General features: G+C 27.8%; 1 protein-coding gene across 3 annotated transcripts; it reads left to right on the top strand.

Annotated features, from left to right (window-relative positions):
- Positions 1-34,234: 34,234 nt before the first annotated feature.
- On the top strand, positions 34,235-62,252 carry LOC143246912 (sodium/potassium/calcium exchanger Nckx30C-like). 3 transcript variants are annotated; one of them, XM_076494181.1, is made up of 8 exons: positions 34,235-34,365; positions 38,435-38,757; positions 39,685-39,867; positions 43,967-44,122; positions 45,876-45,995; positions 46,368-46,504; positions 52,124-52,281; positions 61,819-62,252. In XM_076494181.1, the coding sequence occupies exons 1-8, from the start codon at positions 34,278-34,280 to the stop codon at positions 61,821-61,823; spliced, it is 1,170 nt and encodes a 389-aa protein (XP_076350296.1). In that variant the 5' UTR covers positions 34,235-34,277; the 3' UTR covers positions 61,824-62,252. The 3 variants fall into 3 exon arrangements, with proteins under 3 accessions (XP_076350296.1, XP_076350295.1, XP_076350297.1); XM_076494180.1 differs by lacking the exon at positions 61,819-62,252 and having other exon boundaries at positions 52,124-60,572; XM_076494182.1 differs by lacking the exons at positions 43,967-44,122; positions 61,819-62,252 and having other exon boundaries at positions 52,124-60,572.
- Positions 62,253-62,547: the final 295 nt, after the last annotated feature.

The following is a 62,547-nucleotide window of genomic DNA, read 5'->3' as shown; positions in this document are numbered from 1 at the left end:
TTTAGTACCTTTAGTATATTTAATACAACAGATTTAGTATCTTTAGTATATTTAATACAACAGATTTAGTATCGTTAGTATATTTAATACAACAGATTTAGTATCTTTAGTATATTTAATACAACAGATTTAGTACCTTTATATATACAACAGATTTAATACATATTTAATACAACAGATTTAGTACCTTTAGTATATTTAATACAACAGATTTAGTATCTTTAGTATATTTAATACAACAGATTTAGTACCTTTAGTATATTTAATACAACAGATTTAGTACCTTTAGTATATTTAATACAACAGATTTAGTACCTTTAGTATATTTAATACAACAGATTTAGTATATTTTTAATACAACAGATTTAGTATCCAACAGATTTAGTAGTATATATTTAATACAACAGATTTAGTATCGTTAGTATATTTAATACAACAGATTTAGTATCGTTAGTATATTTAATACAACAGATTTAGTATCTTTAGTATATTTAATACAACAGATTTAGTATCGTTTAGTATATTTAATACAACAGATTTAGTATTTTAGTATATATTTAATACAACAGATTTAGTATTTAGTATATTTAATACAACAGATTTAGTATCGTTTAGTATATTTAATACAACAGATTTAGTATCGTTAGTATATTTAATACAACAGATTTAGTACCTTTAGTATATTTAATACAACAGATTTAGTATCGTTAGTATATTTAATACAACAGATATATTTAATACAACAGATTTAGTATCCTTTAGTATATTTAATACAACAGATTTAGTATTTAGTATATTTAATACAACAGATTTAGTATATTTAATATTTAATACAACAGATTTAGTACCTTTAGTATATTTAATACAACAGATTTAGTATCGTTAGTATATTTAATACAACAGATTTAGTATCTTTAGTATATTTAATACAACAGATTTAGTACCTTTAGTATATTTAATACAACAGATTTAGTACCTTTAGTATATTTAATACAACAGATTTAGTATATTTAATAATACAACAGATTTAGTATCGTTAGTATATTTAATACAACAGATTTAGTACCTTTAGTATATTTAATACAACAGATTTAGTACCTTTAGTATATTTAATACAACAGATTTAGTAGTATCCTTTAGTATTTAATACAACAGATTTAGTATTAGTATATTTAATACAACAGATTTAGTATAGTATATTTAATACAACAGATTTAGTACCTTTAGTATATTTAATACAACAGATTTAGTATCGTTAGTATATTTAATACAACAGATTTAGTATCTTTAGTATATTTAATACAACAGATTTAGTATCTTTAGTATATTTAATACAACAGATTTAGTATCGTTAGTATATTTAATACAACAGATTTAGTATCTTTAGTATATTTAATACAACAGATTTAGTATCGTTAGTATATTTAATACAACAGATTTAGTACCTTTAGTATATTTAATACAACAGATTTAGTACCTTTAGTATATTTAATACAACAGATTTAGTACCTTTAGTATATTTAATACAACAGATTTAGTACCTTTAGTATATTTAATACAACAGATTTAGTACCTTTAGTATATTTAATACAACAGATTTAGTACCTTTAGTATATTTAATACAACAGATTTAGTACCTTTAGTATATTTAATACAACAGATTTAGTATTTAGTATACAACAGATTAGTATACGTTAGTATATTTAATACAACAGATTTAGTACCTTTAGTATATTTAATACAACAGATTTAGTACCTTTAGTATATTTAATACAACAGATTTAGTATCGTTAGTATATTTAATACAACAGATTTAGTATCTTTAGTATATTTAATACAACAGATTTAGTATGGTTAGTATATTTAATACAGCAGATTTAGTATATTTAATACAACAGATTATATTTAATACAACAGATTTAGTATATCTTTAGTATATTTAATACAACAGATTTAGTATCTTTAGTATATTTAATACAACAGATTTAGTATCGTTAGTATATTTAGATATATTTAAATACAACAGATTTAGTATCTTTAGTATATTTAATACAACAGATTTAGTACCTTTAGTATATTTAATACAACAGATTTAGTACCTTTAGTATATTTAATACAACAGATTTAGTATCGTTAGTATATTTAATACAACAGATTTAGTATTTTAGTATATATATTTAATACAACAGATTTAGTATCTTTAGTATATTTAATACAACAGATTTAGTATCCTTTAGTATATTTAATACAACAGATTTAGTATCGTTAGTATATTTAATACAACAGATTTAGTACCTTAGTATATTTAATACAACAGATTTAGTACCTTTTAGTATATTTAATACAACAGATTTAGTACCTTTTAGTATATTTTTAATACAACAGATTTAGTACCTTTAGTATATTTAATACAACAGATTTAGTATCTTTAGTATATTTAATACAACAGATTTAGTAGTACCTTTAGTATATTTAATACAACAGATTTAGTACCTTTAGTATATTTAATACAACAGATTTAGTATTTTAGTATATTTAATACAACAGATTTAGTACCTTTAGTATATTTATATTTAATACAGTAGATTTAGTATCGTTAGTATATTTAATACAACAGATTTAGTATCGTTAGTATATTTAATACAATAGATTTAGTATCTTTAGTATATTTAATACAACAGATTTAGTACCTTTAGTATATATAATACAATAGATTTAGTACCTTTAGTATATTTAATACAACAGATTTAGTATATTTAATACAACAGATTTAGTATCGTTAGTATATTTAATACAACAGATTTAGTATCTTTAGTATATTTAATACAACAGATTTAGTATTTTAGTATATTTAATACAACAGATTTAGTATCCTTTAGTATATTTAATACAACAGATTTAGTATCTTTAGTATATTTAATACAACAGATTTAGTATTTAGTATATTTAATACAACAGATTTAGTATCCTTTAGTATATTTAATACAACAGATTTAGTATTTATATTTAATACAACAGATTTAGTACCTTTAGTATATTTAATACAACAGATTTAGTACAGTATTTTAATACAACAGTATCCTTTAGTATATTTAATACAACAGATTTAGTACCTTTAGTATATTTAATACAACAGATTTAGTATCGTTAGTATATTTAATACAACAGATTTAGTATCGTTAGTATATTTAATACAACAGATTTAGTACCTTTAGTATATTTAATACAACAGATTTAGTACCTTTAGTATATTTAATACAACAGATTTAGTATCGTTAGTATATTTAATACAACAGATTTAGTACCTTTAGTTTATACCTTTATATATTTAATACAACAGATTTAGTACCTTTAGTATATTTAATACAACAGATTTAGTACCTTTAGTATATTTAATACAACAGATTTAGTACCTTTTAGTATAGTATATTTAATACAACAGATTTAGTATTTAGTATATTTAATACAACAGATTTAGTACCTTTAGTATATTTAATACAACAGATTTAGTATCTTTAGTATATTTAATACAACAGATTTAGTATCTTTAGTATATTTAATACAACAGATTTAGTATCGTTAGTATATTTAATACAACAGATTTAGTATCTTTAGTATATTTAATACAACAGATTTAGTACGTTTAGTATATTTAATACAACAGATTTAGTATATATATTTAATACAGTAGATTTAGTATCGTTTAGTATATTTAATACAACAGATTTAGTATCGTTAGTATATTTAATTTACAATATTTAATACAACAGATTTAGTATCGTTAGTATATTTAATACAACAGATTTAGTACCTTTAGTATATTTAATACAACAGATTTAGTATCGTTAGTATATTTAATACAACAGATTTAGTATCGTTAGTATATTTAATACAACAGATTTAGTACCTTTAGTATATTTAATACAACAGATTTAGTACCTTTAGTATATTTAATACAACAGATTTAGTATCTTTAGTATATTTAATACAACAGATTTAGTACCTTTAGTATATTTAATACAACAGATTTAGTACCTTTAGTATATTTAATACAACAGATTTAGTACCTTTAGTATATTTAATACAACAGATTTAGTACCTTTAGTATATTTAATACAACAGATTTAGTATCGTTAGTATATTTAATACAACAGATTTAGTATATTTAGTATATTTAATACAACAGATTTAGTATATTTAATACAACAGATTTAGTATCGTTAGTATATTTAATACAAGATAGATTTAGTATCGTTTAGTATAGTATATTTAATACAACAGATTTAGTATCGTTTAGTATATTTAATACAACAGATTTAGTACCTTTAGTATATTTAATACAACAGATTTAGTATCTTTAGTATATTTAATACAACAGATTTAGTATCTTTAGTATATTTAATACAACAGATTTAGTACCTTTAGTATATTTAATACAACAGATTTAGTATTTAGTATATTTAATACAACAGATTTAGTATAGTATATTTAATACAACAGATTTAGTATTTAGTATATTTTTAATACAACAGATTTAGTATAGTATATTTAATACAACAGATTTAGTACCTTTAGTATATTTAATACAACAGATTTAGTATCGTTAGTATATTTAATACAACAGATTTAGTATCTTTAGTATATTTAATACAACAGATTTAGTATATTTAATACAACAGATTTAGTATATATATTTAATACAACAGATTTAGTATATTTTAATACAACAGATTTAGTATCTTTAGTATATTTAATACAACAGATTTAGTATCGTTAGTATATTTAATACAACAGATTTAGTATCGTTAGTATATTTAATACAACAGATTTAGTATCTTTAGTATATTTAATACAACAGATTTAGTACCTTTAGTATATTTAATACAACAGATTTAGTATCGTTAGTATATTTAATACAACAGATTTAGTACCTTTAGTATATTTAATACAACAGATTTAGTACCTTTAGTATATTTAATACAACAGATTTAGTATTTATATTTTAATACAACAGATTTAGTACCTTTAGTATATTTAATACAACAGATTTAGTACCTTTAGTATATTTAATACAATAGATTTAGTATGTTTAGTATATTTAATACAACAGATTTAGTATCGTTAGTATATTTAATACAACAGATTTAGTATCTTTAGTATATTTAATACAACAGATTTAGTACCTTTAGTATATTTAATACAACAGATTTAGTATCTTTAGTATATTTAATACAACAGATTTAGTATCGTTAGTATATTTAATACAACAGATTTAGTACCTTTAGTAGTATTTAATATTTAATACAACAGATTTAGTATCTTTAGTATATTTAATACAACAGATTTAGTATCGTTAAATACAACAGATTTAGTATCGTTAGTATATTTAATACAACAGATTTAGTATCGTTAGTATATTTAATACAACAGATTTAGTATCTTTAGTATATTTAATACAATTTAGATTTAGTATCTTTAGTATATTTAATACAACAGATTTAGTATCTTTAGTATATTTAATACAACAGATTTAGTACCTTTAGTATATTTAATACAACAGATTTAGTACCTTTAGTATATTTAATACAACAGATTTAGTACAACTTTAGTATATTTAATACAACAGATTTAGTAGTATCCTTTAGTATATTTAATACAACAGATTTAGTACCTTTAGTATATTTAATACAACAGATTTAGTATCGTTTAGTATATATTTAATACAACAGATTTAGTATCTTTAGTATATTTAATACAACAGATTTAGTATCTTTAGTATATTTAATACAACAGATTTAGTATCTTTAGTATATTTAATACAACAGATTTAGTACCTTTAGTATATTTAATACAACAGATTTAGTACCTTTAGTATATTTAATACAACAGATTTAGTACCTTTAGTATATTTAATACAATTTAGATTTAGTAGTACTTTAGTATATTTAATACAACAGATTTAGTATCTTTAGTATATTTAATACAACAGATTTAGTATATTTAATACAACAGATTTAGTATATTTAATACAACAGATTTAGTATCCTTAGTATATTTAATACAACAGATTTAGTATCGTTAGTATATTTAATACAACAGATTTAGTATTTAATACAACAGATTTAGTATATAGTATATAATACAACAGATTTAGTATATTTAATACAACAGATTAGTATATTTAATACAACAGATTTAGTATCGTTAGTATATTTAATACAACAGATTTAGTATCTTTAGTATATTTAATACAACAGATTTAGTACCTTTAGTATATTTAATACAACAGATTTAGTACAACAGATTTAGTATATTTAATACAACAGATTTAGTATATTTAATTTTAGTATATTTAATAATAAACAGATTTAGTACCTTTAGTATATTTAATACAACAGATTTAGTACCTTTAGTATATTTAATACAACAGATTTAGTACCTTTAGTATATTTAATACAACAGATTTAGTACCTTTAGTATATTTAATACAACAGATTTAGTATCGTTAGTATATTTAATACAACAGATTTAGTACCTTTAGTATATTTAATACAACAGATTTAGTACCTTTAGTATATTTAATACAACAGATTTAGTATCGTTAGTATATTTAATACAACAGATTTAGTAGTATATTTAATACAACAGATTTAGTATTTAGTATATTTAATACAACAGATTTAGTATCTTTAGTATATTTAATACAACAGATTTAGTAGTACGTTAGTATATTTAATACAACAGATTTAGTACCTTTAGTATATTTAATACAACAGATTTAGTATCGTTAGTATATTTAATACAATTTAGATTTAGTATATTTAATACAACATATTTAATACAACAGATTTAGTATATATTTAATACAACAGATTTAGTATCGTTAGTATATTTAATACAACAGATTTAGTATCGTTAGTATATTTAATACAACAGATTTAGTATCGTTAGTATATTTAATACAACAGATTTAGTACCTTTAGTATATTTAATACAACAGATTTAGTATCCTTTAGTATATTTAATACAACAGATTTAGTACCTTTAGTATATTTAATACAACAGATTTAGTACCTTTAGTATATTTAATACAACAGATTTAGTATAGTATATTTAATACAACAGATTTAGTACCTTTAGTATATTTAATACAACAGATTTAGTATCTTTAGTATATTTAATACAACAGATTTAGTATCTTTAGATAGTATTTAATATTTAATACAACAGATTTAGTATAGTTAGTATATTTAATACAACAGATTTAGTACCTTTAGTATATTTAATACAACAGATTTAGTACCTTTAGTATATTTAATACAACAGATTTAGTATCGTTAGTATATTTAATACAACAGATTTAGTATAGTATATTTAATACAACAGATTTAGTACCAACAGATTTAGTATATTTAATACAACAGATTTAGTATCGTTAGTATATTTAATACAACAGATTTAGTATCGTTAGTATATTTAATACAACAGATTTAGTATCTTTAGTATATTTAATACATTTAGTATCGTTAGTATATTTAATACAACAGATTTAGTATCTTTAGTATATTTAATACAACAGATTTAGTTTATACCGTTAGTATATTTAATACAGTAGATTTAGTATCGTTAGTATATTTAATACAACAGATTTAGTATTGTTAGTATATTTAATACAACAGATTTAGTACCTTTAGTATATTTAATACAACAGATTTAGTACCTTTAGTATATTTAATACAACAGATTTAGTACCTTTAGTATATTTAATACAACAGATTTAGTACCTTTAGTATATTTAATACAACAGATTTAGTATATTTAATACAACAGATTTAGTATATTTAATACAACAGATTTAGTATCGTTTAGTATATTTAATACAACAGATTTAGTATCTTTAGTATATTTAATACAACAGATTTAGTATCTTTAGTATATTTAATACAACAGATTTAGTATATATATTTAATACAACAGATTTAGTATCTTTAGTATATTTTTAATACAACAGATTTAGTACCTTTAGTATATTTAATACAACAGATTTAGTACCTTTAGTATATTTAATACAACAGATTTAGTACCTTTAGTATATTTAATACAACAGATTTAGTATCTTTAGTATATTTAATACAACAGATTTAGTACCTTTAGTATATTTAATACAACAGATTTAGTATCGTTAGTATATTTAATACAACAGATTTAGTATCGTTAGTATATTTAATACAACAGATTTAGTATCTTTAGTATATTTAATACAACAGATTTAGTACCTTTAGTATATTTAATACAACAGATTTAGTACCTTTAGTATATTTAATACAACAGATTTAGTACCTTTAGTATATTTAATACAACAGATTTAGTACCTTTAGTATATTTAATACAACAGATTTAGTACCTTTAGTATATTTAATACAACAGATTTAGTATCGTTAGTATATTTAATACAACAGATTTAGTATTATATTTAATACAACAGATTTAGTACCTTTAGTATATTTAATACAACAGATTTAGTATCGTTAGTATATTTAATACAACAGATTTAGTATTTAGTATATTTAATACAACAGATAGTAGATTTAGTACCTTTAGTATATTTAATACAACAGATTTAGTATATTTAATACAACTTTAGTATATTTAATACAACAGATTTAGTACCTTTAGTATATTTAATACAACAGATTTAGTACCTTTAGTATATTTAATACAACAGATTTAGTACCTTTAGTATATTTAATACAACAGATTTAGTATTTAGTATATTTAATACAACAGATAGTATCTTTAGTATATTTAATACAACAGATTTAGTATCGTTAGTATATTTAATACAACAGATTTAGTATAGTATATTTAATACAACAGATTTAGTATCGTTTAGTATATTTAATACAACAGATTTAGTATCTTTAGTATATTTAATACAACAGATTTAGTATCTTTAGTATATTTAATACAACAGATTTAGTATCTTTAGTATATTTAATACAACAGATTTAGTACCTTTAGTATATTTAATACAACAGATTTAGTATCCTTTAGTATATTTAATACAACAGATTTAGTACCTTTATATATTTAATACAACAGATTTAGTATATATTTAATACAACAGATTTAGTACCTTTAGTATATTTAATACAACAGATTTAGTACCTTTAGTATATTTAATACAACAGATTTAGTACCTTTAGTATATTTAATACAACAGATTTAGTACCTTTAGTATATTTAATACAACAGATTTAGTATAGTATATTTAATACAACAGATTTAGTATCGTTAGTATATTTAATACAACAGATTTAGTATCTTTAGTATATTTAATACAACAGATTTAGTATCTTTAGTATATTTAATACAAATAGATTTAGTATTTAATTAGTATATTTAATACAATAGATTTAGTATCGTTAGTATATTTAATACAACAGATTTAGTATCGTTTTTAGTATATTTAATACAACAGATTTAGTATCGTTAGTATATTTAATACAATAGATTTAGTATCGTTAGTATATTTAATACAACAGATTTAGTATCGTTAGTATATTTAATACAACAGATTTAGTATCGTTAGTATATTTAATACAACAGATTTAGTACCTTTAGTATATTTAATACAACAGATTTAGTACCTTTAGTATATTTAATACAACAGATTTAGTATCGTTAGTATATTTAATACAACAGATTTAGTATATTTAATACTTAGTATATTTAATACAATAGATTTAGTATCGTTAGTATATTTAATACAACAGATTTAGTACCTTTAGTATATTTAATACAACAGATTTAGTATATTTAATACAACAGATTTAGTATTTAGTATATAATACAACAGATTTAATACAAACAGATTTAGTACCTTTAGTATATTTAATACAACAGATTTAGTATCTTTAGTATATTTAATACAACAGATTTAGTACCTTTAGTATATTTAATACAACAGATTTAGTACCTTTAGTATATTTAATACAACAGATTTAGTACCTTTAGTATATTTAATACAACAGATTTAGTATCTTTAGTATATTTAATACAACAGATTTAGTACAGTATATTTAATACAACAGATTTAGTATATTTAATACTTTTAGTAGTATATTTAATACAACAGATTTAGTATATTTAATACTTTAGTATATTTAATACAACAGATTTAGTATCGTTAGTATATTTAATACAACAGATTTAGTATTTAGTATATTTTTAATACAACAGATTTAGTATATATTTAATACTTTTAGTATATTTAATACAACAGATTTAGTATCGTTAGTATATTTAATACAACAGATTTAGTATCGTTAGTATATTTAATACAACAGATTTAGTACCTTTAGTATATTTAATACAACAGATTTAGTATCGTTAGTATATTTAATACAACAGATTTAGTATCGTTAGTATATTTAATACAACAGATTTAGTATCTTTATATTTAATACAACAGATATATTTAGTATATTTAATACAACAGATTTAGTACCTTTAGTATATTTAATACAACAGATTTAGTATTTAGATTTAGTACCTTTAGTATATTTAATACAACAGATTTAGTACCTTTAGTATATTTAATACAACAGATTTAGTACCTTTAGTATATTTAATACAACAGATTTAGTATCGTTAGTATATTTAATACAACAGATTTAGTACCTTTAGTATATTTAATACAACAGATTTAGTATCTTTAGTATATTTAATACAACAGATTTAGTATCGTTAGTATATTTAATACAACAGATTTAGTACCTTTAGTATATTTAATACAATAGATTTAGTATTTAATACTTTAGTATATATTAATAATACAACAGATTTAGTTACCTTTAGTATATATTTTAATACAACAGATTTAGTATTTAGTATTATATTTAATACAACAGATTTAGTATCTTTAGTATATTTAATACAACAGATTTAGTATCGTTAGTATATTTAATACAACAGATATATTTAATATTTAATACAACAGATTTAGTATCTTTAGTATATTTAATACAATAGATTTAGTACCTTTAGTATATTTAATACAACAGATTTAGTATTTAGTATATTTAATACAACAGATTTAGTACCTTTAGTATATTTAATACAACAGATTTAGTATCTTTAGTATATTTAATACAACAGATTTAGTACCTTTAGTATATTTAATACAACAGATTTAGTACCTTTAGTATATTTAATACAACAGTATATTTAATACAACAGATTTAGTATCGTTAGTATATTTAATACAACAGATTTAGTATCTTTAGTATATTTAATACAACAGATTTAGTATCGTTAGTATATTTAATACAACAGATTTAGTACCTTTAGTATATTTAATACAACAGATTTAGTATATATATTTAATACAACAGATTTAGTACCAACAGATTTAGTATATATATTTAATACAACAGATTTAGTATTAGTATATTTAATACAACAGATTTAGTATCGTTTAGTATATTTAATACAACAGATTTAGTATATTTAATACAACAGATTTAGTATCTTTAGTATATTTAATACAACAGATTTAGTATCTTTAGTATATTTAATACAACAGATTTAGTACCTTTAGTATATTTAATACAACAGATTTAGTATTTAGTATTATATTTAATACAACAGATTTAGTATCTTTAGTATATTTAATACAACAGATTTAGTACAATATATATTTAATACAACAGATTTAGTATCGTTATATTTAATACAACAGTATATTTAATACAACAGATTTAGTACCTTTAGTATATTTAATACAACAGATTTAGTATTTAATTAGTAGTATATTTAATACAACAGATTTAGTATATATTTTATACAACAGATTTAGTACCTTTAGTATATTTAATACAACAGATTTAGTATCCTTTAGTATATTTAATACAACAGATTTAGTATCTTTAGTATATTTAATACAACAGATTTAGTATCTTTAGTATATTTAATACAACAGATTTAGTACCTTTAGTATATTTAATACAACAGATTTAGTATAGTATATTTAATACAACAGATTTAGTATCGTTTAGTATATTTAATACAACAGATTTAGTATCTTTAGTATATTTAATACAACAGATTTAGTACCTTTAGTATATTTAATACAACAGATTTAGTATTTATATATAATACAACAGATTTAGTATCTTTAGTATATTTAATACAACAGTATATTTTATATATTTAATACAACAGATTTAGTATTTAGTATCGTTAGTATATTTAATACAACAGATTTAGTATCTTTAGTATATTTAATACAACAGTATTTAATACAACAGATAGTATATTTAATACAACAGATTTAGTACCTTTAGTATATTTAATACAACAGATTTAGTATATTTAATACTTTAGTATATTTAATACAACAGATTTAGTACCTTTAGTATATTTAATACAACAGATTTAGTACCTTTATATATTTAATACAACAGATTTAGTACCTTTAGTATATTTAATACAACAGATTTAGTATCCAACAGATTTAGTATATATTTAATACAACAGATTTAGTATATATTATTTAATACAACAGATTTAGTACCTTTAGTATATTTAATACAACAGATTTAGTATTTAGTATATATTTAATACAACAGATTTAGTATCGTTTAGTATATTTAATACAACAGATTTAGTATCGTTAGTATATTTAATACAACAGATTTAGTATTTTAGTATAGTATATTTAATACAACAGATTTAGTATCGTTAGTATATTTAATACAACAGATTTAGTACCTTTAGTATATTTAATACAACAGATTTAGTACCTTTAGTATATTTAATACAACAGATTTAGTATTTAGTATATATTAATACAACAGATTTAGTATATTATTTAATACAACAGATTTAGTATTTAGTATATTTAATACAACAGATTTAGTACCTTTAGTATATTTAATACAACAGATTTAGTACAACAGATTTAGTATATATTTAATACAACAGATTTAGTACCTTTAGTATATTTAATACAACAGATTTAGTATCTTTAGTATATTTAATACAACAGATTTAGTATCTTTAGTATATTTAATACAACAGATTTAGTACCTTTAGTATATTTAATACAACAGATTTAGTACCTTTAGTATATTTAATACAACAGATTTAGTACCTTTTAGTATATTTAATACAACAGATTTAGTATCCTTTAGTATATTTAATACAACAGATTTAGTATCGTTAGTATATTTAATACAACAGATTTAGTATCGTTAGTATATTTAATACAACAGATTTAGTATCGTTTAGTATATTTAATACAACAGATTTAGTATCTTTAGTATATTTAATACAACAGATTTAGTATATATTTAATACAACAGATTTAGTATTTAGTATATTTAATACAACAGTTTAGTATATTTAATACAACAGATTTAGTACCTTTATATTATATTTAATACAACAGATTTAGTACAACAGATTTAGTATATTATAATACAACAGATTTAGTACCTTTAGTATATTTAATACAACAGATTTAGTACCTTTAGTATATTTAATACAACAGATTTAGTACCTTTAGTATATTTAATACAACAGATTTAGTACGTTAGTATATTTAATACAACAGATTTAGTATATTAGTATATTTAATACAACAGATTTAGTATTTATATTTAATACAACAGATATATTTAGTATATTTAATACTTTACCTTTGGTATATTTAATACAACAGATTTAGTATCAACAGATTTAGTATCGTTAGTATATTTAATACAACAGATTTAGTATCGTTAGTATATTTAATACAACAGATTTAGTACAACAGATTTAGTATATTTAATACAACAGATTTAGTATAGTATATTTAATACAACAGATTTAGTACCTATATATTTAATACAACAGATTTAGTATTTAGTATATTTAATACAACAGATTTAGTATATTTATATTTAATACAACAGATTTAGTACCTTTAGTATATTTAATACAACAGATTTAGTATAGTATATTTAATACAACAGATTTAGTATCTTTAGTATATTTAATACAACAGATTTAGTATCTTTAGTATATTTAATACAACAGATTTAGTACCTTTAGTATATTTAATACAACAGATTTAGTATCGTTAGTATATTTAATACAACAGATTTAGTATCTTTAGTATATTTAATACAACAGATTTAGTATCTTTAGTATATTTAATACAACAGATTTATATTTTAATACAACAGATTTAGTATCTTTAGTATATTTAATACAACAGATTTAGTACCTTTAGTATATTTAATACAACAGATTTAGTACCTTTAGTATATTTAATACAACAGATTTAGTACCTTTAGTATATTTAATACAACAGATTTAGTACCTTTAGTATATTTAATACAACAGATTTAGTACCTTTAGTATATTTAATACAACAGATTTAGTATCGTTAGTATATTTAATACAACAGATTTAGTATCTTTAGTATATTTAATACAACAGATTTAGTATTTAGTATATTTAATACAACAGATTTAGTATCTTTAGTATATTTAATACAACAGATTTAGTATCTTTAGTATATTTAATACAACAGATTTAGTATCGTTAGTATATTTAATACAACAGATTTAGTATCGTTAGTATATTTAATACAACAGATTTAGTACCTTTAGTATATTTAATACAACAGATTTAGTACCTTTAGTATATTTAATACAACAGATTTAGTACCTTTAGTATATTTAATACAACAGATTTAGTATATTTAATACCTTTAGTAGTTTAGTATATTTTAATACAACAGATTTAGTATCGTTAGTATATTTAATACAACAGATTTAGTATATATTTAATACAACAGATTTAGTACCTTTAGTATATTTAATACAACAGATTTAGTATCGTTAGTATATTTAATACAACAGATTTAGTATCGTTAGTATATTTAATACAACAGATTTAGTATTTAGTATATTTAATACAACAGATTTAGTATCGTTAGTATATTTAATACAACAGATTTAGTATCGTTAGTATATTTAATACAACAGATTTAGTATCTAGTATATTTAATACAACAGATTTAGTATTTAGTATATTTAATACAACAGATTTAGTATCGTTTAGTATATTTAATACAACAGATTTAGTATAGTATTAATACAACAGATTTAGTACCTTTATATTTAATACAACAGATATATTTAATACAATACAACAGATTTAGTACCTTTAGTATATTTAATACAACAGATTTAGTACCTTTTAGTATATTTAATACAACAGATTTAGTACCTTTAGTATATTTAATACAACAGATTTAGTACCTTTAGTATATTTAATACAACAGATTTAGTACCTTTAGTATATTTAATACAACAGATTTAGTATCGTTAGTATATTTAATACAACAGATTTAGTATATATTAATACAACAGATTTAGTACCTTTAGTATATTTAATACAACAGATTTAGTACCTTTAGTATATTTAATACAACAGATTTAGTATTTAGTATATTTAATACAACAGATTTAGTATATTTTAATACAACAGATTTAGTATCGTTAGTATATTTAATACAACAGATTTAGTATCGTTAGTATATTTAATACAACAGATTTAGTATCGTTTAGTATATTTAATACAACAGATTTAGTATCTTTAGTATATTTTAATACAACAGATTTAGTATTTAATACAACAGTTTTAGTAGTATATTTAATACAACAGATTTAGTATCTTTAGTATATTTAATACAACAGATTTAGTATTTAGTTATTTAATACAACAGTTTATATTTAATAATACAACAGATTTAGTACCTTTAGTATATTTAATACAACAGATTTAGTATATTTAATACAACAGATTTAGTATATATATTTAATACAACAGATTTAGTACCTTTAGTATATTTAATACAACAGATTTAGTACCTTTAGTATATTTAATACAACAGATTTAGTACCTTTAGTATATTTAATACAACAGATTTAGTACCTTTAGTATATTTAATACAACAGATTTAGTACCTTTAGTATATTTAATACAACAGATTTAGTATCGTTAGTATATTTAATACAACAGATTTAGTATCTTTAGTATATTTAATACAACAGATTTAGTACCTTTAGTATATTTAATACAACAGATTTAGTATCTTTAGTATATTTAATACAACAGATTTAGTATCGTTAGTATATTTAATACAACAGTATATTTTAATACAACAGTACCTTTAGTATATTTAATACAACAGATTTAGTATCGTTAGTATATTTAATACAACAGATTTAGTATCCTTTAGTATATTTAATACAACAGATTTAGTATTTTAGTATATTTAATACAACAGATTTAGTATCGTTATATATTTAATACAACATTTAGTATCGTTAGTATATTTAATTTTAGTGATTTAGTATCGTTTAGTATATTTAATACAACAGATTTAGTATCGTTAGTATATTTAATACAACAGATAGTATTTAATATAACAGATTTAGTACCTTTAGTATATTTAATACAACAGATTTAGTATTTAGTATTTAATACAACAGTTAGTATATTTAATACAACAGATTTAGTATCCTTTAGTATATTTAATACAACAGATTTAGTATCGTTAGTATATTTAATACAACAGATTTAGTATATATATTTAATACAACAGATTTAGTATCTTTAGTATATTTAATACAACAGATTTAGTAGTATCTTTAGTATATTTAATACAACAGATTTAGTAGTATATTTAATACAACAGATTTAGTATAGTATATTTAATACAACAGATTTAGTACCTTTAGTATATTTAATACAACAGATTTAGTATAGTATATATATTTAATACAATAGATTTAGTATGGTTAGTATATTTAATACAACAGATTTAGTATCGTTAGTATATTTAATACAACAGATTTAGTATCGTTAGTATATTTAATACAACAGATTTAGTACCTTTAGTATATTTAATACAACAGATTTAGTACCTTAGTAGTATTTTAATACAACAGATTTAGTATCGTTAGTATATTTAATACAACAGATTTAGTACCTTTAGTATATTTAATACAACAGATTTAGTATCTTTAGTATATTTAATACAACAGATTTAGTATCTTTAGTATATTTAATACAACAGATTTAGTACCTTTAGTATATTTAATACAACAGATTTAGTACCTTTAGTATATTTAATACAACAGATTTAGTACCTTTAGTATATTTAATACAACAGATTTAGTACCTTTAGTATATTTAATACAATAGATTTAGTACAACAGATTTAGTATATATTTAATACAACAGATTTAGTACCTTTAGTATATTTAATACAACAGATTTAGTACCTTTAGTATATTTAATACAACAGATTTAGTACCTTTAGTATATTTAATACAACAGATTTAGTATCGTTAGTATATTTAATACAACAGATTTAGTATCGTTAGTATATTTAATACAACAGATTTAGTACCTTTAGTATATTTAATACAACAGATTTAGTATATATATTTAATACAACAGATTTAGTACCTTTAGTATATTTAATACAACAGATTTAGTATCTTTAGTATATTTAATACAACAGTATATTTAATACAACAGATTTAGTATATTTAATACTTTAGTATATTTAATACAACAGATTTAGTACCTTTAGTATATTTAATACAACAGATTTAGTACCTTTAGTATATTTAATACAACAGATTTAGTACCTTTAGTATATTTAATACAACAGATTTAGTATCTTTAGTATATTTAATACAACAGATTTAGTACAACAGATTTAGTATATTTAATACAACAGATTTAGTACCTTTAGTATATTTAATACAACAGATTTAGTACCTTTATTATATTTAATACAACAGATTTAGTATCTTTAGTATATTTAATACAGTAGATTTAGTATCGTTAGTATATTTAATACAACAGATTTAGTATCGTTAGTATATTTAATACAACAGATTTAGTATATATTTTAATACAACAGATTTAGTATCGTTAGTATATTTAATACAACAGATTTAGTATCGTTAGTATATTTAATACAACAGATTTAGTACCTTTAGTATATTTAATACAACAGATTTAGTATCGTTAGTATATTTAATACAACAGATTTAGTATATTTAATACAACAGATTTAGTATATTTAATACAACAGATTTAGTATCTTTAGTATATTTAATACAACAGATTTAGTATCGTTAGTATATTTAATACAACAGATTTAGTACCTTTAGTATATTTAATACAACAGATTTAGTACCTTTAGTATATTTAATACAACAGATTTAGTATCTTTAGTATATTTAATACAACAGATTTAGTAGTATCTTTAGTATATTTAATACAACAGATTTAGTACCTTTTAGTATTATTTAGTATCTTTAGTATATTTAATACAACAGATTTAGTACCTTTAGTAGTATATTTAATACAACAGATTTAGTATCCTTTAGTATATTTAATACAACAGATTTAGTATCGTTAGTATATTTAATACAACAGATTTAGTATAGTATATATATTAATACAACAGATTTAGTATCCAACAGATTTAGTATATATTTTAATACAACAGATTTAGTATCTTTAGTATATTTAATACAACAGATTTAGTACCTTTAGTATATTTAATACAGATTTAGATTTAGTATATTTAATACAACAGATTTAGTATATATTTTAATACAACAGATTTAGTATCGTTAGTATATTTAATACAACAGATTTAGTATATATATTTAATACAACAGATTTAGTAGTACCTTTAGTATATTTAATACAACAGATTTAGTATCTTTAGTATATTTAATACAACAGATTTAGTATTTAATATTTAATACAACAGATTTAGTATCGTTAGTATATTTAATACAACAGATTTAGTATCGTTTAGTATATTTAATACAACAGATTTAGTATCTTTAGTATATTTAATACAACAGATTTAGTACCTTTAGTATATTTAATACAACAGATTTAGTACCTTTAGTATATATTTAATACAACAGATTTAGTATCGTTAGTATATTTAATACAACAGATTTAGTATATATTTAATACAACGTTAGTATATATTTTAATACAACAGATTTAGTAGTATAGTTATTTAATACAACAGATTTATATTTAGTATATTTAATACAACAGATTTAGTATCTTTAGTATATTTAATACAATAGATTTAGTATCGTTAGTATATTTAATACAGTAGATTTAGTATCGTTAGTATATTTAATACAACAGATTTAGTATTTAGTTAGTATATTTAATACAACAGATTTAGTATCGTTTAGTATATTTAATACAACAGATTTAGTATCCTTTAGTATATATTAATACAACAGATTTAGTATCTTTAGTATATTTAATACAACAGATTTAGTATCGTTAGTATATTTAATACAACAGATTTAGTACCTTTAGTATATTTAATACAACAGATTTAGTATCTTTAGTATATTTAATACAGATTTAGATTTAGTAGTACGTTAGTATATTTAATACAACAGATTTAGTACCTTTAGTATATTTAATACAACAGATTTAGTATATTTAATACAACAGATTTAGTACCTTTAGTATATTTAATACAACAGATTTAGTACCTTTAGTATATTTAATACAACAGATTTAGTATCGTTAGTATATTTAATACAACAGATTTAGTATCTTTAGTATATTTAATACAACAGATTTAGTATGGTTAGTATATTTAATACAACAGATTTAGTATCTTTAGTATATTTAATACAACAGATTTAGTATCGTTATTTAATACAACAGATTTAGTATTTAATATTTAATAACAGATTTAGTATTATATTTAATACAACAGATTTAGTATCTTTAGTATATTTAATACAACAGATTTAGTATTAGTATATTTAATACAACAGATTTAGTATTTAGTATATTTAATACAACAGATTTAGTATTATATTTAATACAACAGATTTAGTATATTTAGTATATTTAATACAACAGATTTAGTACCTTTAGTATATTTAATACAACAGATTTAGTACCTTTAGTATATTTAATACAACAGATTTAGTATCGTTAGTATATTTAATACAACAGATTTAGTATCTTTAGTATATTTAATACAACAGATTTAGTACCTTTAGTATATTTAATACAACAGATTTAGTATCGTTTAGTATATTTAATACAATAGATTTAGTATAGTATATTTAATACAACAGATTTAGTATCTTTAGTATATTTAATACAACAGATTTAGTATCGTTAGTATATTTAATACAATAGATTTAGTATATATTTAATACAACAGATTTAGTATCGTTAGTATATTTAATACAACAGATTTAGTACCTTTAGTATATTTAATACAACAGATTTAGTACCTTTAGTATATTTAATACAACAGATTTAGTATCTTTAGTATATTTAATACAACAGATTTAGTACAACAGATTTAGTATCGTTAGTATATTTAATACAACAGATTTAGTACCTTTAGTATATTTAATACAACAGATTTAGTACCTTTAGTATATTTAATACAACAGATTTAGTATCTTTAGTATATTTAATACAACAGATTTAGTATCGTTAGTATATTTAATACAACAGATTTAGTACCTTTAGTATATTTAATACAACAGATTTAGTACCTTTAGTATATTTAATACAACAGATTTAGTATCGTTAGTATATTTAATACAACAGATTTAGTATCGTTAGTATATTTAATACAACAGATTTAGTATCGTTAGTATATTTAATACAACAGATTTAGTATAGTATATTTAATACAACAGATTTAGTATCGTTAGTATATTTAATACAACAGATTTAGTACCTTTAGTATATTTAATACAACAGATTTAGTATCGTTAGTATATTTAATACAATAGATTTAGTACCTTTAGTATATTTAATACAACAGATTTAGTATTTAGTACAACAACAGATTTAGTATTTAGTATATTTAATACAACAGATTTAGTATATTTAATACAACAGATTTAGTATATTTAATACAACAGATTTAGTATCGTTAGTATATTTAATACAACAGATTTAGTACCTTTAGTATATTTAATACAACAGATTTAGTATCGTTAGTATATTTAATACAACAGATTTAGTACCTTTAGTATATTTAATACAACAGATTTAGTACCAACAGATTTAGTACAACAGATTTAGTACCTATATTTAATACAACAGATTTAGTACCTTTAGTATATTTAATACAACAGATTTAGTACCTTTAGTATATTTAATACAACAGATTTAGTATTGTTAGTATATTTAATACAACAGATTTAGTACCTTTAGTATATTTAATACAACAGATTTAGTAGATATTTAATACAACAGTTTAGTATTTAGTATATATATTTAATACAACAGATTTAGTATCGTTAGTATATTTAATACAACAGATTTAGTATACCTTTAGTATATTTAATACAACAGATTTAGTATTTAATATTTAATACAACAGATTTAGTATCGTTAGTATATTTAATATATTTTAGTATCGTTTATATTTAATACAACAGATTTAGTATCTATATATTTAATACAACAGATTTAGTACCTTTAGTATATTTAATACAACAGATTTAGTATTTAGTATATTTACAACAGATTTAGTACCGTTAGTATATTTAATACAACAGATTTAGTATATTTAATACAACAGATTTAGTACCTTTAGTATATTTAATACAACAGATTTAGTATATATATTTAATACAACAGATTTAGATTTAGTATCTTTAGTATATTTAATACAACAGATTTAGTACCTTTAGTATATTTAATACAACAGATTTAGTATCTTTAGTATATTTAATACAACAGATTTAGTATCTTTAGTATATTTAATACAACAGATTTAGTATCGTTAGTATATTTAATACAACAGATTTAGTATCGTTAGTATATTTAATACAACAGATTTAGTATCTTTAGTATATTTAATACAACAGATTTAGTATCTTTAGTATATTTAATACAACAGATTTAGTATCGTTTAGTATATTTAATACAACAGATTTAGTATATTTAATACAACAGATTTAGTACCTTTAGTATATTTAATACAACAGATTTAGTATCGTTAGTATATTTAATACAACAGATTTAGTATCTTTATATATTTAATACAACAGATTTAGTATCTTTAGTATATTTAATACAACAGATTTATATTTAATACAACAGATTTAGTATCGTTAGTATATTTAATACAACAGATTTAGTATCTTTAGTATATTTAATACAACAGATTTAGTATCGTTAGTATATTTAATACAACAGATTTAGTATCGTTTAGTATATTTAATACAACAGATTTAGTACCTTTAGTATATTTAATACAACAGATTTAGTACCTTTAGTATATTTAATACAACAGATTTAGTACCTTTAGTATATTTAATACAACAGATTTAGTACCTTTAGTATATTTAATACAACAGATTTAGTACCTTTAGTATATTTAATACAACAGATTTAGTACCTTTAGTATATTTAATACAACAGATTTAGTATTTTTAATACAACAGTAGATTTAGTATTTAATACAACAGATTTAGTATATTTAATACAACAGATTTAGTATATTTAATACAACAGATTTAGTATCGTTAGTATATTTAATACAACAGATTTAGTATTTTAGTATATTTAATACAACAGATTTAGTATCGTTAGTATATTTAATACAACAGATTTAGTATCGTTAGTATATTTAATACAACAGATTTAGTATCGTTAGTATATTTAATACAATTTAGTATCGTTAGTATAGATTTAGTATATTTAATACAACAGTTTAGTATATTTAATACAACAGATTTAGTATCGTTAGTATATTTAATACAACAGATTTAGTATCCTTTAGTATATTTAATACAACAGATTTAGTATCCTTTAGTATATTTAATACAACAGATTTAGTATCGTTTAGTATATTTAATACAACAGATTTAGTACCTTTAGTATATTTAATACAACAGATTTAGTACCTTTAGTATATTTAATACAACAGATTTAGTATCTTTAGTATATTTAATACAACAGATTTAGTACCTTTAGTATATTTAATACAACAGATTTAGTATCTTTAGTATATTTAATACAACAGATTTAGTATCTTTAGTATATTTAATACAACAGATTTAGTACCTTTAGTATATTTAATACAACAGATTTAGTATCGTTATATTATATTTAATACAACAGATTTAGTAGTACCTTTAGTATATTTAATACAACAGATTTAGTATCTTTAGTATATTTAATACAACAGATTTAGTATCGTTAGTATATTTAATACAACAGATTTAGTACCTTTAGTATATTTAATACAACAGATTTAGTATTTATATATTTAATACAACAGATTTAGTACCTTTAGTATATTTAATACAACAGATTTAGTACCTTTAGTATATTTAATACAACAGTATATTTAATATTTAATACAACAGATTTAGTATCTTTAGTATATTTAATACAACAGATTTAGTATTTAGTTAGTATATTTAATACAACAGATTTAGTATTAGTATATTTAATACAACAGATTTAGTATTATATTTAATACAACAGATTTAGTACCTTAGTATATTTAATAATACAAACAGATTTAGTATCCTTTAGTATATTTAATACAACAGATTTAGTACCTTTAGTATATTTAATACAACAGATTTAGTATCGTTAGTATATTTAATACAACAGATTTAGTATCTTTAGTATATTTAATAACAGATTTAGTATTTAGTATTTAGTATATTTAATACAACAGATTTAGTATCGTTAGTATATTTAATACAACAGATTTAGTACCTTTAGTATATTTAATACAACAGATTTAGTATCGTTAGTATATTTAATACAACAGATTTAGTATCGTTAGTATATTTAATACAACAGATTTAGTACCTTTAGTATATTTAATACAACAGATTTAGTACCTTTAGTATATTTAATACAACAGATTTAGTACCTTTAGTATATTTAATACAACAGATTTAGTATATTTAATACAACAGATTTAGTACCAGATTTAGTACCTTTAGTATATTTAATACAACAGATTTAGTATCGTTAGTATATTTAATACAATAGATTTAGTACCTTTAGTATATTTAATACAACAGATTTAGTACCTTTAGTATATATAATACAATAGATTTAGTACCTTTAGTATATTTAATACAACAGATTTAGTATCTTTAGTATATTTAATACAACAGATTTAGTATATATATTTAATACAACAGATTTAGTATATATTTAATACAACAGATTTAGTACCTTTAGTATATTTAATACAACAGATTTAGTACCTTTAGTATATTTAATACAACAGATTTAGTATCAGATTTAGTATATTTAATACAACAGATTTAGTATCTTTAGTATATTTAATACAACAGATTTAGTACCTTTAGTATATTTAATACAACAGATTTAGTATCTTTAGTATATTTAATACAACAGATTTAGTATCGTTAGTATATTTAATACAACAGATTTAGTATCGTTAGTATATTTAATACAACAGATTTAGTATCTTTAGTATATTTAATACAACAGATTTAGTATCGTTAGTATATTTAATACAACAGATTTAGTATCAGATTTAGTATATTTAATACAACAGATTTAGTATATTTATTTAATACAACAGATTTAGTATCGTTAGTATATTTAATACAACAGATTTAGTATATATTAATACAACAGATTTAGTACCTTTAGTATATTTAATACAACAGATTTAGTATATATTTAATACAACAGATTTAGTATTTAGTATATTTAATACAACAGATTTAGTACCTTTAGTATATTTAATACAACAGATTTAGTACCTTTAGTATATTTAATACAACAGATTTAGTACCTTTAGTATATTTAATACAACAGATTTAGTATCGTTAGTATATTTAATACAACAGATTTAGTATCGTTAGTATATTTAATACAACAGATTTAGTTATATATTTAATACAACAGTTTAGTATATTTAATACAACAGATTTAGTATAGTATATTTAATACAACAGATTTAGTACCTTTAGTATATTTAATACAACAGATTTAGTATCTTTAGTATATTTAATACAACAGATTTAGTAGTATATTTAATACAACAGATTTAGTATACAACAGATTTAGTATCGTTTTAGTATATTTAATACAACAGATTTAGTACCTTTAGTATATTTAATACAACAGATTTAGTACCTTTAGTATATTTAATACAACAGATTTAGTATCTTTAGTATATTTAATACAACAGATTTAGTATTTAGTATATTTAATACAACAGATTTAGTACCTTTAGTATATTTAATACAACAGATTTAGTATATATATTTAATACAACAGATTTAGTATCTTTTAGTATATTTAATACAACAGATTTAGTACCTTTAGTATATTTAATACAACAGATTTAGTATCTTTAGTATATTTAATACAACAGATTTAGTATCTTTAGTATATTTAATACAACAGATTTAGTATCTTTAGTATATTTAATACAACAGATTTAGTACCTTTAGTATATTTAATACAACAGATTTAGTATCGTTAGTATATTTAATACAACAGATTTAGTATATTTAGTATATTTAATACAACAGATTTAGTACCTTTAGTATATTTAATACAACAGATTTAGTATTTTAGTATATTTAATACAACAGATTTAGTATCGTTAGTATATTTAATACAACAGATTTAGTAATATTTAATACAACAGATTTAGTACCTTTAGTATATTTAATACAACAGATTTAGTACGTTAGTATATTTAATACAACAGATTTAGTAGTATCGTTAGTATATTTATACAACAGATTTAGTATCGTTAGTATATTTAATACAACAGATTTAGTACCTTTAGTATATTTAATACAACAGATTTAGTATCTTTAGTATATTTAATACAACAGATTTAGTACCTTTAGTATATTTAATACAACAGATTTAGTACCTTTAGTATATTTAATACAACAGATTTAGTACCTTTAGTATATTTAATACAACAGATTTAGTATCTTTAGTATATTTAGTATATTTAATACAACAGATTTAGTACCTTTAGTATATTTAATACAACAGATTTAGTACCTTTAGTATATTTAATACAACAGATTTAGTACCTTTAGTATATTTAATACAACAGATTTAGTACCTTTAGTATATTTAATACAACAGATTTAGTATCGTTAGTATATTTAATACAACAGATTTAGTAGTATATTTAATACAACAGATTTAGTATCTTTAGTATATTTAATACAACAGATTTAGTATTTAGTATATTTAATACAACAGATTTAGTATATATTTAATACAACAGATTTAGTATCGTTTAGTTAGTATATTTAATACAACAGATTTAGTATCGTTAGTATATTTAATACAACAGATTTAGTACCTTTAGTATATTTAATACAACAGATTTAGTACCTTTAGTATATTTAATACAACAGATTTAGTATCGTTAGTATATTTAATACAACAGATTTAGTACCTTTAGTATATTTAATACAACAGATTTAGTATCCTTTAGTATATTTAATACAACAGATTTAGTACAACTTTAGTATATTTAATACAACAGATTTAGTACCTTTAGTATATTTAATACAACAGATTTAGTACCTTTAATACAACAGATAGTATATATTAATACAACAGATTTAGTATCTTTAGTATATTTAATACAACAGATTTAGTACGTTAGTATATTTAATACAACAGATTTAGTATCCAACAGATTTAGTATATTATTTAATACAACAGATTTAGTATCTTTAGTATATTTAATACAATTTAGATTTAGTATCGTTTAGTATATTTAATACAACAGATTTAGTATCGTTAGTATATTTAATACAACAGATTTAGTACCTTTAGTATATTTAATACAACAGATTTAGTACCTTTAGTATATTTAATACAACAGATTTAGTACCTTTAGTATATTTAATACAACAGATTTAGTATCGTTAGTATATTTAATACAACAGATTTAGTACCTTTAGTATATTTAATACAACAGATTTAGTATCGTTAGTATATTTAATACAACAGATTTATTCATTTCTAAGACGTGATGTATTCATAACTTGCGATATAAGTTATTCAAATGACACTATAAATTCATTTTCATATGAAACCATCTATCAGATCATATGGTAACATAAAATGGAAAACACGTTTCACTTTTATGACAAAATTAGACAGTCGACGTTTTATGTTGTTGTTGAAGAATTATTCGTAGTTATTGGTTAGACGAATGAATTAACTTTTTGCTTTAAAAATAACACAGTTCAATCACAGTGACATAAAAACTTTTATTCGAATGGTTGATAATTTTAGTAAACTTGATATAAGACTTAATAACGTCTATAGCTTCAACACAAACTTTGAAACGTCCATATATATCAGTACCAAGGTATCAATGTTTGTCGTTGCTAAAAGTTGTCGAAATTTGTTAGTGTCCTTGTTGTATACTCACAACTTAGAAGAAACCAAAATAACACAAAGCCAGCTCCAACCGACTGACTTGTAACAATCACAAATCCATATGCAACCGCTACTTTTGTAACACACGTACAAAGTGAGACCTGGCTGTGAGGATTACGGCAAATATACAGTCACATTAGCCAGTCTGGAAACACTGAATAAGGAACATGTACAACTACTGTAATGACACAATAACCGATCACTGAATCTTATCTTCAACTATGTTACAATAATGACACAATAACTGGTTATTGAATCTTATCTTCTACTATGTTACAATAGTGACACAATAACTGGTTACTGAATCTTATCTTCTACTATATTACAATAATGACACAATAACTGATCACTGAATCTTATCTTCTACTATGTTACAATAATGACACAATAACTGGTTACTGAATCTTATCTTCTACTATGTTACAATAGTGACACAATAACTGATTACTGAATATTATCTTCTACTATGTTACAATAATGACACAATAACTGATCAATGAATCTTATCTTCTACTATGTTACAATAGTGACACAATAACTGATCACCGAATCTTATCTTCTACTATGTTACAATAATGACACAATAACTGATTACTGAATCTTATCTTCTACTATGTTACAATAGTGACACAATAACTGGTTATTGAATCTTATCTTCTACTATGTTACAATAATGACACAATAACTGGTTACTGAAGCTTATCTTCTACTATGTTACAATAATGACACAATAACTGATTACTGAATCTTATCTTCTACTATGTTACAATAGTGACACAATAACTGGTTATTGAATCTTATCTTCTACTATGTTACAATAGTGACACAATAACTGGTTATTGAATCTTATCTTCTACTATGTTACAATAGTGACACAATAACTGGTTATTGAATCTTATCTTCTACTATGTTACAATAGTGACACAATAACTGGTTACTGAATCTTATCTTCTACTATGTTACAATAATGACACAATAACTGATTACTGAATCTTATCTTCTACTATGTTACAACAGTGACACAATAACTGATCACTGAATCTTATCTTCTACTATGTTACAATAATGACACAATAACTGATTACTGAATCTTATCTTCCACTATGTTACAATAATTAAACAATAACTGATTACTGAGTCTTATCTTCTACTATGTTACAATAGTGACACAATAACTGGTTACTGAATCTTATCTTCTACTATGTTACAATAGTGACACAATAACTGGTTATTGAATCTTACCTTCTACTATGTTACAATAGTGACACAATAACTGGTTATTGAATCTTATCTTCTACTATGTTACAATAGTGACACAATAACTGGTTACTGAATCTTATCTTCTACTATGTTACAATAATGACACAATAACTGATTACTGAATCTTATCTTCTACTATGTTACAATAATTAAACTATAACTGGTTATTGAATCTTATCTTCTACTATGTTACAATAGTGACACATTAACTGGTTATTGAATCTTATCTTCTATTATGTTACAATAATGACACAATAACTGATTACTGAGTCTTATCTTCTACTATGTTACAATAGTGACACAATAACTGATTACTGAGTCTTATCTTCTATTATGTTACAATAGTGACACAATAACTGATTACTGAATCTTATCTTCTACTATGCTACAATAGTGACACAATAACTGATTACTGAATCTTATCTTCTACTATGTTACAATAATGGCACAATAACTGGTTATTGAATCTTATCTTCTACTATGTTACAACAGTGACACAATAACTGATTACTGAATCTTATCTTCTACTATGTTACACTAGTGACACAATAACTGTTTACTGAATCTTATCTTCTACTGTGTTACAATAGTGACACAATAACTGGTTATTGAATATTATCTTCTACTATGTTACAATAGTGACACAATAACTGGTTATTGAATTTTATCTTCTATTATGTTACAATAGTGACACAATAACTGGTTATTGAATATTATCTTGTACTATGTTACAATAATGACACAATAACTGATTACTGAATCTTATCTTCTACTATGTTACAATAATGACACAATAACTGATTACTGAATCTTATCTTCTACTATGTTACAATAATGACACAATAACTGATCACTGAATCTTATCTTCTACTATGTTACAACAGTGACACAATAACTGTTTACTGAATCTTATCTACTATTATGTTACAATAGTGACACAATAACTGATTACTGAATCTTATCTTCTATTATGTTACAATAGTGACACAATAACTGATTACTGAATCTTATCTTCTATTATGTTACAATAGTGACACAATAACTGATTACTGAATCTTATCTTCTACTATGTTACAATAATGACACAATAACTGATCACTGAATCTTATCTTCTACTATGTTACAACAGTGACACAATAACTGTTTACTGAATCTTATCTACTACTATGTTACAATAGTGACACAATAACTGATTACTGAATCTTATCTACTACTATGTTACAATAGTGACACAATAACTGATTACTGAATCTTATCTTCTATTATGTTACAATAGTGACACAATAACTGATTACTGAATCTTATCTTCTATTATGTTACAATAGTGACACAATAACTGATTACTGAATCTTATCTTCTATTATGTTACAATAGTGACACAATAACTGATTACTGAATCTTATCTTCTATTATGTTACAATAGTGACACAATAACTGATTACTGAATCTTATCTTCTACTATGTTACAATAATGACACAATAACTGATTGCTGAATCTTATCTTCTACTATGTTACAATAGTGACACAATAACTGATTACTGAATCTTATCTTCTACTATGTTACAATAATGACACAATAACTGATTGCTGAATCTTATCTTCTACTATGTTACAATAATTAAACAATAACTGATTACTGAATCTTATCTTCTACTATGTTACAATAATTAAACAATAACTGATTACTGAATCTTATCTTCTACTATGTTACAACAGTGACACAATAACTGATTACTGAATCTTATCTTCTACTATGTTACAATAATTAAACAATAACTGATTACTGAATCTTATCTTCTACTATGTTACAATAGTGACACAATAACTGGTTATTGAATCTTATCTTCTACTATGTTACAATAGTGACACAATAACTGGTTACTGAATCTTATCTTCTACTATGTTACAATAGTGACACAATAACTGGTTACTGAATCTTATCTTCTACTATGTTACAATAATGACACAATAACTGATTACTGAATCTTATCTTCTACTATGTTACAATAATGACACAATAACTGATCACTGAATCTTATCTTCTACTATGTTACAATAATGACACAATAACTGATTACTGAATCTTATCTTCTACTATGTTACAATAATTAAACAATAACTGATTACTGAGTCTTATCTTCTACTATGTTACAATAATTAAACAATAACTGATTACTGAATCTTATCTTCTACTATGTTACAATAGTGACACAATAACTGGTTACTGAATCTTATCTTCTACTATGTTACAATAGTGACACAATAACTGGTTATTGAATCTTACCTTCTACTATGTTACAATAGTGACACAATAACTGGTTATTGAATCTTATCTTCTACTATGTTACAATAGTGACACAATAACTGGTTACTGAATCTTATCTTCTACTATGTTACAATAATGACACTAACTGATTACTGAATCTTATCTTCTACTATGTTACAATAATTAAACTATAACTGGTTATTGAATCTTATCTTCTACTATGTTACAATAGTGACACATTAACTGGTTATTGAATCTTATCTTCTATTATGTTACAATAATGACACAATAACTGATTACTGAATCTTATCTTCTACTATGTTACAATAGTGACACAATAACTGATTACTGAGTCTTATCTTCTACTACGTTACAATAGTGACACAATAACTGATTACTGAGTCTTATCTTCTATTATGTTACAATAGTGACACAATAACTGATTACTGAATCTTATCTTCTACTATGCTACAATAGTGACACAATAACTGATTACTGAATCTTATCTTCTACTATGTTACAATAATGGCACAATAACTGGTTATTGAATCTTATCTTCTACTATGTTACAACAGAGACACAATAACTGATTACTGAATCTTATCTTCTACTATGTTACACTAGTGACACAATAACTGTTTACTGAATCTTATCTTCTACTGTGTTACAATAGTGACACAATAACTGGTTATTGAATATTATCTTCTACTATGTTACAATAGTGACACAATAACTGGTTATTGAATTTTATCTTCTATTATGTTACAATAGTGACACAATAACTGGTTATTGAATATTATCTTGTACTATGTTACAATAATGACACAATAACTGATTACTGAATCTTATCTTCTACTATGTTACAATAATGACACAATAACTGATTACTGAATCTTATCTTCTACTATGTTACAATAATGACACAATAACTGATCACTGAATCTTATCTTCTACTATGTTACAACAGTGACACAATAACTGTTTACTGAATCTTATCTACTATTATGTTACAATAGTGACACAATAACTGATTACTGAATCTTATCTTCTATTATGTTACAATAGTGACACAATAACTGATTACTGAATCTTATCTTCTATTATGTTACAATAGTGACACAATAACTGATTACTGAATCTTATCTTCTACTATGTTACAATAATGACACAATAACTGATCACTGAATCTTATCTTCTACTATGTTACAACAGTGACACAATAACTGTTTACTGAATCTTATCTACTACTATGTTACAATAGTGACACAATAACTGATTACTGAATCTTATCTACTACTATGTTACAATAGTGACACAATAACTGATTACTGAATCTTATCTTCTATTATGTTACAATAGTGACACAATAACTGATTACTGAATCTTATCTTCTATTATGTTACAATAGTGACACAATAACTGATTACTGAATCTTATCTTCTATTATGTTACAATAGTGACACAATAACTGATTACTGAATCTTATCTTCTATTATGTTACAATAGTGACACAATAACTGATTACTGAATCTTATCTTCTACTATGTTACAATAATGACACAATAACTGATTGCTGAATCTTATCTTCTACTATGTTACAATAGTGACACAATAACTGATTACTGAATCTTATCTTCTACTATGTTACAATAATGACACAATAACTGATTGCTGAATCTTATCTTCTACTATGTTACAATAGTGACACAATAACTGATTGCTGAGTCTTATCTTCTACTATGTTACAATAATGACACAATAACTGATTACTGAGTCTTATCTTCTACTATGCTAAAATAATGACACAATTATTGATTACTGAATCTCATCTCCTGATGTCATGTATGTATTGTTCATTTTACTATTTTACTGTACATACTTAAATACCTTTCTGTAACTCATGTGTGATACATGTATACTGTCAGTGTTAACAATTAAATATGTTGACCAAGCACCAAACCAATTCGCTATTTCTTCAAGAAAGGCCGAATTTGTTTTGTTTTGAATTTCACATAAAGTTATTCTAATTTAGCTGTGATAGACTAGAGGGAAGGATATTGGTCATCACCACCCACCGCCAACTCTTGGGCTACTCTTTTACCAAATGACAATGTGATTCACCATCACATTATAACGCCCCTACGGCTGAAAGGGCGAGCATGTTTGATGCGACCGGGATTCGAACCAGCGACCCTCGGATTACGAGTCGAACGCCTTAACCCACCTGGCCATGCCGGGCCACATCACGGCAGAAAGAGCAGATGTGTTTAGTGATGGTCATTCCAACTCGTCATGTGCACATTGCAAGTCGAGCACCGTAACTACCAAACCACACATATTTAGGCCAATAAGATGGCTGAAGATTTTGTACATATTGTCCAAAATAGTTAAACTGGAAAACTTCATTCCAGTTAATTTAATGATATTTTCAATTTCTTTAGTCCGGCAATCACGAACCATCTCTTCTAAAAGCTGTCAATATGCCCTGATTCATCAGATAACAATGGATTTAACTTCCTTGTTAATATAGTAATTTTAAAGCCCAAAATCTATCTGACCTAAATTTTCATATCATCTGAGACATACTAGAATTTTGTTTGTTTAACAATTCCTCACGCAAAGCTATTCAAAGGCAGAGTACACACAGCCACTGACAGATGAGAAAAGCAGCGCCCTCTACCAATGCTCGAGCAACGTATGCCTGACCGAACAGTGCATGTGATATCACTTTCAGAACATACCCAAGTGGTGAAGGCGCTCCACTCGTAATTTGAGAATCGCGGGTTCGAATCCCCCTTACATCAAACATGCTCGCGCATTCAGCCATGGGGTCGTTATCATGGAACGATCAATCCCACTATTCGTTAGTACAGAGTTATCCAAGAGTTGGGAGTGGGTGATGATTGACTAGCTGCCTCCCCTCTAGTCTTACACTGCTAAATTAGGGACAGCTAGCGCAGATAGCCCTCGTGTAGCTTTGCGAGAAATTCAAAACAAGACAAACAAACCAAACTAATTACACAAACAAGTAACCTTAAGACACTACACCAGACAACTGTAGTTCTACAGTTATGACGCATCAAACAGTATTCTTACGTAACATAATAATAACATTTAACAATTCTATTTGATTATTTACTGTATTGAGACGTAGGAAATAATGTCTCTCACTGTTTTTTTCCATAGCGTATAAAGCGAAGAATGAGTGCTCCAATACTGCACGCAGGGTCAAAGTTCCGACAAGGGGTTTTGCAGTTAATGATCCATTCCATTGACCCCTTGCACGAAGGTAAGAGATAAGAGCACGTGCACTCTTCTGAAATATGCTGTATATAATCAGTTACTTATTTTAATAGTTTATAAATACGAAAGGTAAAGGCTCTATAACTTAGTAGCAGGATGACACCTTTTCAAAATAAAATAGATGGCGCAAATAGCATATTAACTCACTCACTTCTTAGTTTTTACGTTTTTCAACAGAGAGCGCTTTATATTTTAATGTTAAGTTTATGAGAAAGTAAATTTTCAAAAATAAGTCTTTAACCGTTCTCTGAAAGATTACATACTAGAAATACAAGAGTGCTCACAGCCATATTTATTTAAAGTAGGTTCGTCTAAGTTTCTATTTAGTTATTTCATTTATGTAATTTATAATTATTATTATAATTCCTATTATTTTCTCCATATCTTGGAAAGGATTAGAATACTAGTTAAATTAAAATACCTTAATTTAAAACAGAAAACAAATTTAAAAAATATATATTTATTAACCAGTCAACATTAATACTCAATATTTTGAAGCAACTAGAAAATTCCTAGGCCAGGGTATTTCATTTTTTCTGAAAAAAAAAAAATTCACGTAAAACTAAACTTGTGTGTGTGTATTTTCTTATAGCAAAGCTACATCGAACTATCTGCTAAGCCCATCGAGGGGCATCGAACCCCTGATTGTAGCGTTGTAAATCCATAGGCTTACTGCTGTACTAGCGGGTGACAAAACTGAACTTCCCCGACATGAATTATGAAACACGTTTGTTAGCTTTGAGCTTTGGTAAGTTTCAAAGCGGAATGAAAGTTACCACCAACCTCCAAGGTTTGGGTTACTCTAATGGAACAGGCCCGCCATGGCCAGATTGTTAAAGCACTCGACTCGTAATCCGAGGGTAGCGGGTTCGAGTCCTTGTCACACAAAACATGCTAGCTCCTTCAGTCGTGGGGCGTTATAAATTAACAATCAATCCCACTATTCGTTGGTAAAAGAGTAGCCTAAGGGTTGACGGTGGGTGATGATGGTTAGCTGCCTTCCCTCTAGTCTTACACTGCTAAATTAGGGATGGCCAGCGCAGATAGCCCTTGTGTAGCTTTGCGCGAAATTAAAAAACAAAACTTAATATTAATCACAAAAATTCGATCACTACATAAAAGCAATACTTTTAATTGAACATTTGGTGTTGTTCAGACAAGTAATTTAATAACGCATTAATATTAAGTTGCTGTACATATTCAGTTTCAAGTCACTGCTATATTTCTAATTCCATAGTTTGGATTCTTTGCTTAAATTTTACATTTATTCTAACGAAATTTACAGATAATAACAAACTGCATTTATAATGAACTTGAAACTTCTAGGTTTCTACATCAATAATAAGTAATAATTATGTTAGGCCTATTTCACCGTTATTTTCATCTATGAAACTTACAGGGAGCGTAACTCAGATCACCGGTGACGTCAAACTCATACAGCTGAACTAAGCCTAACAATAAAAAAGACATTTATATTTAGAACTGGAAGTAACTTACGTCTTTTTCTGTTTTTTTTTGTGTTTTTTGTTTCCAAATCTAGACATATAGTACATCAAAGTTTTGTATAGGAACTTATTTACTAACCATTCATAAAGATAACCTGCACTAAATAAACCAGAAGCAGAAAAAAATTAATCACAAGTTAAACTGAAGCCAACAGTGACTTACCGTCAATCTCGCGAGCTTTTACCGCTAAATATCGACTTTAACACCACCGGTGGACAGTTACATAGCTAATTGTATAACTGAGATTAGCAAACAAAACAAACTTAAGTTGAAGTTCTGATTTTTGTTAATAAATCGATTATTCTTTTTCATTCACTAACTAAATGAACACAATACACTAATATTTAATTTTAAAATTAACTTTGGATTTAATATGCTTTAATACATTTAGACGTGTCTGATAAAATTAGAAATTATGTTCAAGTATTTCATTTCTGAACAACGAGACTTAATAGCCTCCGGATTTCGAGCTACCATACCGTAAGTACAACTTTTTGACAGTTTTTTTTTTTTTTTTACTGTTTGCCATTAACTGAATTTTAGAAATGTTAACGAACACTGACGACAGATAAATACATCGTGGAGTATTGCACGTAATTATTTTTGTATTGTTTTAAATTTTAAAATATAATCTGTATACAATTACTGTACTAAAAATAAATAATTTTTTTTATTTAAAATAAAACTAGGTGGTGTTCTCTCTGCCTTCTTGTTTTGAATGGAAATTGCGACACCAACAACTGTCAAAGGGCATTCAAGATGGTGACGTCATATAGATGACAGATTTCCTTAAGTCTTACGAAAGTTTGACGAATTGGTTAGATGTAAATAATATAATTTGACCTTAAACGTGTTGTCTACAGAACACTCTCCGTTTACTCTGCGTTCGTTATAAATATTTAAAAAAAAATTAAAATATGTTGATGTGGTATAAACATTATATTCTACCATATTTTCCATCTAATAAAATGAAAACCATGGCATAATCACCACAGTGACAACGTAACTGTAATTTTCTGTTTTACGTGTAATTCTTAGTATCATAGCGACTTATGTTGATTAAAAGTAGCTCGTGTTATCGTGGTTCCGTCAAGATTTAAAATAAAAGTTAGAAACAAAAAGCTATTTGAGAAATTCCCTCAAGGTTCAACACCTATGTACTACTTCAGAAACGTTTACCGAAAGTTTCCGAAATCGGTTGTTTCGTTTGCTCGTTTGTTGTCGTTATCGGGTGCGCTGTCCCACCTCGGGTAGTGAAAACCGGTTTTTAGAGTTACCGCTACACTTTAATATTGATTCATAAATAATAAAGCTTCACACAAAAGTTTTAAATTAATTTATTCTGATATTAAGGTATACGTAAAGCACACAATATCTCGATTATCCGACAAAATTGGCCAGTAAGTGTGCGCTTTTCCAGAATTCAAACGATTAATTTAATAATTGCACATTTCTGCATTATACATATATCTCTAGTAATACTGGTGCTACCATCTGCTGTATAATGAAAAAAGTTTTATATGCCAAAAAGAACAGGACTGAAGTGGAGTTCATACAAGACTCGAGCTTTCGAAATTCACTGACACTAGAACTTACAATAAATTAATATTGCACGTGAAACAAAATGTGATTTATCATTTTAAAAATGAGTCAGAAACTTATATTAAAAGGTTCTTGGGATACAATTGTTTAATATTATACTTTACCTTTCCCAATAATGTTGACCTATTCTATCAAGAAGATAACTCAAATTTTGAAAGAATCCATGTTAGCTTCCAAACCTTGAAATTTCACAGACTCGACGTCTTAATATTACTTTGAAAGTTTTGTAATGTTTTGCTATGTTTCGTTAAATGCTAAATACTGAACGTTTTCAGTTTCTTTCGAACACCAATTATTGATGCAGCGGTAAGTTTACGGATTTACAACGTAATAATCAGGGGTTCGATCCCCCTCGCTGGGCTCCGCAGATAGTCTGATGCGGCTTTGCTATAAAAAAAAAACACACACACTAAGACATCTGTTACTGGTACCTTTTTAAGATATATTTTTTCTCTTTTTGGCACTAGTGTTGTCCATAAACAAATATTTCGTTGTATGACTCCTAGATGAACTTACTCACTTGAAGCTGTTTTTATAATTATAGACATTTTATAGCATCTGCTGGCTCAACTGACCAATCCTAAAAAGTACCTATTCGCAGAGGTAACGGAAAATGGGATGCTTTTAGATTGAAACTATCCCACACTTCACCTTAATTCTCTACAGTACCCCTCGCATCGATCAAACAGTGCTTACTGTTAAAATCGGTTCGCTTTCTAAGTACCACAATACGTGTGCCCAAAAGATATAGGTTGTAACCCTCAATTCGTTTTGTCTAGCCCACTATAGCCCCTTCATCGGGAAAAGGCCAGCGCTGTCTCTGGCTATTCGAGAATTTTTATCACATAAAAAAGCAATTTTTCGCTTAAAAATCACGTATCTTTCATTTAGGATTAAAAAATGAATGTTTTTTTCTGAATAATTATATATTTTGTTCTTTCTTGAAGGCAAATTAGACGAAAACGCTTCTCAGCTTCACGCAATCGCTTCTCTACGAGTTCTTCTCGATGCCACGAAATCAAACTCTAGCGAACTCCAGAATGGAGCTATAGTCGCTCATATAACACCACCAACTGAAAAATATTGCTCGGTTTGCTCGACCTCACCAAACTGCGAGAATTCTGCTAAATGTATGTGTAAAGAAATCAAATCCATCTCCAATGCAGTTGCTTCAGCAGATGTTCAAAATAACGTGACCGCTCCAGATTTAAAAACAGCGCCTTCTGACGAAAATACAGAATCTCAGAGAAACGCCGTCCAGATTAAGAAGGTAAGATTTTATAACTTCCACGCAACGATGTATTCGTGTAGCAAAATAGCTAATGTAAAAATAATAATTAATTGGAAATATATCATTTGAAAAAAATGTTAGACAGAAAAACTATTCGTGAATAATTAAACAGAAATTAAAACTAATAATTAAATCCATTCACACTCAGAATTTTTTACGTCTTTTGCAAACTATTTTATTTTTGACGTAAGCTATATTCTCATAATCCGTGAAAACAAACTAAAGTGACACTGGTTACAGATATTATTTTCTATAAATCAACTAGTGGCTAATATATTAAATTAATTACTATTTATTACTGTTTATGCTTAAACTCGATGTGAATTTCACCGGTGTTTCCACTTTAAGAGAAGCGTTTTTTTTCTTCATCATGTTAAAAACGTAATAAATGGTTCAACTTTAAACGACACCACAAAAAAAAACGAACTTTAATTGACCACCAGCTAAAATTGTCAGAAACACAATTTTCAAGAGGTACCTTAAATTAACATAAAATATTTAGCTGGATTATCTGCTACTTACATTTAATTTTCAACGGATAAAATACTTGTCTGAATACATATGACAGTTTTAGGCCTAATATTCACAGCACAGTAATTACTAATAGTAATAATATACTACCTCGAGGCCTAATATTAGAGACGTTGTTGTACAGTGATTTGTTTTTCTACCATAAACTTGAAGAGTACAACAACAAAAAATGTGATAATAAATATCTGTGTGTTATTACAAGATAATAATTCAATCACAACATGATTTACTCGGTTAATGCCTTGTTATATGCTCCAATAGCAAACTACTAACATTATTTAATTCCTATAAAGCTTTGTAAGGCGAATATATCTAAACAAAATTTAAACCTCTACCAAGAATTCTGATACCTTATAAGCTTGTCCTATGTTCTAGAATGACATCAAACTGAACTCCCTCACGTCAATAACAGATAATTCTGTCAGTGACCTGGGGCAAAGAAATCATACAAGTATAAACGCAGACGACAAAATCCACCATCAAGAAAAAGTGGCCGAAAACATCGATACAGCCGATCCTGGACATGCACCGTCCATCGAACCTTCTGCTGCTCCAATGGTTAATTTAGTCTAAGTGTTTTAATAAACCTATTTACAAAATTAAAATAAAGAACTAATTGAACAGTCTTAGGATAATACTAGCTTATAAGTTATTGTGATATTCTACCTCACAGCCATTTGGTAGATGTATGGTTATGTTGGAATTTGACTTTTTTAAGTAAGCGGTACTACAAACAATTAATACAGATTTTGAAGCCTTTATTAACCTGTATTTTCCGCCCCCTATACAAATCTGCTAGACCTAAAATTAAAAAAATCAAGAACAAAAAAATACTTCACAATGTGTAAAGTTTCTTTAAAGGCCGTAACACACATAAAAAGATTAAGCTTGTGATATATCAACAATGACTACATGTTTTCTGGGTGTTTTGTTTTTCCTGAATTATAACAATCTTGCATGACAGACAATAGTTCCCAGTCACGTGTCGATAGAGGATAATATTAAGAGAATTATACTGATACAGTGGTAATTACATATTGCCAACCTTTGGCGCAGTAGTAAACTCTTTGAAGACAGGTGACATATAAATAATATCCACTGTTTATCTAAAGTGATAGACTCACAGAAAGAAGGCCTGGTAGCTGTCAAAAATCAACAAAACACAAGGCCACCATTACTAATAATATTAGAGTAGTTAGGCCTAGATTTTATCGATAGTAAGTATAAAAATGTATCGAATACGACACAATGTCTACTGTTCTTACACCTGGTAATAACTATATACTGGTTTTATGAGTATTGTAAGAGCCAATTTTATCAATTAACAACAATTGTGTCAAATATCTTGCCTTTGATTCACTATCTAATCAGTTAAAAAACAATTGTTTATTGACGTCCTTACACGTTTCTTTTATTGTGCCCACTGCATTAAACGATTGCTTGTAATTCAAGGAGGCGCTGTATCACAGTTATTGAACCGCCTATGACGTCAGTAAAAAGCCTGTTTCATATGTAATGGCGCTTTGTTAAAAGGTTATAGAATATAGACTAAATGAGTATTTTAAACTCATTTTTTCATCTTTCTTTTCCTCGCAGCTACTAATGGACGGAAAAGCAAACTTTAAGCTGGTGCATATAAAAGTCCACTAAAAAAAAGAAGACGTCACATGTGACAACTGAGCAAGCGTCAATTCTCTATCACTGATCAAACGTTGCTACTCACTTTAGTTTGGCTAGTGCAGTATTAAACTGCAAAAAATAAAAAAGTTCTCCTAGTAGCACAATTGTATGTCGCGGAATTATAACGCTTGAAACCGGGTTTCGATATCTGTGGTGGGCAGGGCACAGATATCCTATTACGTAACTTTGTGCTTAACTACAAACAAATTATAAAATAGTAATAGTCACTAGAAGCAAATTTGTAAAATAAAAAATCTAAAGGCCAAAGATAAAAAAAAATCAATGTAAATGTAAAAATTCATTATTCAATTGCCAGACCTCTGACTAAAAGAGCGAGGCCTAGTGCAAGTATATGGTTCGCATGTGCCTAATAAGGCCACCACTATTGTACCTGATCTGTGAACTTCATGAATGAATAAGTAAAAAATCAACATATCTTGGTTTTGGTTATTTTTTTGGAATTTCGCGCAAAGCTACACGAGGGTTACCTGCGCTAACCGTCCCTAATCTAACAGTGTAAGACAGGGAAGGCAGCTAGTCATCACCATCCACCGCCAAATCTTGGGCTACTCTTTTACCAACGAATAGTCACATTATAACGCCCCCACGGCTGAAAGGGCGAGCATGTTTGGTGCGACCGGGATTCGAACCCGCGTCCCTCAGATTACGAGTCGAACGCCTTAACCTACCTGGCAATGTCGAGCCACATATCTTCGACCGCTGAATAGTTGTAATAACCTTGAAAAGGTATTTAGAATGAGGAAAGTAACCGTGAGAAATAACGTATGACCTAATTATTTAGATTTGTTTTTTTTTTGTTTTTTTTTAATTTCGTGCAAAGCTATTCGAGGGCTATCTGTGCTAGCCGTCCATAATTTAGCAGTGTAAGACTAGAGGGAAGGCAGCTAGTCATCACCACCCACCGCCAACTAGTGGGATTGACCGTCACATTATAACGCCCCCTCGGCTGAAAGGGCGAGCATGTTTGGTGTGACCGGAATTCGAACCTGCGACCCTCGGATTACGAGTGGAACGCCTTAACACACTTGGCCATGCCGGGCCGATATTTAGATTTAAGATATAACAAAGTGAAAATTCAGAGGCACAGCATCAAAACAAAGTATTTGAAAAATATATTTGCGTATGATGCAGATTTCTTTTTCATCACTATAAAGAATAAAAAAAAAAAAGTTCAAAAATCCTTTATAAAGTTTCTGATACTTCATTTAAGAAAACACGTTTTATTTCAGCCCGACATGGCCAGGTAGTTAAGGTGCTCAATTCGTAATCTCAGGCTCGTAGGTTTGAATCCTCGTCACACCAAAAATGCTGGTACTTTCACCAGTGGGAGCGTTACAAGTCACGATCGATCCTATTATTCGTTGGTAAAAGAGTGGCCCAAGAGTTGGCGGTGGGTAGTGATGACTAGCTGCCTTTCCTCTAGTTTTACACTGCTAAATTAGGGACGGGTACCACAGATAGCCCTCGTGTAGCTTTGCGCTAAATTAAAAAAAAAAACGTTTTATTTTACAAAAGGTAATAAAATGTTTAAAAAATTGTATTCAATGCAACATAATCAAGTGACCCAATGAATTGGAAAAGCCTAACTACTACATGAAAACATAGTTAACGTAATGTAATCATTTTATCGAATACCATATCTACTTCCAGTAATAAATTCAATTTCTGTCTTGACGTAACAATAGGAACATCACAATGATTTTATTATCTTTATGTCACCAAGTTAATTGATGTTATTATGGCAAATTACTTTGTACCTGTTTTAAGTACCAGTTATAAGCAGTTTTAATTAATTCAAGTATTTATATAATTTATGGCTAAAGATTAATTTTCTTTACCCCGTCGCTCCAAACATGCTCGCCCTTTCACCCGTGGGGGCGTTATAATGTGACCGTCAATCCCACTATTCGTTGGTAAAAATAGTAGCCCAAGAGTTGGCGGTGAACGGTGATGACTAGCTGCCTTCCCTCTAGTCTTACACTGCTAAATTAGGGACGGCTAGCACAGATGGCCCTCGTGTAGCTTTGCGCTAAATTAAAACAAACAAACAAAAGACAAACAAACAATTTTCTTTACACTACGTAGAAAAGCCGATTAGGCTTAATAGAAGTGCACTATGACACGTGATATGCCTTTCACGTGCTTATAAAACTTTTTTTTTTTTTAATTTTGCGCAAAGCTACACGAGGGATATCTGCGTTAACCATCCCTAATTAACCATTATGATCCTAGAGGAAAGGCAGATAGTCATCACTACCCACCGCCAACTCTTGGGCTACTGTTTTTACCAACGAATAGTGGGATTGACCGTGACTTATAACGCTCCAACTGCTGAAAGGACGAGTATATTTTGGTGGAGAGGATTCGAACCCGCGACCTTCAGATTACGAATAGAGCGCCCTAACCACCTGGGCATTCCGGACCAAACTCTTTCACATAAATGATTACATTTATTACAGAAATAAAGGGTATAACATTTAAAAACTCTTAGAAGGGAAAACTACAGAATTACGGGAACTTTATGTGGACTTTAAAATAACATTTTTATTAATGAAAACAGTACCTTACCAAAAGCAGCATAAAGCATAAGTCTGAATAATTTATATGTATTAGTAATTTGACATGCTTCATTGGAGAAGAGTTGTTTTATTTAATTATTATAGATCTGTGCTTAATCCTCAACTGCTATGAAGACTGTTATAAAATAACAAGGGCGTCAAGTGGTTTGTTTCGTATTTCAAATCTAAATTTATTCAAGAAAGCATAAAACGTGTTTGAGACTAAGACACCGATACTTAAAACCTTAAAAAAGAAGAACATTTAGGAACCATATTTTCCAAATAGGTATCTCTAAAATTAGGAACTTAACTCGAGGATACAATCATAAACCATGCAATATACTTCCATTTGACTATAACTTTTGCTCTAACTGTATTCTGTCGATTGTATTTTCTAGGAATCACAACAAATAATAATTTCGGGGCAAGATGACCACACTGATACTCCAATTGATATGTCCTGGCCCGACACCTGGCAGAAGAGGTTAAACTATGTTCTCCTTGCACCGATCATTATTCCGTTGTGGCTAACGTTACCTGATGTACGAAAAGAGGTGTGAAAACTGAGAAATGTGTCTAGATATATGTAGTTTAACTGACTGGAAGAAGCTGTAGAACTAGTCGTAATGTAGAGGGCGTAATCTTGTTTCGGAGTTCGGCAAAGAAGCGTTAATGTTTTTGTTTTTCTTTCTGCAGCCTATTATTGTTCTCGAATAATGTTGCGCCTCTCTAGAACAGCGGTATGTCTACGAATTTACAACGCTAAAATCAGGGGTTGGATTCCCGTTGGTGGGCTCCGCAGATAGCTCGATGTGGCTTTGCTATAAGAAAACACAAACACAGCCAATTTACCCCCCCCCCGCCGCTAGTACAGCGGTAAGTCTACGGATTTACAACGCTAAAATCAGGGGTTGGATTCCCGTCGGTGGGCTCCGCAGATAGCCCAACGTGGGTTTACTAGAAGAAAACACACACACACCTAATACTATTCTGAAATTATAATTTATTATTACCATGTTTGTTTTTCGTTTTTTAGTTTTTTTTTACTAACAGTATTTATGCTTTACTTGCCTCTAACGTAATAAGTAAAACAATTTTTTTTTTAGATAAAAGTTCAATCAGGAGCATCATTTACGGCTTTAAGAATACTGGTATTTCTAGAACTTAATTAACACTCGTTCAAGATGTTGCCATAAATACCACTGCGTTCTGTTAAGTAATTTTTCTGATGTGTTTCGATCATCTTGCAGTAGAGACAGTACCCGATCTCTGTTAACAGGTATGAAAGGAATTTGGGTTTCGGGAGATAACAGTTGTTATTAAGGTTTCTATTTGGGTTGGGGCTATAGAGAAGTAATGTTGTTGGCTAAGTCAGTCACATCTGAACTCTAATGCAAAGTAAAGAGTCTTAGAATTAAGTTTTGGCTTCTGTTTGTATGTGTGTTTTCTTATAGCGAAGCCGCATCGGGCTATCTGCTATGCCCACCGAGAGGAATCGAATCCCTGATTTTAGTGTTGTAAATTCGAAAATTTATAACGCGAATACAAGACGGGGGAACATATCACAATGTAATTCCCGCTATAACGCAAATACAAGACGGGGGAACATATCACAATGTAATCCCCGCTATAACGCAAATACAAGACGGGGAACATATCACAATGTAATCCCGCTATAACGCGAATACAAGACGGGGAACATATCACAATGTTATCCCCGCTATAACGCAAATACAAGACGGGGGAACATATCACAATGTAATCCCCGCTATAACGCAAATACAAGACGGGGAAACATATCACAATGTAATCCCTGCTATAACGCGAATACAAGTTCAAAATTTAAATTGACAAGTGTGCACAAATACCATTCTTGCTATTTTCAAAATCCCCCCTTCATTGGCACATAGCCCCCCAGTGGCTCGTCGGTATGTCTGCGGACTTACAACGCTAGAAACCTGGTTTCGATACCCGTGGTGGGCAGAGCACAGATAGCCCATTGAGTAGCTTTGTGCTTAATTCGAAATAACAACAACTTTGACACAGTGGTTAGTCTGCGGATTTAAAACGTCATAAACCTGTGGTTGGTACAGCACAGGTAGCCCATTGTACAGCTTTGCCCTTAATTAAAGCAGTCTTTAAAAACATTTTTATCGTCTATACTACCAGAATACAAAAGCTATGCCACTAAACATAATTTTTTTTTTTACTCTACCTATCGCATTAAAGCAGGATTCTACCGCACGTCTTTCTTACTTTGAATAGCAGACGTGGAATATTAAAGTATATTTTCTTTAATTTTTTAAGGGAAAACGAAAGTGGTTCGTCGGTTCTTTTGTTGGCAGTATTTTGTGGATAGCCTTTTTCTCGTACTTGATGGTTTGGTGGGCTTCTCTCACTGGTGAAACAGCTGGAATACCGAACGAGGTTAGAACCACCATAGAATTTGTGTGATACCTGTGAACTAGAGTACAATATACTCCGTGAAGAAAACTTAACTAATCAATATCAACCCGTGTGTGCACATAAGGACAAAAGGAAAATCTGGTTTCGAAAGACGAATTCAGAATCGTTTTTTCCCATTCCTACACGCAACGGTGGGGTAAATCACATAAACCAACTCTTTAAACCGCTGCTGTTACTGTATAATAACAAAATGTCTCGGGCGAATAATTTAAATAGTGTTAGCCATTAAATATTCAAACTTAAGAAGAGGTCTTAACATGGTCTTTCTTTGAGCAACTATGTAGGGCTATTACTTAACCTCAGGACATACTGGTTTTTCTGTTTGTTTTCCAGGTTATGGGCTTGACTTTCCTGGCTGCGGGCACAAGTATTCCAGATTTAATTACAAGCGTACTGGTAGCGCGGAAAGGATTTGGAGACATGGCAGTTTCCAGTTCAATTGGAAGCAATATATTTGATGTAGCTGTTGGGTAAGTTTTCTTCGAGGTTTGTTTGGAAATTAAGCACAAGGCTATACAATGGGCTATCTGTGTTCTGCCCACCAGTCCAGTAGTGAATTTAAGATTGTGTCGGCTAATAATTTTTATGGGCTCTACAGCTCATGTAATTTTACATAGAACAAAATTAACAATAATCCCCCATTAATACCATGAACCCTGGGGCTGAGCCCTCTCTAGCCCCTACCTAAATATTCTATTGCCCACCACGGCTATCGAAACCCGGTTTCTAGGGGTATGAATTTGCAGACATACCGCAATGCCATTGGTGGGGTCTCTTCATAGAAAATTGTAAATGAAAATACAGTTTCGCTGCCAGTTTATAAAGAACCCAGGGAGATCACAAGAATATTCAGTAAATTATTAATCAATGTGTATCGAAAAACACAAAAGTTGTTTCATAATTTTAATTATTCAAAACATTACCGGTATATAATAAATACCGTATACTTGTTTGTTTGTTCTTGAATTTCCCACAAAGCTACTCGAGGGCTATCTGTGCTAGCCGTCCCTAATTTAGCAGTGTAAGACTAGAGGGAAGGCAGCTAGTCATCACCACCCACCGCCAACTCTTGGGCTACTCTTTTACCAAAGAATAGTGGGGTTGACCGTAACGTTATAACGCCCCCACGGCTGAAAGGGCGAGCATGTTTGATGCAACGGGGATTCGAACCTACGACCCTCGGATTACGGGTCGAACGCCTTAACCCACCTGGTCATGTCGGGCCTCAGATTCAACCATAAAGATTATTTGTTTGTTTTGAATTATCGTGCAAAGCTACATAAGGGCTACCTGCGCTAGCCGTCCCTAATTTAGCAGTGTAAGACTAGAGGAAAGGCAGCTAGTCGTCACCACCTACCGCTGGATGTCGATATGTTTCAAACTTATGATACTTGCCAACAAGATTGATACACAATCTTTCCTCTTCCATAAAAATAGGCCCGGCATGACCAGGTGGGTTAAGGCGTTCGACTCGTAATCCGAGGGTTACGGGTTCGAATCCCCGTTGCACCAAACATGCTCGCCCTTTCAGCCGTGGGAGCATTATAACGTGTCGGTCAATCCCACTATTCGTTGGTAAAAGAGTATCCCAAGAGTTAGCGGTGGGTGGTGATGACTAGCTGCCTTCCCTCTAGTCTTACACTGCTAAATTAGGGACGGCTAGCGCAGATAGCCCTCGTGTAGCTTTGCGCGAAATTCAAAACAAACAAACAATCAATACAAATATATTTTAACATACAAATAATAACATACTTTACACTAACGGTTATTACAAATGATGATCTATATCCACAAGTTGTACAAATTTATAAAAAGTATTGAGTGTTCTTTACGGTCTTGGGCTAAATATCTTATCTAGAGCTCACGATGAGCGACTTAATTTTAAGTTTATATTTGTAGAATTATTTTAACAGGAAGCCACCTAGCTCTGCATTCTTCGTCGAGTTTTCCACCGATAAATTTATATTATGCTTTCGTAAAAAAAATACTAATGTGGAATGTGAATCTACTGAAATAAAATAATTTGTAATGTTCAAAATCTATAAATGTTCTTATAGTATACCAACTGTAGCAAACCAAAAATATATACTGTTTCTTGGTGCTTTGTATTGGTTATATTTATAGGTGTGTGAAAAGAATTTCTAGAAATTTCAGTATGCACAACAATACTGATTATACACCGATGTTTACCTACACACATATATTGTTGATTCTTATATTCGAGAATTTTCAACAACTTTGGTGAATTGGTGGGAATTTCGCAATACACATTTGTCAGCGTGAGTTGTGTACATTTTTAAATATAAACTTAAACAAACAGTGACATTAAAATCGATATATAATAGTAAATTCGTCACAATCTAAATATAAAGGTCGCTCGTTTGTCAAAAAGTATTTTCATGCACTATTCAGAACAGACTACATATTACTTACTCTAAAACCAATACAATTAGCTAAGATTTAAAACAACAACAACATATGAATTCCAATATTCTTAGAATCGTAATTAATTTTCATTTTGGCAAGAAGGAAAAAACACATAAAAACAGACCAACTTTGAAACTTTATTGTAATGTCAAAAATGTCCTTTGTAGAGTTATATTTTATATAACATGGCTTTGATGTGTAATATCGGATTTCAGGAATCTTCCGTGGAAAGCTATTTTTGTGTCAATTGACTTTGTTTGGCTTTCAGACATGTTTCACAGAAAGATATTTTTTGCATTGCTTGACTTTGGTGCAGAATGTTTAGCTTTTAGGCATGTACCATCGAAAGCTGTTCTTTATATTACTCGACGTTTGTGTGGAATGTTTGACAGCTGGACTAGTCTTCCTCACAGAAGCTAAAGCGTCCAATTCGTTTCTCAAAGAAACTGGCGACATTGAATTGTGTTATACATTTAACTCTTGCACTACAGTTAGTGGACATGATCACACTTGCATACTTCCCTGTGGAGGAATAGTGTTTTGTTTAAGCTCATTTCTATTTTCCCTTAGTTTCCTCTATCTTAATCAACTTACCAGTATTTATAATCGAATAAGTAGAAGACCCAAGCAGAAAATATGCACTAGCTATTCTTTTTATTACAAAAAAAATGTATTAGAGGTTTCTGTTGGGAATTTTAGGATAGTAGTTTTCATTTGTTATTTATCTCTGATGATTCTGTTTCTATGGTATTCCCAGCCTTTCATTACGAGTCGTCCATTCTTAGATTGTACAACTGTTTTTGTTGTTCATGCGCGCCATTTTTCCGCTGAAACGCGGATTTCCGCGGTTTTCAAACGGCCAACGATCACCCACGAGATTCGTGTAAATTCGAGGAGAAAATATGAGCGATTTGGGGGCCGGGTAGGTGGTTTTTGAGGAGAAATCGTATTTTTTCAATGTTTGTTGCAGAAAAAAAATAATCTGACCGCCATCTTGGAGGCAGTCTCGTTTCGTCTCGTTGCAGGTCTCGTGGTCTGGTATCGTGTGCATACCAGACGATAAAATATTCTCTACGCTCCAAAGAAACAACAGCGATTGAAATGTTTAAAAGGAAAGATGTTCATTTTGATCCTGTAGACAAGAGAATGTGTAAGGACATTAGATCAGCAGCTTCAAAGTATACCTCAAAGCTGAGGGAGAATCAGAAGAAAAGGGCAGAAAGGCTTGAGGCCTATGGTTCTGTGAAATCTGGCCCAGCCACCTTGGCTAACGAAAAAAGTCCAGAAAGCCGCAGAGGCACAGAGAGCTGCCCATTCAGAGAAGGAGAGAAAAAAAGCTCGGAAGAGAGCACTGGAAACCCTTGCCTCGAAAAAGAGGAAAGTAGCCAAGATTGATTAAAGGAAATTAAGTGATTTGAAATTTGACTGTAATTTATGCAGCAGAGCAGAAGTTGATATCAGTGACTGAAAAACATTTTATTATTATCTGCAGCATACAGTGCCAGTGGTTTATTTTAAAGCATATCATTAATTTTATTTTGAAGCAATGTCAAAGTTTTCCTTGATTTGCTGTTTCAGTTTGTATTGTGAAAGAATGAAAAATATACCGATATTGAGGTACCAGTAATTTACTGACAAGATTGTATAGATGAACAAGTTTTACTGTAGGTAGTCATGTACAGTAATTTTAATGGAATACATGCAGCAGAGCAGTAGTTGATGTCAGTGACTGTACAAAATTTAATTTCTGAGGCATATCACTGATATCAGTAGTTTAATATTGAACCATATCAGTAGTTGAAATTTTAAGCAATGTCATAGCTTTCCTTCATATGCTGTTTTAGTTTGTATTGTCAATTTGTGAAAGAATGGAAAATTCACTGACATTAAGGTACCAGTAGTATAATGACAAGATTGCATAGATGAACAATTTGAACTGTAGGTAGTCATGATTAGTCAAAAGAGTAATTTTATGTGATTTGAAAATTGTATGGAATATATGCAGCAGAGAAGTAGTTATTGGCAATGACTGTAAAACATTTAATTGGCAGCATACCTGTAGTTGATGATGATGATGTCATTGATGACAAAAAGGATAATAATGAAATGATTTGTATTTGAAATATTGAGTTATTTTGGCTTTATTATCTCATATTACTAATATATTTTGATTTAGAAAAAAATTAAACTGAATAGATAGCAAATAAACAATCTTAAATTTCATTTATTTACTTTTTATTTTATTTGTTAATTTTAGATATTTTGATATATCTTCTAAAAAAGGAATGCAAATTAAAAGAATAAATCAATCTGCTAAAAACTGTAAATGAAAGTTATAGTTTTTATAAGTTTGATTTAGTCTTTTAATTTCCTTTTGTTATTTTATATGATATATATTGTGTACTTTTCCAACATTGCAATGTCAAAAAACATAAAGAAATTATGTCCCAGATTGCACCAACTCACACCAAATAGCATCCATTTTTTAAAAATTTCCCGGGGGGGGGCATGCCCCGGACCACCCTAGTCAGGCGCTGTGGCGCCAGGCTATATACCTTTTCTTCTTTTTTTCATAAATGTCATTGGCATGGCTGGTTGTTGCAATGACATAAGGGAATTTGGAGTTTTTTTAGGAATTCTATTGATAAGCTATCACTATGTTTTTCCTGTTATATTAAATGAGAAAATTTTTCAACATTGTAATTTGTAGTCAATGGGGTTTTGGCATTTCATTAGTTTAAGACTGTTCCCTATTACAGACCCTTACACTGATACTGTAAAACTAATCCTATGTCGATACTACAGGCCTAATTCTATACCGATACCGTAAACCTAACCAAGCCTAATTGATACCTACATTGGAAGTCTAATTTATACCGATATTGTAAAACTATTTCTATACTGCTATTGGAAGTCTAATTTACACCTATATTGTAAAATTAATCCAATAGAGCTATTGTAAACGTAATTCCATACCAATACTATAAACCTAGTTAAGGCTAATTCTATACTGCTATTGTAAGACAAATTAAGCCTAATTTATACCGATATTGTAATCTTAGTTTCACACTACTATTGTAAACCTTGGGTAATGATCAAATTTACAATTTGTTCTATTCTGTTCCATGCAGCATAAAACTTATCACATTAAGATAAATAAAATAATGACATATCTCCACAGCATATCTTTATTAGCTCAGTATTTCGCTGTTACAAGCAGATTCGGGAATTTATTAACGTTACCTGAGCTCTCGCGCTTTAGGCCTGAGGAAATCGCTGATTGAGCAATGGGCATTTGTTGTACTTTTTGTTGATTTAAGTTGTTGTAAGTTGAGTCATATCAAATATTAATAATCGCTTTATGATACAAATCAGCAACATTCACTATATCCAGTCAGGTTTTGAATTGTATTGTAAACGACTTGGAAATATCTCTTCGTAATCGCTTACACTACACTAGGTAATGCATCCAAAATGTGTCAGAATATTAGAATTGTAACAAGGAAAGTGGAGTTGGAGTTGGAGGACTTTCCCTTTTTCAAATATATCAGGTAAGCTAACTAAAATTCCTTAGGTATGAAAATATGTATATAACTTATTGTTCTATTTTAACCTTTTATTCGTATTCTTAATTTACTGAAAACATTTTTTTTTTGTTCTAGTCTTCCACTGCCGTGGTTTCTAGCAACCATGATCTTCGGTCCAGTTCATGTCAGCAGTTCCGGGATGGCTTGTTCCATTTCTCTTCTGTTTTGCATGTTACTCTTTGTTATAGCATCCATAGCCTGCTTCAAGTGGAGGATGAACAATGGCCTCGCAGGTGTCATGTTCTTTCTATATTTTGTATTTATAGCCTTGAGTTTGCTTTTGGAATATGACGTTATTAGTTGCGCTGCCATATTTAAACCGATTACAGGATAATTAACATATCACTGAAATGTTTTTTTAAGTAGGCTTATTAGACATGCAAAGAGAGATTTTTTGTTGTTGTTGTTTTTGATGTAGTCGGTTGAACTGCAATGTTATTTCAATGATGATGACGCTTAGTATCGAACGCGCCGAAATGAGAGTTGAAGTGTACTAGCAAAAATTAACTAAGTTGGACTGTAGAAAAGAGTTTAAAATTTAGGCTTTAAGTGTAAACAGTGACGTGACGTGAGTTTTTTTAGTAAGGCATGCAATAACTGTTTATATAACAGATAAAAATGTTTTCTTTTAACACGCTCTTACATACATACACAAAAAGCTTTAACTTTAGTTTCACCAATAATACTATTGTAGTTTATGACTCACGCTTTTTTTCTAGGAAAGTTTTTAATTTTTGGTTTGTTTTGGAGCAAAGCAACACAAAGGGATGTTTGTGCTATGTCTACCACTGGGAAAAAAACTGGATTTTAGCGAGACAACCACTATTACTAACACCACAAGCAAAATGCAACATACACAGCGGTATTGAAAAAACACACACACAAAACAATTACTACACGACCATCCTGAGCGGGTGTGTAGGGAAAATTATAAAAAGAAGAATTAATATAATTAGCGATAGACTCCCCACATTCCTGGGGATCACTTCAAAAAATATCTGATATCCAAGAATGGTTTTAGAAAATTTAAATAGACAACTGATTGCTTAGTTAGGTTTAACAGGAACAATCATAGTTTGTTTTAAGAACGAATGTACTGTCATATGCTTTCTCAATGTTGAGATAGCACTGGACACAGTGTGGCACAACGATCTAAGGTTTGGTGTGTCACAAATGGTTTGTTTGTTTTGATTTCGCACAAAGCTACTCGAGGGCTATCTGTGCTAGCCGTCTCTAATTTAGCAGTGTAAGACGAGAGGGAAGGCAGCTAGTCATCACCACACATTGCCAACTCTTGGGCTACTCTTTTACCAACGAATAGTGAGATTGGCCGTAACATGATAACGCCCCCACGGCTGAAAGGGCGAGCATGTTTGGTGCGACCGGGATTCGAACCCGCGACCCTCGGATTACAAGTCAAACACCTTAACACACTTGGCCATGCCGGGCCGTCACAAATGATACTACCCCATGAAATAATTGTTCACTGGCTCTCAAACTTCCTGAAAGACAGAAAATGCAAAATAAATGTTAGGGATTCATTTTTGGAATCATTCTCTTCAGAAGCAGGTGTCGTCAAGGAGGGATAGTTAGCCCTATCTTATTCATCAGGTATGTGAGCAATATGCCCTTCAAATATCCAAATTTAAGTTATTCATCATAGCTCCTTCAAAGTGTCCCTACACCCTCAATAGTATGTGTTTGTGTTTTCTTATAGCAATGCCACATTGGGCTATCTGCTGTATCCACGGAGGGGAATCGAATCCCTGATTTTAGCGTTGTAAATCCGTACGCTTACCGCTGAACCAGCAAGGGACCTCTCAATAGCAGCAATAAATCTAGAAACTGAATTAACAAATACTTAGGAATACTGTCAAATTATAATATCAAATTAAAACAAACATCCCTCAAAACCAATTAGTATTATTTACTAAACTGACAAAACTAAAAAAAAAAAAACAACTGAAACTATACATGAATGAAACACTTCTCCAGAACGTAGTATCAGCAAAATCTGTAAGATTAACCTTCACTTAACGTGGGTTAAACATATTAATAATGTACTAACAAAAGTTTGGAAACGTTCGAATTATGTAAGGAGTCTAACCAGCAAAATTAATGAAACTTAACCAGAAAACATAATCAAAGTATATAAAACCTACATATGCCCTATCATTGAATATACATGCTCTGTATGGATAAATATAGCAGCTAAACATACTAATACATTCCAATCAATACAAAACCCCTACTTATTACAACACACAACATACCCCTGATCCACATTTACATACAATTATGCAAATATACAGACCATCATCACTAATAAATTATTGTATAATTCACTAAATTACTTTACAAAAAATGGCAAAATATAGACCTACTATTCTAATTAGATCGCTTTCACATACATAATAAAAACAGCCATAAGTATATCTCACCGCTTAACAATCGTATTAGAAATACGAATTTACTAAGACCACCTGACACTAGGTCAACAAACTCACATTAGTTTTAAGTTACACGACAGCACTGAGAGGGATTTTGTGCAAAATACTGTCGACTAGTATTAGTAATAAAATGTGTAAATAGATGTTGAACTGTTTGCTACGTAGAGGATTCAGTAATACTAAATATAAGACATAGTATATTTAATACAATAATACAATAATGTAAATACTTGAAAGGGGTCGGTATAAGTACGATTTACTCTGACCTTCATGTCAAATTCGTAGTCAAAAGAACCAAAATTAAAACAGTACAGAAAGGAAGAAGAGGTCTCTAGCACCAGACCCTCCCAAGTCTTCAAGACCTAAATCTTGATACTATAGCAATAGCAAAAGCCTGAGCTACCTTTTCAGTAAACCTGAAATTCCAAGTGGTTAGGATGCTCGACTCGCAATCTTAGGGTCGTGGGTTAGAATTACAGTCCAAATAAGTACGTTACCATTGTAATATTAATTGGTAAAAAGAGTAATCCACTAGTTGATGGTGGGTGGTGATGATTAACTCTCTTCCCTCTAGCTTTTCACAGCTAAATTAGGGATGGCTATTGCAGATAGCAACCGTGCAGCTTTTGGCGAAATTTAAACCAAACCAAAAACCTTTTCAGTAACATATGGCCGATCCAGAGGCTAGTTAAACACGGTCACTCGGAACAATGTATGCTTTGGTAAACAAGAAGATAGCAGATGTGAGTAGATTACTTACCTGAAGACAATTGCAAATTAAGTTTTTATTATATTTATCATAAGACAGTAGCATTAGGTTTATTGCATTTTTAAATACCGCCTTCTTCACACAGTTCTTTAACGGTTTCCCGAAAGGGGGCGTATAATAAACAATATTTGAACTGCACTATGTCTATTGCTAACGACGCGTTTCACTCAGTACCACAGCTTGCTAGGCTGATAAAAAACAACAGAAAGAAAAATGTTGTTGTATGTCAAACTAATAAATTACGTGGGAACTTTCCACACTAATGGGCTAAATTAACATTAGTTTCTTATAATATTTCTCGCTTTAATTTTATTTTATAAAGTAAATCATGTATCTATCTACTAACTTCTTTTTCTGAACTATAATACATGTATAGAAACCTGGTTTCGACACAGATATCCCTTTGTGTAGCTTTGTGATTATTTCCAAATAATTCATCACTGTTCAATTAGTGATACTTGAAGAAGGGCATTGCTTAAAACGCTAGGCGTCCCTTAGCAGTGTTAGACTGAAAGGAAAGGCAGCTATTCATCACTACCCACCGCCAACTCTTGGGCTACTCTTTTACCAACGAATAGTGGAATTGACTGTCACATTATAACGCCTCCATGGCTGAAAGGGCGACATGTTTGGTGCCACCGGGATTCGAACCCGCGCCCGTCGGATTACGAGTCGAACGCCTTAACATGCTTGGCCATGCCGGGCCTAAAACGTTGTATCAACAGTGGTTTATATATTGAAATATATATATATATATCTGTGTCCTCCGCTTGGACAGCGATAAGTTTTCGCATTTACAATGCTAAAATCAGGGGTTCGATTTTCCTTGGTGGACACAGCAGATTGCCTGATGTGGCTTTGCAATAAGAAAAGACACATGTATCTCTGTAACTAACTTCTTGGTGGTTTGACCGACAACAACATTTTTCTTTTATTTGTTTCAATAATCGTTACATCTAACTTATTACACCTTTTGATAAATACAACAAACAAAGTAGTGGTCGGAACGTTGCTTGTACAATCCATTTGTTAGAGGTGCAGTTGTTGTGGTGTGCATTATCGTAGCGCTCTTGTAATAAATGAAAATGGTATTGAGCATATTATATTTATAAACACTGCATTAAATTACATACAAAGAGTTCAAGTGATCCACGAACAAAAAAATTTGAGAATCAGTGTCGTAGAATTTTACGTTAAATCCAAAGTACCTGCTACAGACATAGTATACCACTGAGAGTCGAAGGACTCTTAAAGATTTTGAAATTTCCTGAAATAACTTTTATTATATACTTGGAACATGAGTTATGGTAAATATAAATCTGCTTATTAGTTCATAACAAAAGAACATATGTACTAAGCTCTTTTGTAAAACTTATTTATAGTTTGTTTAGAAAATTGATCCAGACAGATAGATATAGTAATGAATTTGTTGAAATATAACAAAGATAAACAGTTGTGTATAATTTCCCGTTTACGCAATTTATTACACCAGAAAAATTAATTAGGAATATCTCACAAATATACCAAGAATCGTGAGAAAAAGAAAATACGAACGAATTTGTCACTTTTTGTTGCGTGAAAAATGTTAGTATGTAATAAGTCATTAATGTCGTATGTTGAGATTCTCTGTATATCTATGTTCTAGTCAACAGATGCTAGAATATCAAAAATACGCTTGCGAAAGTGCACAATGCAAAAGAGACGTTATTGAATTGTCAGACAGAAATTAAACCTGACAAGAAGTGTTCTGTCAAAGTTCAGTAACGTACCAACAAATGTCAGACAGCGTATTGTACACTTACAATCTTAAGTTTTCCAGCATTTGGAGAAACGTAAAATGTTTAATGTCCAATAATATATTAGTACATAAACTGTTTTTTTAATAGTTTTGGTGAGAATGAATTAAATATTTTAATTATTTTATAATAAACATAAAAAAGTTATATATACATTTGAAAATAGTGATTTGAACGAAATTATAATACATACAATAAAAGAATCATTTGAAAAGTTTATTGTGGGGGAAGTAATTGGACGTTTCATATCTTGTATAGGTAGATTAATATTGTGGCAGTTATATCGCCTTCCTTATTTAAGACCCGTTACTGTGTGAATCCCTGAAGATCCAGACAAAGGCATAATAATGGTTAGGCTTAATTTAGTAATACCTTAACATCTTGGGTTTTACGTCCAAAGATCATATTATGAACTATTCAGCTAACTTTAGGTGCATCTTCGCTGTCTTCCTCCATTTATATCTGGTATTGAAATTATTTTTTTATTATTTCGATTCTTTTTTTTTTTGTGTGTGTGTGAGCAATAATCTTCCTACATCTGGCTACAGTGAAATATGAGGACGGAGGACGTTGTGGGCTAGAGTACCACCACCTGCTACTTTCTTTCTTTTATATTTTAAGCATGTACAGCCAGTGAAGTTGAAATATATATATTCCCTTACCCCAAACCAATTTGGGTCTCACTTCTACCAGAACCTGAAATGTTTGTATTCCGACGGTGTTTTCTGTCGATCCCCAAATGTCATTTAATTGTATGTTTATATGTTTCATGATTATTTGCACTACATATTTAGTTAATGTTGTTGTTTTTTTTGCAATAAACTTAATAAGATTCAGCAAAGTGTCCGATTTAGAACAAATAAATTAAAAGTCATATTTTAGTAAGCCAGAATATCAAATCAAAAAATTAATAAATCTGTAAATAATACTTCATACTTAATAACAAAAGTTAAATTATTCACGTTTAAACTTCTATTCACCGTTACCATTTCTCATTTTCCTTTTATGGTAAGTTTCCCGGCATTCTTTCCGATTATGCCCCCCACCCCATCCTATCCTGTTGTCTGAGGATTTTACTTGTAGTATTTTTAGTTTCTTTTTACCTTCTGATGGTTTTATCAGTAAATAATTCCACTTAATTTGTTATTCTTATCAACAAAAAATGAGTTATTCTGTATAACAACTAGTGTTTAAAATAAATCTTTAATCCATATCTGCTACGGTACAATTTTGTCACAAATTTGATGAGCAGCAGTTGTAAAATAAACACGCCGAATTCCTTATATCCACTCCTTCACAAGTAGTTAACATTTTGTTTGACGAGCTAGGGTGAACGAAAATAATAATTATTAATAAACTGGTAATATTTTACCATAAAACTGTTTTTACAATGCAATTTTCATTACTCAAAAACATACCAAGTTTTGCCTCTGATTCAACACAGTCTCTTTTCATGTTTCTGCGTACATGGGTAAATACAAAGTAAAATATCACAAGTTGTCTTTCTTATAATTCAACTATCCCAGGTTCCTGCTACTAGATTTATTCTTGTCCAATAAAAATTGAAAACTCCATGTCAAGAGAGAACATACTGAGTGAAAACAGATGTTTTAAGTTTTTATATAATAAGCTTTAGATAATGTGTTCAATTAGTACCTAAAACTAAAAAGATTATAGCCATTTAAGGTAATATTTATGAGAAAGTTTTCTTTTGTATATATCAGCTCTTTTCTGTACAAAAACAACTCGATTAGAAACAAGTTTTGAATCTATTTTCGATAAATTACAAATTACAGCAAATTATTTTTATCAGAAAGTATAAACAATGTTTAGGGTATTTATCGTACTTTGTAAGAAGTTCTAAATTTGGCCTGAGATGAAAACGAGAGAAAAAGATATTTTTACTAATGTGGATATTATTTTCATGGTAGAGTTATTATGTATATTATAATAATATTATTTATACACTTGTTGATATTTGTTACAGTATAGCATTTGTGAATATGTTGTTAAAATGTTTAAATATTACAGCATTTTCCTTTTCAGTGAAGTATTGAAATTACGATAAGAAATACTGTGGAAAGTTTATCCCTAAAGTTCAATAACAGTAGCATCAAATACAACTGGCTACAAACTGTATTGGTTAAATTACTTTCATCGTGGTTTTTGAAATAAGACGGTTTCGTTTACTGTTGTTTTCTTTTAAATGAAAACTTCTATTAAAACGAATTAGTGTACCTATTAATACGAATTAAAACAACAGCAATAGGCCTAACATTTGTGATAAAAAAACAATATAAACCGCGTATTTTTCACGCATAATTCTAGGCTTACTGAAATCATTTTTCTCATCAACTAAAACTGAAGGCCTAATTTTAACAACGATTTAAAAATAATGAAATTAAATGTGTTTTTTTTCTTATTTTTTGCATTTATGACAAGCACCAGTTTTTACCAGTTCACTTATAATGTGTTAACAAAAGGTGTTCTGAAAATTGAAGCATGTTTAGGCGATCTATATAATGACTTTTAAGTCTATTAGTTTACAATGTCTCTCCACTTTTAGGCGTTTGAAGAAGTCAATTGCATTGTAGCCATATAACAAAATTTAGTTATCACTTTATGTTGATTCAGAGTTGAAGTCCATAAGATATAGCAAATTTTTACAATTATTTTTTTTGAAAGCAAATAGTGGTGTTAAAATTGTATTGGTGTCTTAAGTAGATGCAATTCTTTAGCAAATTGAGACATGGAGATAACTTTAGTTTAGGGTTACCAGATTTCCAGAGTGAGACTTATTTCATACAGAGTAACATTTCAATGGTTCTGAAGCAGTTTAAATTACAATGATATAATTTTTACATCTTATAAATAATTTGTAGTTTATTGTATCACATTTTTAAAAACACAAACACAATTTGTAACAGTTTTTAAAGTCAAAAAATAATAAGTAAAAAAAATGTGCCTAGGTTATTTTTAACTTACTCAAATGGTTATTTTTAACTTACTCCAAAGAGACATGTCACTTATTTTTCTCTCTTCACTGTTGGGCAGATCTTTAAATATCAATTCTTCTGGTTACCAGTGACAGATTAGGTTAAAAAATGTATCAGATTTGGGAAGGGAATAGCTCTTCCAGGTGATTCTACAAATAAATTTTAATCAAGCGGTATATAATATCAACCACACATATCAAATTCACACCGAAGTATCAAATAACTGAGCCAATTTAATATCTTTACCATTAATGTTTGACACAAAAAAAAAGGCTAAAAACTGGAACAGTTCCAGTTTTATTAGGACATCTGGTAACCTTACTTTAGTTAACACTGCTATAATGTGATTGCAACAATATTACTTGTGTTTAAAGACACTCACTTTATCGGCAAAATTATGCTTGCTTAGTAATGTAAACAAACTGGAGTTATATATAGAAAAGCTAATTTGGTTTGGCTATAAAAATAGAATTATGAATAAACTGTAAACTCATTACTGAAATTTTATTTATTTATTGTTCATAAATGTAGACCATGTTTGATAAAACAAAAAGACAACAACAAGACAAAATAGCCCTAAATATGTCATGGAAGAGGTTCTTTCAATTTAACAGCAGTTTCATGACTACAAAAATATCTAAAAATTATAGTTAACACAAACCATTAATGTTGATAATAAATAAACTTGTTTCATTAACAATGTGTTGATTAAACACTTTTGTTGCTATAACTATTTAATTTATCCAGTATTTGATCCATACGTAATATTAGTCATAAGCTTAAAATTATTAAACAGAATTTGACTTCACAGAGTACACACCAGAGGTCATATGGTGGCATCAGACAAGCTGTGCAAGAGCAGCTGATCAGAATTATTTGTAAGTAACATTCAATAAAATGGAGTTATTATAATAATACTCTGAATACTTTCAAAACAAAGATAACCTATTTTATGTAACACGTAGATAACTTATATACTATTTGAAACTTGCATTTATTTGTTTCAAAACTGGTACATGCTGTGCAAGTGCTAAACTTCACTAGCTGTCTGTAATTTTGAACTAACACTGACAGACATGAGCCTTAAAGATAGGAAGTGAGCCAACAATACCCACCATAAACACTTGGGCTACTCTAATTGAATAGCAGAAGTTGATTCATTCTTATAATGCATCTAGGACTTCCAATTGCAAATAAAGATAATGTGGCAAAGTGTCATAAACCAACAATATTCAGATCCACAGTCCAGAATGTAGGCTACACCAGGTATTTAAAACTTGTGTCTAACATCTTGGGATATTCTCAGTTTTTCCCTCAGAGTAGTCCGAGGTCCAATACTGTGTTAAAAAATAGTGTTTTGATTGCTTTTGACTGAATCTTTGCACAAAAGGATTTGTTTGTTTGTTTTTAATTTTGTGCAAAACTACTCAAGGGCTATTTGTGCTAGCTGTCCCTAATTTAGCAGTGTAAGACTAGAGGGAAGGCAGTTAGTCATTACCACCAACTCATGGGCTACTCTTTTACCAACGAATAGTGGGATTGACCATCACATATAAGGCCCCCATGGCTGAAAGGGTTTGATTTTGCACTGTAGTCCATAGACTTACCATTGTTCCAGTGGGGTAGAAATGTTTATGTTCAGTTTTTCACAGATTTATAAAACTGTGTTTAATTACAGAGAAAACAATGTTATCTCGAGAAGTTTAATAATTTTACATAAAACCATACACTTGGGCTACATATGCCTTACTATTTCTAGACTAAGAATGAAAGACAGTTAACCAGTGGTCCTGACCACCAATTCTGCCATAATCTCACCAGTCTGAATGATGGGGTTTGACTTACAGTGACCCCATGATCCCAACAAGTGGAGGAGAGTTTTGTGGTAATTAGGTGAAACCCATAAAGTTGTGTTTACTCTACAACGACACTAATGTAAGGCCCTACCTGGAACAGAAATTTTGTACAGCAACAACAATCATTCTTTCAATGTCCCAGAATTCTCCAAGATGCCTCTTCCCATTTTATAGAATGTTGTTTCTCAAAAATCACTCTGGAACAAACAAAAAAATTGCTGGTGAAACAAATACATGGCAACTTTAAATTGCAATATGTTTTTGGTAGTGTTTAGCATACAATGTAGTTGAGTAGTGATTCCAAACTAGTTATAACTGTATGATTACAGTGAATAAAAGTTGCAACTAAAAGTTAAGTCTTCACCTGAATGCAGTGTGTTACTTTACTGTCAGTTCACCAGTCATCTCAGTTGAGATATTTGTGGTTATATTTACAAACATGCAATGATGTCTCTTTATGATTCCCATGAAACAGGACCAAGTCACTTCTGTGCTAAGAGAGGCTACTCTAGTAGCACTTGGTAGCAATGCACTTCAAACACTTCAAGTCATCATGTGTTTGTGAGAAGAATCAAGTTATAAAAAGCTGACATCAGGGGAATGGTTGGAGTAGTCACAAATTTGTGATGACG

The sequence above is a fragment of the Tachypleus tridentatus genome, chromosome 3 (genome assembly GCF_004210375.1).
Source record: "Tachypleus tridentatus isolate NWPU-2018 chromosome 3, ASM421037v1, whole genome shotgun sequence".
NCBI classification, from domain to species: domain Eukaryota; kingdom Metazoa; phylum Arthropoda; class Merostomata; order Xiphosura; family Limulidae; genus Tachypleus; species Tachypleus tridentatus.
This window is presented reverse-complemented; position numbering and strand designations above follow the sequence as displayed.

Bases quoted from the DNA above. Each gene is read 5' to 3' on its own strand.
- LOC143246912 (XM_076494180.1), top strand. From the start codon at position 34,278: ATGAGTGCTCCAATACTGCACGCAGGGTCAAAGTTCCGACAAGGGGTT. The intron at 34,366-38,434 runs GTAAGAGATAAG...TCTTTCTTGAAG, and splicing joins CATTGACCCCTTGCACGAAG to GCAAATTAGACGAAAACGCT. The intron at 46,505-52,123 runs GTAAGTTTTCTT...TTTTTGTTCTAG, and splicing joins ATATTTGATGTAGCTGTTGG to TCTTCCACTGCCGTGGTTTC.